The sequence below is a fragment of the Canis lupus genome, chromosome 12 (assembly GCF_048164855.1).
Source record: "Canis lupus baileyi chromosome 12, mCanLup2.hap1, whole genome shotgun sequence".
Classification (NCBI taxonomy): Eukaryota; Metazoa; Chordata; class Mammalia; order Carnivora; family Canidae; genus Canis; species Canis lupus.
In genome coordinates this window covers 33,211,216-33,265,933 of record NC_132849.1, presented here as the reverse complement: position 1 = coordinate 33,265,933, position 54,718 = coordinate 33,211,216, and the positions used below count along the sequence as shown (strand labels likewise).

Here is a 54,718-nt window from a genome sequence, read left to right as displayed (position 1 = left end):
CGGTCCTGGGATCGAGTCCCACACCAGGCTTCCTGCATGAAGCCTGCTTCTCCCTCTGCCTACTGTCTCTGCCTCTCTCTGTGTTTCTCTCATGAATAAATAAAGTCTTTAAAAGAAAAAGAGCAAACTTTATTTTCCATCATGTTGGATGATACTGGCTTGATTCATATTGTTATCATTCCTATTAATGTTTTATAATATAATATGGGACATATAAAAGATATTGCAGTTAAAAATTATTTTTATTCCAATGGAGAAGAAAATTACAGGTTTAAAAATCAAGTTTAATATCAAAAAAAGTAACACATAAAAGTTTCTATATTTAGAAAAATCTGATTGTTTAAACATCATCAACCTTGTGATGACTACAATACACTTTATATCAACCTCTGAAAACCTCTGTTCAAAGCTGTAGCTTCTGCTCAGAAATAGTGCAGGCAGGGCAGAACTTTTCATGTTCCAGCAGAATACAAAGTTTAAGAGTCCTTTGGTATAAATATTCATTCACTGGCCTTGGTCAGCACTTTTAGCTCCTAGAGAATAAAGCTGGAACTCACTACTCAGAACCTGTGTCCAGCAGCCACACCTCATGTCCTCAGGGGAGTTTGTTTCCTTGGAATTCTGTGGCCCTATTAAGATCCTAAAACAACCACCTTCACTGTTATGCAGCTGCCGTAAAAGGATTTGAACCTGGCTTACAGCAGGCAAGCCTGCTAGAGTCCAAAAGAGTGGGACTTCCTATATTTGTATATGAATGCATCTGTCCTTCCAAGGCTAACTTTGTAGCATTCTACTGGCACTAAGGAGCCAAATGGTAGCATTTTGTCTAAGCCCTCCTGGTTACTGGCTTCAGATGAAGATGACACTGTCTCTGGTATGCTAGTTTTTTCTCCTGGATTCAAGCACTTTTCGATTCCAAGTTCATCTGTGTGGCTGACCTCAGAATTCAAAGGGATGCTGCTCTGTTCACAATCTTGAAGGCGCCTGTGGTGATCTTCACTGAGCAACAACACAATGGTTCCACCAACGTGGAGCACTCTGAGGAAAAATGGTAATTGGTATGAGTATTTCTTTCTTTTTAGACAACAAACAATCCCACTTTATTTAAAATATTTGGTGTTTTTAATTTGAAATTTAATTTTATCTATTTAAACACAAGGATTTTGATAATTAGGTAGTATCTTCCATAATGCATATTCATTATAGTAATTACAGAATCACTAGCACAAATCTGCTTTAATTATCTATTTTTACTCTACTTAAAAGGCAAGCCTCAAAGTAATTCATAGTCACATTCTAATAAGTGATTGTACAAAGGAAAAGACAAATGAAAGAATCCTAAAGAATCAGCATATATTAAAGGTAGTAGGATGGTGGCAGAAGAAAATCACCAGAAGGACTGAGGAAAGGAACAAGGGAAGGACAACAGGGAAGACCAGGAAAAGAAGGGAAGATCCTGAGATGCAATCACTTGAGCAAATTCTGCAGAGCACGTCTGCGCTCTGAGTTGCTGAAGATATTCCTGAAAGTAGGAGAGAGGCAAGTAAATTCAAGAGGGTGGCAAATGCTACCATCCAGGGAAAATCCCAGGTGCCCTGGGAAGGCATTAGGTGAGTCCTGAACCTGTGCTTCGAGATAAGGACAAGCAGGAATGAGGCAAGCCAAGTGACAGTGAGGGCCCAGAGCACTGGCAAGGAACTGGAGGCAGAAAGGCAGCAGACAGGAGAAGTGAGGAGGAGGCACTGAAAGGAATTCAGCAGGAGGGTGAGTCAGAGGGGACAAGGGGAGGGAGGCAAAGAGCGCTGTTTGAAGGTGCTGAGGGACCTAGGGAACAGGGCAGGGTACATGCCCATCCATGGTTGGACAGACAGCCTGGAGGCCAGGAGAAGCCCAGGGCTCCAGGAAGAGATTTCAGACTTTCAACAGGACACAGCAGGTAAAGCCACAATGGTGGAGGATCTCGCGGTGTGTGTGTGGTGGTGGTGGCAGTACCGAGTGAGAAGAGAGAGGGGGCCAAGGAACAGAGACTTCATGTTTAAGGCAGGAGGGAGGAGGAAGGGTCCCTGAATCATACTGCTAAGAGAGTCTGGACAGTAGTGACGGCAGGGAAGTCAAAGGTGTACACTTTCCAGAGGGAGTGGTCTCAACAGTGTCTAATGCTGCAGGACTAACAAGTGGCTCGGATTATGAGGAGTCATTAGTGAACCCAGGCACAGCAATCTTAGTTGAGGACAGGAGCAAATGTTGCTACCAGAATCTAAGGAGACTGGAAGGTGAGGAGTAGAGATGTCAAGCATAGACTATTCTTTCAATAAGTTTGGTTGTAAAGGTAAGGAAATAGGGTGACAGCTCAAGGGCTGAGAGTTACAGGGAATCTCTCCCACACCTGACAAAGATGTCAGGAATGCAAGTAGCTTTCCCTCATCTAAACAACCAATGTCAAGACAAGTTAGTCTCTAAATTACACTGTAGTATGCTACACCGACTATATAAAACCTCAAACGATATAAAAAGTAAAAAATCAAACCACAAAGGCTGTGGGCAGGTGTCAAGAAGACATGGTCATGAAAGTTCAAATATGTACACGTTTTTTTTTAAAGATTTTATTTATTTGAGAAAGAGAGCATGAAAGCGAGCATGAGTGGAGATGGGGAGCAGAGGGAGATGGAGCAGCAGATTCCCTGCTGAGCAGGGAGCCCGACGCGGGGCTCCATCCCAGGACCCTGAGACCATGACTAAGCCAAAGGCAGATGCTTAACCAACAGAGCCACCCAGGTCCCCCAATACATACACTTTCAACTGATCCTACTGAGGCCTTCAAATTAGGGGGGAAATCTTGACTATCTTCTGGAAAGTTCCAGGCTAAATGTAAGTCATTGCTCACATGTATTAGTATTTCACCATGAGCTGAGTTGGCTTCATAGTATGGCTGATGACTTGCCTAGTTAGGCACAAAGGCTGTGGTTATTAACTCTGGCTGCATAACAGAATTAGCCTGGAAGTGGTGAAGAAATACATCCACGTTCTACTCCAGGCCAATTAGATTGGAGCCTTGTAGGGGAGGGGTAGAGAATGAGTGTCAGTGTTTTTCAAAAGCTCCTGAAATGATTTTAATATCATTTAAGTCAGGGTTGCAAAATCTGCTTGAGGGAAATGTGTTATCAGGCAGAAGGGAGTACAGGAGCTCTGGAAATGTCTGAATTATAGGTGTTGCCCACAAAGAGATCTTACATAATATGTTAAGGGTGATGTGACTGTGTGGCAGGAGAAGTTGCTCAGAAATGAAATAATCCAAAAGAAGTGTGGAGCATCCTAGTTGGGCTTACACTTCATGTCAAGTTTTAATTCTCCTTAAGGAATGCCAGCCTTGACACTGAATTTTTTCCACGCTCATTTTTTCTAGTGGTGACATTATTTAGATACATAAGGCTCCTGAACATTTATATTGTATTGTTCTACCAAATGCCCAACGGAGACATTTAACGAATTGACCTCTTCATCCTATCTTTTGTTCTTCCATATGTTCTAGGTTCTCTCCTTTACCAGCTTAAGTGATCAGAAAAATACATATTCAGCCCTCACTGTTTGAGGCTCTCAAAGAAATACTTTGAGTTCTATTCCCTGAGGCAGACCTTAGAAACCACGACATGGATAACACTTCTGCATCTTCATTTTAAAATCAGCAGTGTTGTAACCTCTCTGTGTTACTGAACGTTCCCTATGAGGCTTCTGCCATGTGGCTCAGCAGCTGTGATCTTGAGGAAAAGTTCATCTTTCCGGGTCCCAGTTTCCCATCTGTAAAGTGTCTGGGATCAACACATAGGAGGCAGGGTTCTTGTGAGGTTTAGAAGTAAATACATAAATTACCTACCTTGGTGATTAAAATACACGTCACTATTTCAGATACTCAAATTTCAGGTAAGAATTAAAAATTGGAATCTTTTTCAGAATAAAACTTATTCTAGTGCAAGATGATACAGGATAACTATTTCAATTATAAGCTTCTGGTTTGAAAACTCAAAATTAAGCTACAAAAGCTCTGGGAAATTACTAAAACGCAATCAAATCTTAACTGAGGAACTAGGATGTATTTTGCTTATATGCTCAATAATGCAAAAATTATAAAAGTAAACTCAACAACTTACCTCTCCATTTCTTGTAGAATGCTTTTGATGTCCTTCCTTAACTTAAACTTTTTCCCAAATGGAATGTCAGAAATAATAATATCGACACTCTCTGAGGGCAGTGGCAATTCTGGAATACAGAAACCAGAGAATCCTGTTACATTAAGTTGAGATATTTATAACTTAAATATGAGAAAGCTGAATATTCAGAATTATTTTTGCATATTAAATAAAATTTGGGGTTGCTAACATTGTGTCCAAGAAACTACAAGTTTCCAAAAGGGTTTTCACTAAGAAAATAAATGATAAAGTTGTTATATTCTGTTTTTTGAAAATTGGTTTTTCTGTTATGATAAAATGACATAAATTAAGCAGAATCTTAAATTAATCAGAAAATTGAACTCTCTAAACATATTACATGACTAGAAAGTTGCCAGATCCAAGAAGAAACACATTACATTGTTTAGAAGAATTTTCTACAAATTATATCCTATAACTTTCATTTCCCTCTTCATATAAAATTTTATGTGTGTAGATCTTTTTGCTTTTAAGGGAGATGATCTTAGCTTTCACTGAAATTTTAAAGGACACCCAAAAGTTAAGAACATCTACTTAAGACCTAAGACCAGAGAAGAGGCTAAACAAATCAACAAAATGAATATTATCACTAAACAAAATTAAATACAGTGTTTGATGATTAAATCTAATTTTTTCTCATCTTTACATTTCTCAGAAATTAGATTATCAGAAGGTAATACACATAATCTTAACTTCAACATTTTCTTAGTATACTTTTCATTTTCTACTTATTTTATTTCCTACCCACCAAGTAAATTAGATATTCATAAGGTCGATATCTCAACTTTCATTTTGAATAGCATCTAATTCTGTAAAAATATTAAAGTTAAAATAATCTTTACTAACTTGAATAGTACGTAAATTTTTGTTGGCTGGAAATTTAAAACCAAAGCAAAAAGTCCCATTACCTGGGAAAGTCTAATGAACACTTGATAAGCTCTCCTAGTTCTAACCCTTGCTTGAGATTAGTAGAAGAAAGAATAAGTTGTTAGAAAAAGTCTCAGGGTAATATTCTTTTAAAGTCAGGCAGGAATTATTTTTCTGAGTAGTATATTTTCGTAAAGATTTATTTATTTATTTTAGAGAGGGCGTGGCGCAGTGGGAGAGGGAGTCAGGATCTCAAGCAGACTCTGCTAAGCATGAAGCCTGATGTGGGGCTTGATCTCATGATCCTGAGATCATGATCTGAGCCAAAACCAAGAGTCGATTATTCATTCAACCAACTGTGCTACCCAGGTACCTCCAAATCATATTCTAATTTCATGCATTTAGTTTAACGGTGTTGATATAGGACATGTACATTTAAATACTGTTTCTATACTTTTTGCTGAACTACTCAAGGCAATGTACAGTGAAGGCAATCATGGTTATCGGATGTTTTATACATGAGAAACCACAACAGTAGTTTACTCTCGAGTTTGAGCCCATGCCTTTCTTCTGTGTGCGCTCTCTCTCTCTCTCTCTCTCTCACATACACACACATATTAGCTGCCCAATTTGTTCAGGTTTGGTAACATTTTTTTTTCTTTGTCAGTCTCTATTTTTGTTTGCAACTTTCCTACTCTGTATTATATATTTGGCTGAACTGCTTAAAATAATTTTAGAAGTTGAGGGAACAAAGTTAACAAAATAATCTTTTCAAAAAGTTCTGGAACTAAGTAAGCAATGCTATCTTCTAATAGAACATAAAATAAGCCGTTGTTGATGTATGTGAGAGGGCAGGCAAGCCCTGGTATCAGACAGCTGGTATTTGGCTCTGCTACTAACTAGGGCGGGGGCTCTGGGAAACTATTACGTTAGTTTCCTCGTCCGTAACGTAGGGTAAGAGTACCTACCTCAGAAGTTTACAAGTGAGATCATTTACAGAAAGCATTTAGAACAGTGCCTGGCACAGAGTGAGCACTCAATAACAGCTCTTCTTGTGGTTATTCTGTACAATGTCCTCTCTGGGTGTACGGGCAGATGACAGCCAGGTGGAGACCAGTGGCCAGAATCCTTCAAAGTAGCTCTGCAGAACAGTGCTCCCTTATCCCGGCTCCTCAAAGGCCATGCAGGGCAACTGCTTCCAGGTGGGCCTCTTTCCTACTCTTCCTCCAGCACTGGTTCTCAGAGCAGCAGTATCTCCTGAGCAGCATCGTCAGGAGTTACCACCAGCAGGAGTATCTCCTGGGAACTACAAATGCAAATCCTTGCCTCCTTCATCCCAAATCTACTATGTAGTATATATCAGAATCGACTGAAGGGCTGGTAAAACACAGCCTGTTGGCCCCACCTCCAGAGTTTCTGATGAGGAAATTCCTGAAATCATGAGCACCTGACCCATAATTTTCAACACTGTAAAATCTTTTAAATTATTAAATGCTTTGAGCTGCCTGCGAACAAAGAGTTTGCCTGTAACTAAGGAGATAAAATTCTGAAATAGAAGCATAGCTCAAAACAAATATGTAAAAAATCATCTCTTTTTTACAACTCTACAGGATGATTCAAGAACATTAAAAAAATTTAACATACTGATAAGTCTTGAACAAAAGGACCGCTCTATTTCTCCCTCCTTCCAGGAGAAAAATGGGTAAGAACTAGTTAAAACTCAGGATTACGGCTCTGATATATTTTCCTCCAATAGGTTTCAAGAGCCTTCAAGGTATCTTTTTGTGCATATTTAGACAAATGACTAAATAAACTGAGGTCTTCTACAAAACTGCACATACTCTTCCTGTTTCTTTCCTCATACTTCCTACTGTTCAATGTTCTTTCTACTGTGTAGGTTTATACATTTGTATTCTGTCCTTGGTCTGTAACTCTCATAGTTGTTTAAAATCGGTTGTATTTTTAAGTTGATTCAGTCCTCATGACCAATCACTGTCTTGGCTTTCTCTATTCTTGCTGATTTTTTTCTTAGATATTTGGATTTTATTAGAAATTTTCCCCTGAAGGGCTTTTTAGTGAAATGTTGCCTGAACTTTTTTTTTTTTTTGAGACTTTTTTATTTTTAGAGAGAGTGAGAAAGCACGTTCATGAGGGGTGGGGGGCGGGGGAGAGGAAGAGAATCTCAAACAGACTGTGCTGAAGTGTGGTGCCCCATGTAGAATTTGATCTCACCATCCTGAGATCATGACTTGAGCTGAAACTGAGAGCCGGACTCTTAACCAGCTGGGCCCACCCAGGCACCATGCCTGAACTTTTTTATATTTGAAAATGTCTTTGTACTAAAATGACATCTTAGATGGGTATATTTTTGGAGTCACACTTGGCGTCAGTAACCTTGTAAACAGCCACTATTCTATGGACTCTACTTATTTATACTGCTCTATAACTTCCTGTTTCTTTCCATTGTGGCCAAATTTTGAGGTTTATTGTATGAGATTATGCCCTTTCTTTGGTTGCTACTGCTGATTTTTTTCCTTCTATTTTTACTATTCCTTGCAGAAGGATACAAATCCTTCAGTAAAGTTTCACTCTGTTATCTTCATCCAGAAGCTCATAATTAGTTTTAAATATGCAAAGTATAGTTTGGCATCTGGAACTGGTGACCTTTTAATTTATAGTCCAAACAGGAACATTTTCAAGAACAAGATGATTAGGAATAAAATTCCATATTTTTTGAAATATTTATTGTCTGACAAATTGGTTTATTATTATAGTAGACCAAAAAAATAGTATCTGGGCACACTGAAATAAGAAAACCCACAAACTTTTAAGATATCAACATCAAAATTAACAAGTAAAATGATTTTTTTTGTGGTCTGTAATCTTATACTGATTAGATTCTTGGATGTATCAGTCTCTAATCCCATGTCATTATGGATATTTTTCTGAAGAATGTAGTATTTGTTTTTAATACGGATTTCAAATTTTTTTTTCATAAAATTGCCTGCTATTCTTCAAAGTTTCACTTTTATGATTAATAAACTCTCTGTAGACCCTAATATTTTTATTTGAGAAAGTGTTTTCTTTATAGGTTCTAAGGTAACAGAGCCATAGTTTCTAAAGTAACAGGAGAGCTCAGAGAAAATTCTAAGTGAAGGATACCCTTAATTCTGTTTCTTTCATAGGGAAAGTTTAATATTTCAGCCCCCCAGTTCAATCTCTCCATTTAGAGAGCCTTTGACAAACATTTTCACAACACAAAACTCAAGTAAATTGTCTCTATTATTCTTTTAATTGGTTTACCAATGTAGAGGCTGCAGAATCTAAACCCTTCTCAATTTGATTCCATTCTATTCTAGAATATATGCTTATCCAATCAAAGAAAGCCATTAGAAGATTCTTCCTATAAGATATCCAAGGTGTATTCATAGCATTTCAAAATTAAATTTTGTGCATGATTGACCTCTCACTGTTTCAATTTGTTCATTTCTTCCTTGGTGTTTTTAGTGATTTTAATGTCCTCCTGTTGCCAGCTTTATTTTCCAAAAGTTGCAAAAACTTATGTTTATGGGCACTACATTTGCAAAATTCTTTATAGATTTCCAATGAATTTTATAAAAAATGCAACCACAATGAGCCTACTGGTTTAATTTTCTTTTTTAATTTATTTATGATAGGCACACAGTGAGAGAGAGAGAGGCAGAGACACAGGCAGAGGGAGAAGCAGGCTCCATGCACCGGGAGCCCGATGTGGGATTCGATCCCGGGTCTCCAGGATCGCGCCCTGGGCCAAAGGCAGGCGCCACTACTGGTTTATTTTAAAAAACTTTATAGGACCATTGTAGAATACTTCGGCTGACCCACAAAGTAATTCCTTGAAGGCTTAAATATTTTTAAACCTAGCTGATGATGGGCAAGGAAATAAAATGTGTTTTGTTATGTTCAAATTTTTTTTTTCTTTTGCAACCATCTTCATTACAAATAATTTGCAGGTTAGTTATCCCCTGTATATTTAAAAAATGGTTTTTGAAAAGTTTATTATTTTGATAACCTAAGTTTCTATTTCATTTATCATCAGTGCTTGTTTGAAGGTAATTATGAATTCTGTGGGTAGCATACCAAATTCCAAGTACATTTCTGCTTCACAGATTTCTTTAGTAGAATATTAGTTACCACTAAATACTGCATAAACAGACACACGTGCAGTTCTGAGCGGAATTTACTATAGCACTACAATTATGAAAGACATCATCTTTGACAGAAAAAACTTCCTAAATTTCCAAGAACTGAGAAAAAGAAAAGCTAAAGCATTATTGGAACAGATTTAATGGGTTTTCTTTTTGAAACATTTGATAATACTGAAACAAAATTGGCAACATTTAACTCTGTAAAGGTCTTCTACCAATGGAATCAACATATTAATAGCTATGGCTCCATTTTGTTTATGTACATAAGAAAACTTGGTATTGAAAATGAGCAGAATTAATTTAGAATAATTATTTGATCTAAATGAAAAGTCATGCTTCACCGAGTGATAGTTAAATGCATTTTCTTTAGCTGCATTTGATAAATAGCTGTCTTTGGGCTCAGTCTCCTTAAAATAACTATGTTTTGGAGTAAATACTAGATGCTCCTATAAACAGATCTGTTTCATTTGATAAGTGGGATCATCATGGTCCTCACAGTGATGATAAATGTCAATAAACATTTCGCTTGAGTAATGTGTTCATCAGCTTTCTTTAGAAATGGAAACTGTGTTAACTTTCTCATTAAACATGTGCTTTTAAAAACTTATTACTACTGAGTTTGTTATACAATATAAGTGTTATCAAATAATAAGGATTGATACCATACAATAAACTGTAAAGCCACTGAACCAAAAAACACTCAACTGTCTGTGGTAAGCTTCTTATTCCCTATTTCCACATACTCCATGTATAACTAACCCATCACTTCCCACTTTTCCTTCTGATTCCCCAAATGGGCAGCCCAGCAGCTTCATGAATCTTACATAATATGGCATGGGCCACAAGACATGTGGCTGGAACACCAGGCCAACAAGAGCAGGATAGGTATTGGAGGAAAACTTACAGTGTTCTGAAAGAAAATGCAACCACCATATTATGGGCAGCTGATGCGTGTATTACAAAAAGCATGCCTTACTCCTACAAGAGTTGAAATGAAGGACATCTGAGAACAAAGCACAAGCAGTAAGCTTGTTATAAACTCTCACCAAAGTGATGTGTGGCAGACTATATAATGTCTAGTTGGAAGGAATGAAAACATTCTTTTTCACCTGTCAACAATTCTCTCATTTTAATTAACTTATACATGTGTTTCTTTTGCTGAAACCTGCATGTATTGCAGCTATCTTATCCTAGGAATGTACATATACCTGTAGATTAACAAAAAACAAAGCCTAACCAATGACTAATTAGTTCCTAAGATAGCCTGTAACATAACATTCATTTGGTTCCAAAATTTCATGATAATTAAAACTTAGGAATAAACACATGTAATTTCTGCATATTAAAGGATCATCTCCTTTTATACCAGTAGAAAGTTACAAAGTAAACTTCACTAAAAAAGTAGAAAAATAGTCATTAAAGTACACAAAGAGAACAAAGATAGTGATTCTGTAGAAACAAACAATGATGAGAGTATTACTAACTTCCTAGACATACCCATGTTTACAGAGGTCTTTAATTATGCTGTGTGTTAGGCAATAGACTCAATGTGTGTATGTGATAAATCCCTATCACAGGCTCTATGAAGTAGCGATTATTTTCATACTCTAGATGATGAAATACAGAGGTCCAGGATTTTGGTGAAGGCCATACACTGGACAAACAATGATGGAGCCAGGATTTATACTAGGTCTGTTTGACTCTGAAGTCTGTGTGCTCTTACTATAGTAAAAAAGGGGTGGGATCTCTACATCTGTCAATGTTGAATAAGAGACTGATTCATGGGTCTCAACATTCTAAATTGTGTTTATGATTAAAGCTTTTAAAGGTGAAACCAAATTAGTGAAGAAAATAAACACCTGGACCTAGCTACAATGTCCACCTCTAAAGTAGAGAAGTATAATGAAGGGCTAATTATTAAATAGTTAAGATGGGGCCCCATGTACACAAAGTCTAAATGGTTCCATCTAGACTGAAATTTTTAAAATGTTAGGATGATGAAGAAATTTAAAATAGATGGTTTATTGTTTCCTCCAGAAAGTTACCCTGAAAACAATTCACGAAAGAAAAATCTACAAATAACATAGTGAAATATATTTTATCTCAATTGTAACTAAGAAAAGTAAGTTTGAAAAATGTATCAAATTTATAGTTTTATTTTTATTTATTTATTTATTTTTTAAAAGATTTATTTATTTATTCATTCAGAGAGAGCGAGAGAGGCAAAGACACAGGCAGAGGGAGAAGCAGGCTCCATGCAGGGAGCCCGGATGTGGGACTCGATCCGGGGTCTCCAGGATCACACCCTGGGCTGCAGGCGGTGCTAAACCACTGCGCCACCAGGGCTACCCAAATTTATAGTTTTAAAGACTGCAATAAGACGATGCTATGAGCCTCAACAACAGTTTAGTGAAACATGTCCTGATGGCTGCTGCTGGCCTGGGATAACCTAGCTTCTATTCTTGAGTACTCTGTTCACCCCCACGCCTCTCTCCCTTCTCTATCTATACTCATTCCCTAGGTGATCTGGATTTAAATGTCACCTATACTGATGATGCCTCACCTCTCCCCTAAACTCCAGATTTGGGCATGGGGCTACTAACTTACCATCTTCCTCACTGGTGCCTAATGATCACATGGAACTTGACAGGCTCCAAAACTCCAACTTGCTCCCCAGCAGTTCTCCCCAGCTTAGTGATGGCAACCCCACTTCCAGCTGCTCAAGCCAGGAAGCTGAGTCATTCTTGCTCTCTTCCTCACATGCCACATTCAATCCAACAACAGATCCTGCTCGTTCTACCTTCAAAAAGTATGCATCAGACCTCTCCTCAACACCTCCATGAATAGCACTTTGGCCCAAGTCACCTCATTTCATACTGGATTATTGCAATAGCCTGTAACTGGTTTCTTTGTGTCCTGTCTCCATCCTCCCTGCTATAGTCTATTCTTAACATGGCAGTTAGAATGATCCTTCCTTTCTTTGGCCACTTGGAGCCATAGAGAACCTTTTGTTTTCAACACTTAAGAAAGAAAAAACAACAATTGAGCCCCTTGCTTATTTTTAAAGTAAAATCTTTGGAAGATGTCCCCCACCTGAAGAAAGATAAAAATGTAGTTGGAAGAGCGGCAGAGGCCGGACAGCTCGGTACTTCCTTCCTGACACCTCTGAGGCACTCTGGAGATTATAAAGGGTTTGAAAATCCATTACTCTGCAACAATTGATGAAACCATCCCACTCTTCTTGAAAGTACCCCCAAAACAGCTTTCTGAAAGAAATTAGAATTCATGAAAGCTGATTTCAGCCTCATCATTCATCGGTTTCCTCTAGAAATTTGTCTTATGCATAAAGTCCAATTAAAAGCTTTGACAGAAAGGTTGAAAAAATAGTTGTTGGCAGCAAACAACTATGAGATTCAACAATACAACGTCTTCTTTCAGGCTGCTTTATTATGTTTTTATGCATAAGTTATCCTAATATTTTCTTGATATTCTACTACTTTTCCTCTACAATAAAAGTTTTTGAAACAATATTTTGTTCCTACAGATTAAAGGTTAAACACTGGGACCAACTACTGACTATTCACCCTGTGTCAAGAGAATACCATTTTCTTAGCTGGCAATTGAATGTGCTCGTTTTTAAGGGAGAAAGATGTACTACGGAAAAAGGAAAGAAATAAAGAATGTGAGACTTGTCTAAAACAGTCTAAATACTATGAGTCTTAGGGAAATATGATTTTGATTGGAGAGGGCACAGTTGATTTCTTGTCATGTCTGTCACTGCTGATCCCCCATCAGTAAAAAGGGAGTAACGGTTTTCCTCTACCTCACTGGGGGACCAACTGTTCTGGTTCTCCCCAGGCTTTCCAGTTTTAGCATTGGAAGTGCTTGTTTTAACAAACAGGTCTGGTTGGTTACCTTATTCCTATGTATCACAGGAACACTGTTCAATGTGAGGCAGGGGAAAGGTAAGATAATTCACATTTCAGTTTATCTGGAAGAAATCCAGAGTTTTGTTATTTATATTGTACTGTCTTCTTTATTTTATGCCTGTATTAAGTGGTCCCTGGTTATGATGTGAGAAATGGTTCAGAGACAACAAACTCATCTCAAAAAGGTACTTTCACTTAAATGCTTAGGGAGACCAAATAAAGGTTGTTATTAATAATGAATCTTTTGAAAAATAAGTTATAATTAAGGATTAGGCCCACAGATATAAGGTATAAAATATTCAACCTTTATATATGTATGGAAAGTGAATTTTGTTTACTATTATGATTCTAAATATATTTACATATGTTCATTTTCCCAAAGGTTCGCATTTTTAGTATCTTACCTATAACAGAGACTTTTAGTAACTCAATTTTATCCTTTAGGCCTGCAGCTTTCAGATTGTCACATGCACCTAATAACTGGGAGTCACTGGCATCAGCACCTACATAATATACATCCTATGAGGAAAGAAATTCATATTTTAAGTGTAAATAAAACTATTGCCATTTTATGTAGTTAAGAAAACCTACTTGCTTCTTCTCAAATAATGAAAATGAATTTAACAGATTTGTTAATTCACTTTAAAACAAATTTATAGTATGTTTTAAAAATGATATTCAATGGCAAAAAATTAGAATTGTTAATTTTTACAAACTATGTTTTACAATAACAAATGTCCAAAGAATTTGTGAATTAGCATAATCTGTCATGACTAATCACTGAAATTGTTTACATTTTTCTAAATTTGTCATATTATTTTAAGAAACACAGCAATTTAATTAACCCTTCATAATCTATTTTGACAACAATAAATAGCAACTCATATATAATCAAAGCTAATAGTCCTAAAAAGACAATCTACTTGTAAATAACTGGGAATTGAATATACATCTAATGATTAAAGTAAATATATTGCTTGGTTCGTCAAACTGTAGAACTTACTGGCCATTCTTTAGCAGCTTCCAAAAGTATTGTTCCAAGTCCACACATTGGATCTAAAACAAATGCACCAGCCTACAGACAGAAATATTGATTTGGTGTTATACAGCCTATCATAAATATGTATTATAAAAGAAATCTAAAACTCAAGGAATCAACATTTCAAGAGTAATGATTGCTTTTTGCACTTTATTAGGAATTTCAGGTGGCTAAAGCCATAAGGCAGGTGTATGAACATTAGGAAGGTTTCTGGTGTGGCTAAATTGCAGTGAGTGAGAGAGAAAATGTGGTGTCCACATTAGAGGTAGCTAGGTGAGTCGGTCAAGATGCACTAGATTATGCTGCATGTAATAACAATCCCTAAATTTTAAAGGTTGAAAAATACACAGCTCATGCTACATTCCTCACAGATGGGCATCTGGTGCTTCTGCTTCTTACTCTGGAAGCCAAACTCATGAAGTGGTCACCATCCAGAGCATTGCCATTACTGTGGCACAGGGGAAAAAAGCATGACAAATTATATACTAGCTCTTAAAGATGCCATCCAGAAGTGAGACACATTACTTCCACTGACATTTAACTGGCTAAAGTATGTTAGTCACATGACACCCATAAATTGAAGGGGTCAGGAAAGTGTAATCCTACCTGTGCCTGGGAAAAGAGGAAATTTGGAGAAAAAACTATTCCCATTATGGAGGGGTCACATCATGTCACATCTTGTAGGTACTGCAAGGATTCTGGTTCTATTAGGAAGAATAGGAAACTACTGGGGGGTTCTAAGCAGAGGAATAACATATTACACTTCAGTGGGATCACTCTGGCTGCTCTGCAGAGAATGGATCAGAGAAGGGTAGGAGTGTTAACAGAGAGGCTAGTTAGGGGATACAAACAAGAAATGATGGTGACTTGTATTAAGAGTGGTATTGGTAAAAGTGATGAGAAGTGGAATGTTAAAAATGGCAGTGATAGGAAACGACTTTGTGACCTGAGCAACTGGCAGAGCTCCCTGTTACTGAGATGGGAAGAGATGGGAAGAAGCAGCTTTGAAGGAGACAAAGAGTATAGTTCTGGACATGTTAATTTTGAGCTACCTCTTAGATGAAGTATAGACGTCAAGTGATTTGTTGAACATATGGGTCTAGAGTTCAGGGGAGAGGTTCAGGCTACAGATATAAAGTTGGGAACACTAAGTGTTAGTCATAAATGATATTTAAAGCATCAGAACTAGATGAGTCATCTAGAAAGTGAGAGAAGTTAAAAAAGAAAAGTCTATGGGTTGGACCCTGGTGATCTCCTAAGTATAGACGTTGGTAGATGAAGATTCAGCAATGCATACTGACAGCAGCACATACTGATGTAGGAGGAGAACTAGAGTGGTGTTCCAAAAAACAGTGGAAAAAAACGTTTCAAGAAGAAGAGTGATGACAGTATCAAAGTGCTAAGAGGTAAGTAAGATGAGCAGTGTCAGTGGAGTGCTAGTGATGACAGCCTGCTGGAAGTGGGCACAAGAGAGAAGGAGAAGATAGGAAGTACTGACGCCAAATATGGACAACTATTTTTAAGAGTCTTTCTGTAAAGGGAAGCAGAGAAGGAGCATGTGGGTTCAGGAAAGGGTTATTTTTTTTAAAGTTTCAAGATATTAAATCAAGGGTACATGCTGCTGGGAATGTGCAGTAGAGAGAAAAGTCCTGAAGTAGGCATGAGGTAATAGAATCCAGTCAGCAAGTACTGGAGTGAAATAAGGACAGTTCACTTATTGTGATGATGGTAAGGCAAAGTATGTGGGCACAGATTCCAATATGTTGGTAGATTTGGTGAGGAGAACATGTTGAAGTTTTTTTCTGATTCCAATATTTAAGTCAAATAAGAAGCAAGAGAGTGAAAAGTGTGGGTAAGGAAATGACTATAATGGTAGAACATAGAATCCAAGCTGTGAATGAGGGGTGAAGACGGGTGGTGAATAATGGACAATGGTAAGTAAGGTCAAAAGACTAGAGGCCCCAGGGGTTAAGGAACTGTGTGGTAAGGTGCTAGAGGAATTGAACAGGAAGGAGAAAGAGGCTGAGAACAGGATTCTTGAAATTGATATTTTTGGAAGGTATATCCCTCAGGGTCTAAGATACAACTAAGGTAGATTATTAGAGGTAGGGAAGCCAAGACACTAAGGGATCAGGTTACAGAGTGGACATTGAGATCCTAAAGAACTAGGACAGCAATAGTGTCCTACACTCTTGTAGAAATGACAGGAAGAGAGGTCTGCATGTGACTGGATAGTTTCAAGGCATGTTCTTCAAACACACAGAGAGGTTCTGGGTAAAAGGAACAATGAGGAGCAAGCAGGACACCTACCACCTCTAGCCCCATGGTCCCTTGAAATGTCTACAGAGGAAGCAGAGTGCTCAGTGGAGAGCCTGGTTTCAGTCAGAGCCAGAGGGCACTTAATGGAAAGAAACATAATGTCCTTCAGGAGAGAGAGAGAGAGAGAGAGAGAGAGAGAGAGAGAAAGAAAGAGAGAGAGAGAGAGAGAGAGATTGATTTTCCCCTGAGCAGTAATTCTAAGGAGAGTAGCCGATGGATGCCCCGTGAAGGGATGGTTAAGTAAAAAGAATAATGATCTAAATGACAATTTAGTTAAAAATAACAATGGTCTGAGAACTAATTTTTATTAAGATCTTAATATGTAGCTTAATACTGTGCTCTTCCTCCTCTCAACTTGGTCCATGCTCCATGATGTGATCTGACCTTAAATATATTTAGTATCTTTATGTTACACAGGACTTTCTCTAGCTATGACATTTGGGTACACAGGTAGAAGTAGACAAGTATTTTCATGCCTATATTAATAACTAAGACTTGCAGAACTTGATTTTCCTTGTTAGGATATTTAGGAAGGAGAACAGTGTGGTAAATGTGAAAAATATCTAATATCCTTATGTTTAGATTTCATTGTTAGTGGCACTGACATACCCAAGGTTGGATACTGGGATAATTTACACTGTGGGTCATTATAATGAAGAATATGAGGACGAAAGGCAGGCAGGGACAAGGGGGGTGGCCCGCCCTAAGAGGAAACCACCCTTAAAAGGATTTTACAACACCCTGGAAGGGGCCCTCCACTCTTTCCCAAGTGATAGGTACATGACAAAAACCTGATTGGGTGACAAGAGCACGGAGGGTTAATCGGATTAAAAAACCTCACAAAAACTCTCTTGGGTCCTTTCCCTCTTTGGGAGCTTTGTACTCTCAATAAACTTTGCTTTATTATCACTCACTCAATAAACTTTGCTTTGCTGCCCACCACTCTTCATCTGGTCTACCTCTTCATTCTTCAAAGTGGAATGAACAAGAACCACGGATACTAAAGGAAAAGAAATCCTATAACAAATACTAAACTCCTTCAAAACTACTGTGCTGTGCTACTTCTTTCATGCTTTAACAGACTTCCTATGCTGGTGGTCACATTTAGAGAAACAATCCTTACTCTAGGTTCTAACAAGGCAAACTCACAATAAGGGAAAATTTTATCAAACATTACTTTGGATATTTTAATTTACTTTCTACTTTTTTGACAAATGGATGTTTATGTCAAGATGAAGGTAACATTTCAAACTTGTATAGGGTGGTTATATAAATTTATATTTATATAATACATATATATGTGTGTGTGTATATATAGTTATATAGTTATATAAACTGTGGTGAGATCACTGGCAGTTTGGTAACCATAACTCTCTCTCCCTAGACTAAAAGAAATTTGGAACTAAAGATTAAAATCAAATAAAAAAGGAAAACATGGATTCTGGGAACATGATAATCTTAAAGTAGCTTTTTCCTTTTCTCTCAACTCCAAGCATTTATTTCCCCTAAGCCCAGGTGATGCTCAGACATACAGGCAACTAGTGCTAAGAGAAAGCCCTGGGCTTCATTTGGGACCCAGAAGGAACTGGTATGAGGCCTCTCAGCCATGGCTGGGTGGGGGATTAGAGACTAGCACTGAAGCCCAGAAGGGAGAATCATTGGAATGGGGAGAACCTGGTCTTCAGAGATCTATAGATCTGTAGGGAGACCAATAAATAGAAAAGTTTTCACCTAGAAATAGAAAAGTTTTCAGCCTGGCTGACAGATTCTCTTTATACTGTCAAGCCCAGTGGCACCAGAGATCCATTGGCCTTCTACTATTAATAGGATTTTAGCCATTTAAAATATTTTAATAACCACAATTGAGTCCCAGTGAGCCAAAGAGAAAATAACAGCACATCTAAAGGGCAGGGGTCCATGAGTAGCAAGAGAATAAATAGGCAGAACAATCAGAACATACATCTAGTGAAACAGAACTCCTGGAGAAGATAGATAAGTATTTGAACAAAAAAATTAAGAGCTTCTAGAGGTATTCAAATGTATGTGCACATGCACAAAACTTTTCAAAGCTAAAAAACCATGATTTTTAAGCTAAAAATTCCAATGAATAAAGTAGAACATATCTCTATGACTCTTGTTATAGCTTGGAAAATAATGTTCAAGAATAACTCAAAATGCAGATCCAAAATATAAAGAGATAGAAACCATGTGAGAAAGGACAAGCAACTTGGAGGATAGTTCCAGGAAGCCTAACTTGTTTATGATCTCAGAAGCAGAAAAACAAAGTAGTTTATAGTAAAAGTCACTAAAGCAAGACAGTTGAGTCAGTAACAATTACATAAATAGTGAAAGATAGAGTGCCTGAGCCAGAGAAATAACAGTAACTTTTATAATTATTATGTATTCCAAATAATTATTATAACTATAATTATTATTGCCATTGCAGCAGCTAATACTTAAACACTTTCTATATAACACGCACTGTTCTAATCACGTAATGCTACTTCACTTAATCCTCACATGACCCAGGAGCTTTTTTTTTTTTTTCTACAGATTTATTTATTTTAGAGAGAGAGTGCATATGTGGGGGCTGGGGGAGGAGCAGAGGGAGGTAGAGGGAGAGAATCTGAAAAGCAGACTCACTACTGAGCAGGGCGGTGCATCACAAGGCTTGATCTCACAACCTTGAGATCATGACTTGAGCTAAAATCAAGAAGCTGACAATGGACTGAGCCATCAGGTGCCTCTCCCCCAGGAGATTATTATTCTCATCTTGCAAATGAGAAAATGAGGCACAGATATGTTAAATATCTTGCCCAAAGTTTCCCAGCAAGTAAGTGGTGGAGCCAGAATTAGAACTCAGGCAGTCAGATACACCAAGTTCTGGGTTGAATAAAAAACACACATATGTAAGTATATTCTACTAATATTTCTGAACTTCAGAGGATTTTTTTTCTTTCAAGGCTTTATTTAAATTCAAGTTAGTTAATATATAGTGTAGTATTGTTTTCAGGAGTAGAATTTAGTGATTCATCATTTGTATATAACACCCAGCACTCATCACAAGTGCCCTCCCTAATGCCCATCCACGTAGTTACCCCAACTCCTGAACTGTAGAGAATTAAAGAGAAAAGTCTTACACGCATCCAAGCAGAAAGACCAGGCAACTATAAAGGAAAAGGAAAATCACACTGGCATGTACTGTTCATCTAGAACACAGGAAAGTAAATGGCAATGAGACAGCATCTACAGACCTTGAGGGAAAGGGACTGCCACTCAAGATTCTTACATCCAGCCAAGATGGGTATTTATCCCAGGATGAAAAACAAATTTGAGGATATATAGGAATTTCAGACAATGCATTATTTGGATACCACACTTGAGGAAATACCTTAGATAAGACTTTAACCAGCCAACAAAGAAACCAGAGCAGAGACCTCAAATAGGGAAAGACAAAGTGAAGAACAGTGGGGAAGAGTGACATACCTTGTGGTATGCCTGTGTGTAATATACAGAAAAGTGTGTGTGTGTATACATAATTACACCTTCGTGGTTAAGGATGGGCTGTTAAATATAAGTGCTAAATAAGAACTTTTGCATCAGAAGGTGCATATCTCGGGGAAGTTTTGACACATGGTAAATAATTTTGTTCAATCTAGTTGTTGGGGGTTGGGAGTGGAGGGGTATAAAAATGTTTCAAAGGTCTCATTACAGTGAGGAGTCAAGGTGGGTTAGGAGAAGAGAAGAAAAGCCCTCTAGAGGTCTCATGATAAGGAAGAGGGTAAGTTTAGAGTGTCTTGGTGGTGAAAACAGTGTCTTGACAAAGTAAACAGCTGATATCTTGTTTTAAAGAAACAGTAGAGGGATCCCTGGGTGGTGCAGCGGTTTGGCGCCTGCCTTTGGCCAGGGCGCGATCCTGGAGACCCGGGATCGAGTCCCACATTGGGCTCCCGGTGCATGGAGCTTGCTTCTCCCTCTGCCTATGTCTCTGCCTCTCTCTCTCTCTCTGTGACTACCATAAAATAAAAAAGAAAGAAAGAAAGAAAGAAAGAAAGAAAGAAAGAAAGAAAGAAAGAAAGAAAGAAAGAAAGAAAGGCAGAGTCCCACGTGCTTAATCAAGAGAGGTGGGAACAGCAACCATTAGTAGAATACAACAATAAAGTATAATCTCCAACCTCAAGGACAGTAATGAAATGATTATCAAGTAACTTGATCAAACTGGCAAAAATAAAACTAAGAAACAATATAAGAAGTAATAAACAGTAAATAGAAGGAATATAATCAAGTATGTCTGTCATAATACTAAATTCTCTCACTGGCAGACAGAGACCATCGGAGTGGTTAAAACAGCTGTGTGTTTATAAAAAAAAAATTACTGAAAGCACAGTTGAAAATAAAGCAGTGGCAAAGAAATGCAGCAAATGCAAGGAAAAAAAAGGAGTAAAAATATTAGTAAGACATGAAATTTAAGTTTAAACTCACTAATCAAGATAAAGAGAACTTTATGTTACAATAAAAAGGCACAATTCCCGATGAAGCAATAAGTCATTAAATGCGCATATACCAAACTAGACAGCAGCAGACTAAGGCAACAACCAGCAGAAGTGCAAAAAGTTAAAAATATAAATACAGTAACATAATGAGATTTTGAAATACCTCTTTCAGAATTGTACAGTTAGGAAAATAATAATATAGCAGACATTTCTTGACTAAAAAAAATTATTTTCTTATGTCCACAGAACACTTATAAACATTGATCCAGATCTTGGTCACAGAGAAAAACTTAAAATTTAAGAAATAGAGGTTTTATAGGTGACATAAAAGATTAGAAATAATAAAATGTAGCTATCTTTGAACTCAGCTTTTTCATAGTCAAAATACTCTCAGAAGTTCAACATATATAAAAGCATATCGCTGTAGCAGTTCATAAATATAATGGCAACAGAAAGAAAAAGATAGAAAAAAAGAGAAATTAAAAGAAAGGAAAAGAAAGCTAGCAACCATCAATCAGTCGATTATTATACAAAGTACCTTGTTATTAATAAGAATGCAAACATTTTCCTTACCTTAATTTCAGCGAGAGAGGCCATTGCCCATGCAATGGTAGACCTCAGGCCTGCTGTCTTGATGTAAGCTCTGCTAGCTAAAGGAACCCTACAAAGAAAAGTAACAAAGTAACACCCAGTATTACTGGATAGTCTAAAGAAGATCATGATATAAATAAAAATGATTCACCTGTCCATATCAACATATTCATCTAAGAATCCCCTCAATTACAGAATAGTTTAGCCTTATTAAAAAATACCTTCTCTAATTGGCACCTTGTCTAACCAGCCAGTGTGACACTTCAGAGAGGTAAATTTGTGGGGTGCCTGGGTGGCTCAGTCAGTTAAGCATCTGCCTTCCACTCAGGTCATGGTCTGAGAACCCTGGGATAGAGCACTGTGTCACTGGACTCGTTGCTCAGCAGGGAACCTCTTTCTCCCTCTCCCTCTACCCCTCCACTGGCTTATATGCGCTCTCTCAAATAAATAAATAAAATCTTAAAAAAAAAAAAAAGGTAAACTTGTTAGACAACTGAAATTTAAACTCTTAAGAAGTGTTTGACTTATACAAATCTAAACACATAGGGAAATCTCTCTCAAATGTTAATATATTTTTCTGCTTTCTGATATGGAATACACGGGAACTTTTCTTGCTGATCTGGAGTCAAGAGGAACATATTGTTCTCTGATACAGATGTAGTATGGGAAGTAGGGCTGAATGGATGCTAACCCTTGAAATCTGTTTTCTAGAAAAAGATTGCTTTTGTAAATTTGCTCTTTGCTCATTTGCGTCTTTCTAAAAGATGAAATGAAGCATGACATTGCATTGTCTAAAATAATTTATGGAATGAAGAGCTGAAGTAGACATCTCTCAAATGAGTTCACTGGCCTCCATTATGTATTACTTCATACTTCATCCTCTACCTCATCACTGCTACCATCAGTGTTTCCAGATTTGATGGAAGTTTTCAAAATATTATTTCTATCTTTCTAATGCTATGAACAAGCAAGCTTGAGAAAAGCTATTACAATCACCCTAACCATTCCTTTTTTTACGTTCTGGCTTATAGATGTCTAGATGTGAGCTCAGAGCAAATGGGGTATTCCTATTGAATTTTTATAATCTTTAAAAATATTCCATTCTTAGAATCTAGAAAAAGGATATCTAAATCACATTATAGTATGTAAACAAGGATGTACATATAAAATGTTTTGAAGATACCAACAATATTTAAATGCTTCCAAGGAGCTAGAAATCACTATTTTCATCCAGCTAGCTCTTTCTTCCCAAAGCATCTAGAAAAGTACCTGTTACATGATGTGTCCAACAAATATTTTGGAATAAGGAAATGAGTCATTTGCATTTGTTATCATATAGTACCCTGCAAGATTAGAGAAATACCTGAAGTAGATTTTAAATACTGGAAATACTCTCCCACAATAAAAGAATAATGACTATAGAATGTTCAAATGTGAATTTTAAGAACTATGTTTCTATTTTAATAAAAACTCCAGATGCCAACAGACTAAGGGCATGTGAAAATCATTTAATAATAGAAATAATTAGATATAATTTTCAGGATGAATCATGTAATCAGTGAATGATTATAATCAAATCTTTTATAGCTCTAACTGGCCAGATTAAATCATATGCATTAAGCACCAAGAAAACACTTCACTGGCTCAAGTAAAGAACCCAAATGCTTTGCTTTTAGCCCCCTCTGGTATACTGACATTTCATATGATAAATAAGAGGATAAATTCTTACTTTTACAAACTCTACGGGACAAATCTGAAGCTTAGAGAATAAGATCTACCTGAACACAGGGATTCCCACCACAGAGTAAACATCATTTAGATGTATGAAGATCTGAAAGAACAAATAGATGTTAGAACAGAACAGGAAATGCATTACAAAATGCACTGACAATTTGAAAACTTCCATTTTGAAACTATGTTTTATTTTTAAATTTTATTTTTCTAATAATCTATATTTTAATAAAAAAAATCTAAGGCCCTATTTGTCATATATGGAAAGATGTTCCATAATAATTTTTCTTGAGCAGAGAAAAAGTAAATTTTTAGTACATTCCACTGAAAGAGTCTGAGGATAACTCAGAATACAGGGAATATGGAGAATCATGTTCTGAAGAGATCTTGAGTTTTTTCTTCCCAGAGATTCTGAATTATCATCACTGGATCAGACTTTTCAGCACTGTGGGTTAGAAAAGACTTCCTAAAACCAATCTTAATTCCAACTTCAAACAAGACTTGAGGTCACACAGGACCATCACAGGCTACACATATTTCCAGGGAAACAAAATTTTCTTCAGGCCAAAGATATCATAGCAAGGGTGACCTTTTCTCTATTTTCTGTAGGTGAGCTGCTTCTTCTGTACTGTCCTTCTCCTGTTAGGCCATTAAGAGGATTTAAATGTCTCAAGTTATAATTAGTAGCTCAATTAAATTTTAAAAGTTAGAATTTTACTTTAGTAGTCTGATGAGTTCATGGAATATTCCGACTCAATGTTTGACCTCAAGAGCATTTGATCTCTGATACTTTGACTCCAAGGTTATTTTTACTATATAGTTTAATCAGAATTACTTTAACATTGACAAATTTTTATTTAAAAAGAATGATCTGGGATGGACTCCACTTTGTAAATTTAAATCCTTGATCATCAAAGCAAAGCTTTCCAATTTTTTGCATTATTCATTTTAGCAAAAGTATTTATCAGGATTCTTTTCTAATTAAAATCGATACTCAGAAAATACACTGATATTTTTACACTCAAATGTTACTGAGACTAGCTTCTCCCACTATAAAATTTTTTCTCTTAATTTTGCAGAACAAAATTTTTTAAGGTTTGAGTCTTCTGTTATTTTTGGTCACAAACTTTACTGTACAATTTTACTGTTGTCAATTATGCTAATAGCTATTATTAATTACATGAAATGGCTGATAGGAATTAAATGAGCTATATTTATTTAGGACCTAAACTATGAGAAAACTAATTCTGAGGCAGTGATATGGGGCCAAGTAGAAATGGGGAGATGGGAACCAGCAGAGCACAAGACAAGAGAAATGGAAAGGGGAGACAGAAGGAGGACACTCTCATGTCAAAACATTCTTGGAGTCAAAATATTTTCATGACAGTAATGAACATACATCAAACATTATTTTGGAAAAGTGAAAATATCAAATGGAAAACACTGAAAAATAAAACAACATAAAATTCTGATATGGCTAGCTATTATTCCATTTAAAGGTATGGAAGAATAAATTTATGAGTCAATGAATCATGAAAATGACTAAACTACCTGTCAAATTTATCAGATGGTTTTCAAAAAGGTGAAAAAAATATTTTTAAGACTTATTTATTTGAGAGAGAGAAAGAACCATGAGGGTGGGGGGAGGGCCAGAGGGAAAGGCTCTCAAGCACATTCCTGCTGAGCACAGAGGACCCTGAGATCATGACTTGAGCAGAAATCGAGTCAGACTCTTAACCGACTGAGCCATCTAGGCACTCTGTGAAGAGTATTTTTAATACTAGCTTTGGTTTCCCCATATAAGTGTTTACTTTGTTCCAATGAAAAATCTCATGTAACCTCATTGTTAACTTTGAAAATAGAGAAAAAAAAAGAAAAACATAATCCCAGAATCCTAACAAAGCCACTATTAACATACTACTGAATTTCCCAGAATCCTAACAAAGCCACTATTACATACTATTGAATTTTGTGTGGACCTTTTTGTTTTCTATTCATTTGCTTATTTTTTTTATCATTAGCCAGAATTTTTTATTTTAGAGACATTTTCAACAGTGAAAAATACTGGCAAAACTATCTGTACTTTTCTACTGCTAAAGAGAAAACTGACTGCTAGATTCATGTAGACAAGCCTTTTAAAAAAAGTCTGAAGCAAAAGTGAAAAGTACAATACAGATAGTTGACATTGTCTTTAAACAATTAGGTTATAGGCATATAAAATAAAACATTCAGTACCTCTAAATTTGGATTCCTCAAATCTGCTTTCCATCCAAACTGTTTCATAACAGCAATTCCAATTACTCTTCCTACCTCCTGAAAAAGCAGAAAGTTATAGAAAAGAATACTAAAAATGAAAATTTTACATTTAAATGTAAGCAAAAACTAAGAGAGCATGTAGGAAAATCAAGTCAGACTATCTGGGAGTAATTTAGGGTTACAATATTAAAATATGACACGTGTTTTCTGTTCAAGGCAATAGTAGGAAATAGATGTGAGATGAAAGATGGGTTATTTGAGCTACTATAATCTGCTATATTTAGAAACTACCAGAATGATAGTGTTAGACTCCATCTTTAGGGTCTGACTTTGAGGCTGGCCAAACAAGGACCAAGACCTGTGCTCTTATATTAACGAACTTTGCTAGGGCCAAGTGCTAAAGTGTTTTGAAGGAAACTGTGGTGTTTGCTTTCCCTTAGATGGCTGAGATTTTGAGTGCATTTGTGTATTTGCGTCTGGGTCCTTGACAATCATACATACAAGGTATAATGTAGAGCAACCATCTAATAAAACCAATATAATAAACACAGAGCTGAAGAGAAACCCGAGGATAATAATTGTAGGATTTCCCAATGTAAAGAGTACCTATGAGTTTAAGGAAACTTTGAGGGAGAAAGTAAAAAAAGGAGGAGGCCATTACATGGAATGGCATACCACTACTCTTAAGCATCTGAGGTAAAGTTAAAAAGGAAAATGCATTTTTAAAGAGATTTAATTATATGAAATTAGGCCTAGTTATCTGCCAAGGCCAAGTTATCTATCTATTCTGTGAAAGACTGTCCTCTCATTTTAAATCTAAAGAGTGGTTAATTCTTTTAGAAAATGGAACTTCATCCTGGGAGCTAAGTGTACCTGTGCAGTAAAGGTCTTTGCAATAGCTCCACTGCAGCGACAAGAAACTCTGAAAGTCAAGTCCTTCTGGTTTTGGGTATCACCTGCTTTTACCACATCATTCTGAAATGCTTCTTGAGATTTTTCTCTTTTAGTGAGAAAATCTTGCTCCGGTGTTTCTTCTTCTATTTCCTTTTCCAGCTGGCATTCCCTACTCTCTTGTAGCTCTTGCATTTGTTCTGTTTTTAATTTCTTAGGATTGATGATGTCATTTTCTTCTACTTTTCTTTTCAGTGGGTTAGCATCTCTTTGAGAAAGTTTACCTTTTTTTGTATCAAGTTCAAGAAGATTTTTCCAAATTGAAATGGCATTCAACCAACTTTCTGGATCATCGTTTACAAGGTTTTGCATTTCATTAAATATTTTTCCTAAATAAATAAGATCTTAGTTTATCCTATATTGAAGCTTTAAAGACAGTCTATTATATTAATCACCCTTAAATTCCATTACCTCTATTTCTTTAAAATAAGTTTTACTAAATTGCTACCTGAATAGTGAGTTTACCTTCACCTGGATTTATAGAACTTAACATAAGGCTATTATGCAAAATAAAGCTCATTCTTATATTCCATACTTAACATCAACACTATTTTAAAATTCCTATAGAGTTATCATATATTTTAGCAAGATCATTTGTCCTATGATAACATATATCTATACCTTCAATATATGCATAGAGCTAGAGTATTGATTTTTGAAATAATGCTGATTTTGCTTATAAAAACTAAGTAAAAAAACAGAATAAGTTGCAAAACAGAGCTCAGAAACAGACCAAATGAATACTGAAACTATCTTAGACCATATAGCATGCATCCTAAAATGAGTTTTCAAAAAGTAAGATTTTAGATACACAAACCATTCATAACTGAGAGACTGCCAGCATGCTCAATATAGTATAATATATACATTTTTAGGATTTTATTTACTTATTTATGAGACACACACAGAGAAAGGCAGAGACATAGGCAAAAGGAGAAGTGGGATCCTTGTGGGGAGCCCGATGTGGGACTTGATCCCAGTACCCTGGGATCATGATCTGAGCCAAAGGCAGACACTCAACCACTGACCCACCCAGGTACCCCTGGTATAATCTTTTTTTGATGAACAAAGTTTATCAAGTTGACCCAAGAGTAATTACTATATCCTCTAAAGATGAGAATGTGTGGAATATTGGGATTAAATTATACTGACCCCATGGTATATCTCCTTAGGATCTGTTTGCTTTATAACAAGTTTTCTGACCTGTTTTGATTTCTTGCCATTTGTATCTTTATTGACACATTTTTAGTACAGACCAAAATACAACATGATCTCTTGTGCACAATCAATAATTAAAACTAAGTTTAAGGCCATGTCTAGACTAGCAGTATCTGACCCTTTTTTGGTGCTTCCATTAAGATCCTTAACTTATTTTAGTAGCATAGTTATAAAATTAGAGAGTGGAGAGGGAATCTCTTAAGCTCCCTTTAACTGTAATGCTTTATAAATGGGTATAAATTTATTCAAAACCTTAAATTTAAGGTCCCTTAAGCAAGAAATTGTATTACATAGTATTTTTTCCAATTATATATAACTCACTGGTTAAAATGTATAAAGTATAAATGTATAAAGTGATAGTTTTGATCAACTTATTAAAACCATGCATTCTGGGTTATTACATGTTCCTTAGTCTAAATAAATGCAATGACCCTATGTATAACTAGAGAAGGTGTCTGGACATCGAAGATTTGTGATTTAGGATACTAACGCTTAGAAAATAGGTAGCAGGTTGCAAAGAGACACAATTAGGTGATAATATGATTAACATGGTGATAATATTCAGGAAATACAGAAAATACATAATTAATGATCCCACAGGTATGAATGAATCTTCAAAATGTGCAACGTACAAATTAATTATCAAGCAGAAGACTGTAATATACAGAATATCATGGGGGTAAAGACAACAGGTATATACCGTACCTTTATTTACAGAAGGAACATTGAGTGGAAACTGCTTTTTAATGAGCAAAAATAATCTTTCTGCAGATTTTAATTTTTTCAGCATATTTAAGTCAGAACAGGTGGTGAAGAAAACTTTTCCTGAAATATATTCAACCTAAAGACAGAAAAGATTAGTCCTGTGTCAGAGAAAGAATCATTTCCTTTTTCCTCTCTTAATGGATTAAAACACAGTGTCTACATTGACAATAAAAACCACCATTTCTTAAATATGTACTATTTGTCAGACACTGTACTAGGCACTCTGGATACATTTTCCCTCTTATCCTTTTAACAACCTTCTAAGATAGATTTTTATCACCCCCATTTCTCAGATTATGAAACTGAGGCTTAGACAGTGACTAAGATCATAATCTATATCAAGGTACCTTGTGTAAAGTGTGCATGTGTGTGTGCCTGCACAGGCACAGACAAACCAGGTGACTAGCCCAAGGTTAACATCATCAGTAGGCATTTATTAAACACTTACCTCATGGTCTACCGGGAAGCATCCAGCATATATTATATATTCTAAAGTTGAATGATAATTTATATACACACACACACACACACACACACACACACAGGCATACAAATTGAAATGTAAAATTAATAATAACTTGAATTTTAAAAATTTAATATAATAAATGCACTGATAAACTGCAGGTACAAGGTATAATAAGTAGCACTGAATATGGAACCGTCATTAGTAAAAGTCTCAGGAAAGAACTCTGGAGGATTTGGGAAGACAGATTCTAACATTCTAACAGAAGAACAAGGGCAAGACGCAGAGGTGGGAGTGACAGCCTGGCTGAAGTAAACTGTAAGTCAGCATGGCAAAATTTGCTATGTTATGCGGATTGATAGTATCAGGTGGATGCATAGCATAGCTCAGGCCAGTCTGATACATGGTCATGGAAATTTGAGTACCCCAGATGGTAATGGTCAACCATTATAGACTTTTGATGAAAGCTGTGACAGCACTGAATTAACTAGCAGAAAAAATTACTTTAGAAGAGGCATAAAGTACTGAGTGTAGATTGTGATGTTGGAGGAAAAAGTAGATCACTGAGGTAGAAATAATGAGATACTTGGCTGTGGAACTAGAAAAGGGATAACAGCAAGAAACATGCATCACACTCGAAAGAGGTTTTGGAGACAGGATGGGTATACGGTAAAAGCCAGAGAGGAAAGGAAAATAAAAAATAAGACTCACTGAGTTTGTAGTGAGACTAGACTATAGTGAGTCTAGTGAGGTATGGCAAATGGTGCTCAATACCAAGGGAGTCCTAAAACTTTTGGGTTCAACCCAACCCTCTCAAGCTCAGGATGGATGTGGATTATCTTAAAATTTTCCTTTTAGTGGTGGCCATGGGCTAATATGGTTCTACTAATATGGTTATCTACTAGAACTGAGGTAACGGGGAACTTGGTGTATCCCATGTGTTTAGGCAGTTCCCATCCAACAGCAACTTGAATTCCAAGTATTTTTGTACTTTTGATCTGATATGGTCTAATCAAGCTTTTGGGATGGTAATTTCTGGGATTACCATTCTAGCTTGATTAAGAAGAATCTCTGCAGAGGAAGCCCTAAACTGACATCAACTAAAATCCAAATACTTCATTATAAGATTAACAAGTTTTAGGGATCTAATGTGCAGTATGGTGAAAGTTGCTAACAGATCTTAAATGTTCTCACCCCCAAAAAGTGATAGTAAATGTGTGACTGGATGGAGGTGTCAGCTAATGCTATGGTGGTAATCATTTACAATATATAAATGTATCAAATCAACATGTTGCACACCTTTAACTTACACAATGGTATATGTCAATTATATTTCAATAAAGCCAGAAAAACAAATAAAAATAAAACCCAAATATCTTAGGTACCAGCAATGCAGCTGGCCAAAGATAGATGGAGAAAGCAGGGAATGAGAAGAATGTTTAGGAATCAACATTTAAGGGGATAAGGAAATAAAATAAGAACTTCTAGGTTCTAGAATTTACTTCTTTCTCATTGCAAAGGTGACATTTTCCCACAAAAAAACCAAAACTAAATATATATGTTAAAATGCTTAGAACTTGAAGGCAGCCCGGGTGGCTCAGCGGTTTAGCGCTGCCTTCAGTCCAGGGTGTGATCCTGGAGACCGGAGTCCCACATCGGACTCCTGGCATGGAGCCTGCTTCTCCCTCTGCCTGTGTCTCTGCCTCTCTCTCTCTCTCTCTCTCTCTCTCTCTCTCCTCTCTCTGTGTTTCTCATGAATAAATAAAATCTTTTAAAAAAATAAATTGCTTAGAAATTGAAAATAAAATAAACTTGAAAATAAAGTTTTAAAAAGTAACTTTAAAAAGTTTAAATTTGGGGCAGCCCCAGTGGCTCAGCGGTTTAGCGTCACCTGCAGTCCAGGGTGTGATCCTGGAGACCCAGGATCGAATCCCACGTCAGGCTCCCTGCATGGAGCCTGCTTCTCCCTCTGCCTGGGTCTCTGCCTCTCTCCGTGTCTCTATAAATAAATAAAAATTTTAAAAAAAGTTTATATTTTATGTTACCTGACATAAAAATATAGCTGATATTAAAACCCCCATAAAACAAGTTAACAGACATGAAATACTTTGCCAAGATTATGGGGGAACTGAAGTAAATATTTTACAGAAAAGTGTATGGTTTTAAGATTCAAGTCCTATAAACAAACTTATGCAAACATCTAGACCAGTGATTTTAACCTAGTCAGTGATCTAGATATTAATTTATAGTTATTTAACTGTAAAATGATCTTATCTTTTCTTACTTATTTGAATATGAAGGGAAACATTTTATCTTGATCTTCCTCTAAAAACATCATTTGGGGGAGGTGGGAAGAACAACACAACAAAAAGAAATGATTGAAAATCAAGTTAATTAAAAGGAACTAAAAGATTTACTATATTTGGAGAATCAAACCATAAGAATGTTTTGAGGCATTAAAATGCTAAATACATTTTCAAAACCAACACCAACATTATTCTCTTTATTTAAAAATCAAGATAAGGCCTGCATTCCTTTTACAAGTAATAAGCATGTGATTAGAAGTAGTTTACTAAATTACAAAACAGTCACTACGAGAATCAAATAATCATATACACAAAAGGACGATAATGGTTTACCTTTGGTGAAGATAAAGTATTTTATCTTAAAGCAATAGGGAGAATGAATTTTGGTGCTTATGAGTTCAAAAACTGCTGAAGCTGGTGTTAACTTTTTTCTTTGTTTATTGCTTTGTTTATCTGATCATATTCAATTATAATACTTAGGGGAGAAATGTGGCATTTTAGGATATTTCATCCTAATATTTGTTACTTGAAAATTTATTTATATATACAATCTGTTTTTTCCATTTTGGAATTAAATCATAACCAAGTGTCTAAAATCAGCTGCTTTCATGTCTAACACTTTTGAAGATGAAATAACAGTCTTATTAAAGTAAAAACAGTTCTGTTATCAGCTAGTATAGCTAAGGAGTTACCATTTTTGCCCTTCTTTTAAAATTCAAGCATTCCAGTCTAACACAAAAATGGAAAACTTCAAGTCTAGGCAAAAACATGTAGAAAAATAGAGAGATATCAAAGTTATCCTAATTCTACAGATGTAATTTAGTTTTAGAATTAATTTTAAATTGCTAGGTGAAGAGTTGAGGTGGCACATGAGCTTTTTTGATTCATTTCAGAAGAATTAAAAAATATATTTTACTTAATTAAAAAAATTCAATCTACAAGAAAAGTTGAGACTCTTAAAAAATCAATCTTATACAATTATATCATTAAAAAAATAACTATGAAGTAACCTGATTATCTGGTTAGATTCTACCCCACCACCGTCTATGACCAAGACCCCACTAAAAAATTAAAAATCAGTTGTCTTCTTAAGGTTCAGGACCCAAGTTAAAAAGTCTTTGCTATGTGGGTTTATAAAAACCAATTAATCCACTGACAGGGCCTTTTTGGCTAGCTGGCATTAGGTATACCTTTATTATATTGAGTGTTATCTTAAAAACATTCTTGCTATTATTGTTATAGTAAATAACAGTATTAAATACACTAAACACCATTATAAAATAAAGCTTGATTTTTCCCCATATATTTCTTTAAGATAGTCCAGGTAAAATAAATATATAGTATGTATGTATATAAAATATATTATACATATAAAAATGTATAATTATACAATATAGATTAAACATTTAAACATATCCAGGAACCTATAAAGAAGTTGGCTCCACCACCAGGAGGAAAAATAAATCTAACCTGAATCTGAACAAACTCTAGATACAACTTACAAGATTCCAATTTACAGGAAATAGAGAGGACAGAGAAACATGCTAAACTACCACATGGAGATATAATTGGCATTACCTAGGACCAGTGGAAACTTCAATGGTGCTATCCAACAACATTTGGTGATGATTACAATGTTCTATAACCTGTGTTCTCCAACGCAGTCACCACTAGCACATGTGGCTTCTGAACACTTGAAATGTGACTAAGAAAGTGAATTTTTAATTTTAATTAATTAAAATAGCCACCACCTCCTATTGGATAGCACAGCTCTAGACTAGAAAGGGGCCAGAAAATGATGCCTGGTGAGATAAGAATGGTCTTTACATTTTTAAAGGGATATAAAAAGAAACAACAACAACAAATAATATGTAACAGAAACCACAAAGTGATCCACATATGTGATCTACAAAGCATAAAATATTTATTATCTGGACCTTTAAAGAAAAAGTTTGCCGACCCTTGCTCTATCTAGACTATAAACAACCCTGCTTCTTTAACAATAATAAATTGCTGGGGGAAAAAAGAGAGGTGTAGGGAAAAATCTATAGATTAAAAGGACTTAAAATATTTTTTTTTAAAAATAAAAGAGACTTAAAAGATTATCAGTCAATCATTATGTGTGGCCCTTACTGGACTCCTCATTCAAATACACAAACTTAAAAATGGCGTTTTGAGACAAGTTGAAATTTGAACAGTGATTTGATAAGAAATTATTTTTAGACATGATGATACTATGGTTTATATTGTAAAAAGAGCCATTATATGTATTATCTCTTCTATATTATACCATATATAAGTCCTCTTCTTTTAGATATACAGTAGTCCCGTTATCCGTGGTATCATTTCCTGTCAATAGTGTAAGGTCAATAGCATAAGGCCATGTCATAATGCCTACAATCATAGTCCTGAAGCTCCACCCCTTTTTTTTTTTTAAAAGATTTTATTTATTTACTCGTGAGAGACACAGAGAGAGAGATGCAGAGACACAGGCAGAGGGAGAAGCAGGCTCTCTGTGGGGAGCTCAAAGCGAAACTCAGTCTAGAACCTGGGATCACGCCCTGAGCCAAAGGCAGGCAGGCACTCAACCACTGAGTCATCCAGGCGCCCCTACCACCTTCCTTCTGAAGTACCATCAGAGTCAGTCAATAGTAGCCTAAGGTCACGCACTTCACTTCATCTCATCACTTTGTCATCTAACATCATCATAAGAAGGGTGAGTATGGTACAATAAGATAATTTGAGAGAGAGGGCAGGAGAGTGAGCAAGAGACCACATTCACATTTTTTATTACAGTATATTTATAATTGTCCTATTTTATTATTAATTGCTTACTGTGCCTAATTAACAAATTAAATTTTATTATGAGTACATATATTTAGTAGAAGACAGTATATATAGAATTGGTACTACCCATGTTCTCAGGCATCCACTACGGGTCCTGGAACGTGTCTCCCAAGGATAAGGGTGACTTATTATATAGGCAAACATTTACAGATGAAGTGATATTTTGAGTTTACTTCAAAATAACATGGAGGAGTATTAATGGATCAGAATTCACTACGGGATTGTGCTTGCAGCCAGTCGATGAGTACATAAGATTCACACTATTCTATTTTTGTTTGAAATTCTCCATGATGAAAAGCTATACAGAATGCACAGGATGTTTTCTATTGCAAGCTGCATGTTTGAGGAAGCACCTAAATCAGTGACCTGAGGGGAGAAGAGTTTGCAGGAAAATGCAAATGACTGGGCTTGTGTACATTCCTACTGAAAGAGAAGTTTTTGGGGGTGGCCACTGGGCCATGCATTTTCAAAAAGCACCCTACATGACTCTTAGGTTCACTAAAACTGGAGAAACACTGATTAGAAAGGTGTGATTAATTTGTAAAAGTAAACAATCACTTCTAAAATAATTTGTTTTGTAAATTCAGATTTTACAATATTAACTTTCTTGCAGCAAACCAGTTTCTAACAGTCTCGTTACTGCGTGAATGATTTTAAGAATTCCTGTGTAACTCACTCATTGGCAATATTTACTGATCACCTATTAATTGCAAGACATTGTGTTATACATGCTATGGATCTTTACCTCAAGGATTGCTTTAATCCTTTAAAGTAGGTATTATCATCTCCATTTTATATCCAAGGAAAGTAAGACTCAGAAATTTGAGTATGTAGCCCAAATTTAAAAGAAGATTAAGATTTGAACATGTCTTTGGCCTCTAAAGTCTTCATACACTCTTTTCCATGCTGTTACAAAAATGACCTACATGCTTTGGGGCAGTTCCCCACTATAATTTAATGCAGTAGTAAAGCACATGGCTTCAAAGCAAGAAAGATTCAGATACAAGTCCCAGCTCCACCCGGTAGCATCAGTTTTCTCTTTACTTCTTTGTAAAATGGAGGGAAAAATGACCTATCACATAGGATTCTTTTGAGGATTAAGTCGTACCCAATGTACATAAAAGCATCTGACACACTTTAAGTGCTTTATGGTAGATGCTATCATTATTCTTTCAAAATTGCCTTAACTTTGAGAGTTTATATTAGTGAAACTGAGATGGAATTTCAGAGGTTATTTGTTCAGATCCCAGTTCCAAGTATATCCTTAAAACATACACAATCAAAATATGGAAATTCCAAAATCTCTTGACATTTAATTCCTCCCATTGCCAATAAGTCTATCCCTCTAATTAATTGAAATTGGTTTTTTTTTTTTTTTTTTTTTTGGCTGTGATGAGCCCCCTACTCACCCACTGTGCACTCTGTATCTCCTTTTGTCTTTAGAGAGGATGGGGAACAAGCAGAGAGGATAATTTTTCTAATTAGACATACTCCAATTGGGGTAAGCCTTCCATTTTTCATACTAAGAACTCTAAGTTAACATTAAAAAAAAAATCAGTGCAGCATGATGTAATGGTTGCACAGGAGTCAAGGAACTGGACCCAGGTACCTGGCCTGTCTGGGTTGGACATGATTATATACTTATACCTAAGCTCATGGACAGCTTGGGTTTGAATCCCAGGTCTGCCACTTTACATGACTTGAATAATTTATTGGATTTACCTGTGCTTCATTCTCCTTTTCTGTTAAATGTAGAGCCTACCTCATATGGTTGTTGTGAAAACTAAGCAGGTGAATACAGAGTAAGGACCTAAGAACGTGGGCCTCACACACAGTAAATGCTTCATGGATGTCAGCAGATCTTATACTGTTGCTTTTTTTAGATTATCTACATGCAACACTCTATTAAATTCTGGGACCCAAACCACAAATGGATGGTAATCTAAGACAGATGCCATTTTTTTTCATGACCCCCTCCCTGTATCATCCACGCCCCCAACACCCTCACCGCAGAAAATCCTTTTGTGGCTTCCAGCTCTGCAGGGCCTGCTAGAGTGGCACGGTCAATTTCATTCAGTAAGTTTTCCTTTTCCTAAAACACCCATCATTCACACGGTCATAGAGAGCCCATCAAGTTACTGGAGTCTGTTTCTACGACATCTGTTCCCTCCGCTTTCATGAACCAGCTCAGCATGTTCTAGAACGGAAACTCACGTGGAAAAAACCTTGTTCATTTCATTGAAATGAACAGAAAATACCAGCAACTGTCAACTTCCTCCAGCAGTTGGACTATGAGGCCTCCGAGACGGTATCGCTTTTGCAGCTACTGTGAATCGGTGTTTTATTTTATTTCTTTAAAGATTGTATTTATCTATTCATGAGAGAGACAGAGAGAGGCAGAGACACAGGCAGAGGGAGAAGCAGGCTCCACGCAGGGAGCCTGACGTGGGACTCGATCCCGGGTCTCCAGGGTCACGCCCTGGGCCGAAGGCAGGTGCTAAACCGCTGAGCCCCCCCGGGCTGCCCTGAACCGGTGTTCTGGGTGTACTTGACGTACCCTGTGTCATACAATCCTTCCAACAACCCTGTGAAGGCAACCCAGCCACGGTCAGGAACCTTGACAGGGTCAAGTGACTGAGCCTGAGGATGGCATTTGTATTTAAAGGGTGGAGGAAGGCTTCGGACTCCGACGGATCTAATTCCAACCACAGGCACTGTCCTGTACCCGCCTTTAAAGCATCCGAGGAAATAACTTGCCCCAACCCCGCCCCCCCCTTCTAGTAAAACGACAGGCGTGAGAGACGCGCGGTAACAGACGTGGAGGGGACAACGACTGGCGGTTCTCTCCAGCAGGCATTAAAGGATGTGTCAGGACTCCGAGGCCCGGGGCTGTCGCCTCTGCGGGTCCGCGGTTTGCGAGCTGGGGCCTCGCGTCGCTTTCCAGGGTCTACACGGGCCTCGGCGCGGAGGGAGCCCGGGCGGCTGCAGGGCGGCCCTCCTTCCAGCCGGGGCGCGCAGCCAGGCCGACTCACCTGCGTGGCCGCCAGCCGCGCTCGCACCTCCCGCATCAGGAAGGGCTCCAGGCCGCGGCCTGCGGTGCAGAAGAACCGGGCGCCCGCTGCAGGCCGGGGGCCGGCATGTGCCGGCGTCGCCGCCATGTCTGCCTGCGCGCGGCCCCGCCCCTCGGGGGGTCACGTGCCCGTGGGGGTCACGTGACCTGGCGCGCGGCGCGCCCCCGTGTCCCCCGCCGTGGGGGCGGGCGGGGAGTGCGTGGGGGGGTCTAGTGGAGCGCCCGGCGAGCGCGCTGGGAGGCTACGGCGTGGGGGGGCCTGAGGGGGGCGTCGGGGGCCGGTCCCCTGGGAGCGGGGGCTGTGGGTCTCCTGTGTTAACTGCTCGAAACTTGCCTGATTAGGCATCTGAACTACTTAGACTCGCAGGTGGATGGGATACAATTGGGATCCGTTATCGGATCTATAAAAACGACTGGTGTCATCTAACCCATCTGCCTTATTTTTGAAATTGAGGAAGTTGACCCCTAGGCAGGCCGAGGCACAGTTAGTGGCACAGCTGAGGCTCGTCTTGATACCCAGGATAATGAGCTCGCTTCCATTTCTCCCAACTTTCCCCTCTCCCCTTCTCCATCCTGTCCCACTACTCTCCTCAAACGAGGAGCCCTCTTCCGTCTTCACCAGGAATTGGGCCAGAGCTGGGAATCCTCGGGATCAAGAGCAGAAATCGCCACTCTGCAACGGAACGTTTTTATGTTCATAAAGCAGGTCACATTCCTTGCACTATTAAGTCAACCACCAAGGTAAAGAATGCACCATCTAGTTTGGGCCACCCAACTAAATTGGCTCTCTTAACAGTATTTGAAGAGGCTTCTTGAATTTTGAATTTTCAACTGGCAATGAAAATATTGCTTGGGAGGAACAGAATCCATATTACAAGGCTGACAGCATTACGTTAGTTCTGTGCGTATATGAAGTTATATAGAAACTCTTAAACGAATGACTATCTTTCTGGCAAGTACCTCTCATGTGCTTCCCAATGGGACCTAGGCAAGTAACAGGTACTCCCTCTTTTCCTCCCCACCCCGCCCCACCTCTTGGTCTACTGGGACAGTAGTAAAAAAATTCTTATAGAATCCTGTAACACAAGCATTTCAAGCTTCTGGTCCTAAAACTTCTCAGATCCTTTCATTCTGGCAAATTCCTCCCCCCCCCCTTCCTTCCTTCCTTCCTTCCTTCCTTCCTTCCTTCCTTCCTTCCTTCCTTCCTTCCTCCCTCCCTCCCTCCCTCCCTCCCTCCCTCCCTCCCTCCCTTCCTTCCTTCCTTCCTTCCTTCCTTCCTTCCTTCCTTCCTTCCCTTTCTGCCTCCAGACTTACGTTCTCATTCTCTCTGCAGTTGACATAGCTCATCCCAACTTCTTTATGCTTTGGGGTTCCTGACACTCAAGTCTGTTTGGGGAGACCCTTGAGACCCCTTTAGTACTTTGTACATTCTGTACCCAAGATGGTGAGCGCTCAGACATAGTTCAACAAATACTGGACAGCCACTCTCTGCCAGACCTCCTGCTAAGTCTTGAGGATATTAAAATGAGTAAGCAAGGGTTTGGACTCTAAGGGGTTTAGAGAATGGTGAGATTGATTTAGTGAGGATGCACCCAGGATGCTGTGGCAGTACAGAGAGGCAGCAGAGAGGGCTTCCTTATGAAAATGACTCCTGAGCCAAGTGTTGAAGGTTGTATTAAGTTACATGACTGTGGAGATGGAGGGTAGGAGTGGGTGTTAGTACTGGTGTAGCCTTTCAGGTAGTAGGAGCAGCATACATAAATGTGACCATGTGTGTGGTTGAGGGGTTGGGGGCAGAAGGGCCACATCAGAGGGTAGATGTTATTAGAGCATATGAGTTAGGAAGTTAATAGAGATAAAGGTAAAGAGGTGGGTAGGGGTAATGTTATGGTGGTGCTGCCCATGGTGGATGAAGAAATGACTTTTCTAGTGTAGGGCTGCCTAGCAACATGCTTTCCTGGACAGAACCACTACTGAGCTGAGGCTGTAGTCCTATAGAGCCAGTCTTCCCCTTATATCCTCTTTCCCCTTCTTCTGTTGTCTTTCTGCCACCAGGAGCATCTGGTCAGCAAGGGCTAGGGGCTAACTCTTGCTGAAGCTGGGGCTTGGGGGCAAGTGCATTTGCTCACCTTTGGGCCTTGCTGCAGCACAGAACTTCTAAGAATGCCTTTCACATGGTGCTTGAGATGAGGTGAAATAGGTGAAGTTTTGCCTGTATAGGGAGAAAATGATTTTCTGAGAGGAGAATTGCCTGGGATTCTCTTCTCATTACTCAAATACTCTTTCCTCCATCATTTCTGCTTCTCATTAAAATATGTCTCTACTGAAAAAGAACCACTGATCCCTATAGATATTTAGCATATCCAGCTGAGTTTTGCTGTTTCAATATTGCATATTCAACAGGTAGGAAGTTGGCAGTTGGCAGGAACAATTTTACAACAGATATGCAATTAAATGGGAGCATTTTAGGAATTTAGGGCATGATTATTTGCTTCAAGATCTCCATATTTTGGTGCAGTTGGCAATTCCTTTAGTTCTTAAAAGCATTTGATATAGGGGCACTTGAGTGGCTCAGTCAGTTAATTGGCTGACTCTTGATTTTGGCTCAGGTCGTAATCTCAGGGTCGTGGGATTAGGCCCCATAGGCTCCACACTTAGTGTGGAGTCTGCTTGTCCTCACTCTGCTCCTTTCCCCCCTTGTGCACTCACACGGCTCTCTCTCTCTTTCTCAAATAAATAAAATCTTTGAAAAAAAAAGCATTGATATATGTACTTAGATATTAAAATGCAAATGCTTTAGGTTGTAAGATCCTTGAGGATGGGGGGCAGCCTGGGTGGCTCAGCGGTTTAGCACTGCCTTCAGCCCAGGACATGATCCTGGAGTCCTGGGATCGAGTCCCACATCGGGCTCCCTGCATGGAGCCTGCTTCTCTCTCTGCCTGTGTCTCTGCCACTCTCTCTGTGTGTCTCCCATGAATAAATAAATAAAATCTTTTTTCTTTTTAAAAAAAGATCCTTGAGGATGGCATGACCTCATTGATCTGAGCATCCATAACAAGCACACTAGCTTGCCTGTGGAAGTTTCTCAGTCAATGTATGCTGAATTGGATGGAATATAACTAAATGGAAGGTCACTCACAGAAGAGGTCCTAGGAGGGATTCCAACAACCACCACACCAGAAGGGCCCTTATGAGTGAGATATGGGGATATGAGGCTAATGGAGGATATTGAGGGGATAGAAGGACACCAGAGATAACCTTCTTCATGATTTTGTCTGCTACTTCCCCTCCTTCCTCAACATCCTTTTAATCCACCCCACATACTTTATTAATAATGTTCCTTAACTAGGAATACTTGTCTGAATGACCTTTGGGGTCTTTTCAAAATGTCATGCTTGCCTATTCCCCTCCCTCACCCTCCATGTTCTGTTACAGTTGAGTGGGGTTGGTGGCGAGCCAGGCCCCTTCTCCCCAAGAGACCAGGAACCATTGCTGCATCCCAAAGGATTCAATTGCCAACTTCTCCAAAATGCCCACTCTTTTCCTCCTCCCAGGCCTTTGCTTATCCTGTTCCCTTTGTCTGGAATCATCTCTTCCATTTCTTTTCTTTAAGGCTGAGGCAGATTGCCACATCTTCCAGAATGCTCTCTGCTGCCTTTCTAAGTATGCTGCTATTTATAAATCTTATACCTTTATTATTTACTCATTCATAAATATTTATTGAGTCCATATCAGTGTATCAGTTGATAAGACAAAGTTCCAGCCAGTTTAATGGGTGGTAATGGTGATGGTGCTGGATTGCTGAGACACTTAAAGGATGACAATACAACATGATATATGGTAAGGACAGCAACTGGGCCTGGCACATAGTAGGCACTTAATAAATAGAGTTGAATAAATAAGTTTATCCTGAAGTCCAGTGAACATTTGTTATGTTGTAGCTTTGCATTTCCCTCTGAGTATTTTTGCCAAATCAGAATATTCTCCATCTCTCTCCCTCTCTCTCTCTTTTTTTTTTTTTTAGTTTTAAATATTTTATTTATTTGAGAACGAGATAACACAATCTGGGGGGAGGAGCAGAGGGAGAGAGAGAAGCAGACTCCCCACTGAACAAGGAGCCGAACGTGGGGCTCAATCCCAGGACCCTGAGATTATTACCTGAGCTGAAGGCAGACAGTAACTGATTGAGACACCCAAGTGCCCTGATTCTCCATCTTCTGAAACTCACCTTCCCATGGAGATACAGTGAACTCAGCCTGGGGTAGTAACTTTAAGATTTTATATATTTTTTAGAATTTAATGGAGTTATGGCATTGTAGTAAAACCTCAGATACAGACAGAGAAGTCTGTTGGACACATATATTCCAACCAAGTTGGTACAGATTGTGAAAGAATCAACATATTTTTATGTCTGCAACTGCAAAAGCAATTTGGGAAAAAGCTCTTGGTCACATAGTAATCATTTAAACCACTTATATGCACACAGGAACTACTTTGAATGGTGCTCCTTTAAATATACAGTTAGAAAAGAGAAAATTTAGCAGAAAATTACTGCATTGTGTATGTAAATACTGCCTGTGGAACATTATTTATTCATTAGTGTTTATGTCACTGCAGTTTTAACGTAGCATTAAAATTCAAAAGGTGCAATCTCCATGCCTTGATCTAGAGAGACAATTCTTTTATATGTATTGTCTTGCTTTAGTTATGCAGAGCATGAAATTATTATTTCATTATTATTTTGATGCACAAATAGACTCTAGTATATCCAGTGCTTTTGGAGAAAAGTGTGACATGCATTTAATGCATATTTCAAAATGTTAGGGTATTTGATGTGATTTTATTTGTTTAAATATATTTTGAGCTCATAAAGCTGCATTTATATCTGATAAACCCTTATAATGTCCCAGCTGGAAGAAGGTATGGAAATTATTTCTTTGATACATTTGCTGACTGAACAAATGACTGAATATACAATTTTCTTCAATTTACTTGGATGAACTATATTGCCTAAATAAAATAAAGCCATTTTCTTCTTGCAGTTATGTTCACCTCACTCAGACTGTTGTTTTAATATTCCTTTTCCTTGTGCTGCATTTATATGTATATTTACTATGAATTATTTTCCATTAGAGGCTTGTTATTACCAATTTTCCTATTTCTTAGTACACGGAGAGCCCCAGAAATGTCCCAAACTAGCTAGGAATCCCATATTTTGATATTTCCCTCTTTCATTTTCTGGTAAGAGTCATTCCTTTCCAGTCAATGGCCATTTATTTTGTCTGTTTTATTAGTGGCAATTTAAACAGAATCACCTTAAAGCTCAAATACAATCTACAAATGAATGAAAACAACCAAAGGACCTATTCTATTTCTTCAGAAATACAGTTAGAGAGTACCTTGTTTTAATATGAATGGTATTTGGCAGAATAGAATCTGAAGACTTTATTAGCATGTTGGCTTAATTCAGTCAACTTTTCTGCCATTGTTGGCGTGAGAATTGAGAGTGGACTATGGAGCAAGCAGGCTTATTATGTTTTCATCTCTTTCTATTTTTCTTTTTGTTGCAGGGCAAAAGTTTTTCACTGCTCATGGACATTTTATGCTACTTTGAAAAAATACATTTTAGCACCTTTGAAAATCTTTTTCTGATATATGTCCACACACAATCAGGCTTGCCTTTCAATGCTCTTCTTTCAGAAAGTTTGAAATTTAATAATTAAGAATAGGCTACTTATATTTAATGTTATGATTTTTTATAATGACATAAATTACTTGGCTAAACAGAAACAATATAGATACAAAATAAAAGCATGCAACCTGCAACATAGGGTTAGGCCATCATCTGGTGTTTCCATGAAATACCTTCAGAATAGGACATAACGCCAGAAATTGTTTGGTACTAGCTGAGCTTCTAGATTACAGGCAGATAATACTTGTATCTTTAATCACGGTATGTTGCTTTATTACCCTGTCGCTCTGATTAACTTAGATGATACAGATTATCTGCCTCAGTCTTTAAAATCTAAATGTAGCCAGGTTGGGAAAAATCTTAAAAGCTGGCTTCAGAATTCATCTTCGGTACAGGATAGTCTTTAGGAAATTTCCTTGATTGAGGTTAGCAAGGCTTCAAGTCACTGACCACAGAAATACAGAAATTATTAAACCATTCTGTATAAAAGTCAACAGGAGATAGAGAATCTTGTGAGGGGCAAAATCAGATAAGAGAGGGGATGTGTGGGGTAGCAGTGTGGGAAACTGGGTCCAGTAGAGATAAACACCCAGTGAAAGATGGCCTGTAATATGGTACCTAAAGAACTTCTAAGGATGTTCAATGCTCAATTTAAATTAGTTTCTGGTGCTGGTATGTTGACCCTCTTCTGTGACCCCAACTTTCAATAAAACAAATAAACAAAATAGCTTTTTTCCTGAGATATTTTAGGATTCAAAGCATCAGGGTATTGTGATGTGGAAAAAATGCAGCATCCTTTACGTGGAATATAGGTATCTTTGATCTGAGAAGATTCGGCAGAAGCATAAACTCAGAGCAGAGGTGGTAAAAGAAACCTAAGTGTAAGTCTATTACCAGGGAATGTGTGGAGAGGGATGCGGAGTCATCACCGACATAGGATGGGGAATCAGGCCAATTTCAAATGATGGAAGCCAGTCAACAGCTGGGTTCAGCTGAATTTATCCCTCACTGAAACAATAAATTTTATGTAAACCAAGTGTCTAATATTTAAACAGTGGTAGACATTGCAATCTTGGGGCAAACCAGGACAGGTTAACTAATGGGCATTATAGTCAGGGAATTAGAGGTTGGGCCTAAGATTCTCAATTTTATATTTTTTGGATGATCACTGTGTTCTATTTTTTTTTTAAGATTTTATTTATTTATTCATGAGAGACACACACACAGAGGCAGAGACACAGGCAAAGGGAGAAGCAGGCTCCATGCAGGGGGCCCGATGTGGGACTCAATCCCAGGACTCCAGGATCATGCCCTGGGCCGAAAGCAAGCTCTAAACTGCTGAGCCACCCAGGCATCCCAGTCTTCTAGTTTTTTTAAAAAAATGTTTTTAAATAGTGCTATCTTTGCAGTGGCACATGGATTAATCACAGTAATCAGAATTGCTTAAATCTGTTATCTGGACATTGTATGTAGTTTGTACTGGATGTTATATCAGTTGTCTACATTGGATGTAGATTCTAGTGTGGGTTTCCCAGACATTTTAGGCTGAGCACACATGCTCCTTAAGCTGGCAGCATCCTTCCTCACTGTGGTGCTGAGCTTGGCTTCTTTTCAATGATGAGTTTCTAAAGTTGTGAAAGAATGTGTGTGTTGGAGGAGGGGGAGAGATGCTGTTTCAAACTTAGAGGCTCTTTGTGGACTGCGAATAGCAGTGACAGTTTCCAAGAGTTGGATTTCCTCAGAAGATAGAGCACTTATAACAAATAATTAGACACCATTGTTAATCCAAACAATTCCAGATCAGTGTGACACCCATGTGCTTTAGATACATTGCTCAATGTGGTCAGTGTTTCCTCTTTCAAACTGATTATACACAGAATAAAAACATTCATACACGTAACTTTGCTGAAAACTGCACTAAGTGATGACTTGGGAATTCCTTGCTCTTCTTCTTTAAATTATGGTTAGCCTTCTACCCAGATGCCATTAGAGTGATATTTATTTATTTATTTTAAATATTTTATTTATTTATTCATGAGACACACACACACACACAGAGGTAGAGACATAGGTGAAGGGAGAAGCGGGCTCCACGCAGGAGCCCAATTCAGGACTCGATCCTGGGACCCTGGGATCATGACCTGAGCCAAAGGCAGAGGCTCAACCACTGAGCCACCCAGGCACCTCTAGAGTAATGTTTAAATACTTGAGAAAAAAAAATGTCTCAATCATAAGATAAATCTGGTGGAAGCAAATGCAAGGGAAAAAATGGAGAAAGACAGGGCACAAGTTTAATCTGAATCTAGCTGTTCTAAGCTCACTGCTAAAACTGGATTGCAAGCTGACCACAAATTTCACATTTATTTACATGATTTAATATGGTATTTTTCTTACTATTATAATCATTTCATTTTGACATGGATATGAAAGTAGAGTAGTCTAGGGAGAAAAATTAAAGAAGGAACTAAGGAAAATAAATCTTATGTGAAAGGTTAAAAAGAGTTGAAATTGTTTAGCTGCTGAAATGAAGGAAAGGTTAAAAAGTGCCTTAAATGTTTTCAAATATATGAATGGAATCCTTAGTGAGATACCACCCTATTTATGAAGAGCGCTGAAAAAGGGCACAGGCTCAACCCTTTAAATATTTTTGAGACTGCTACATCCTATGGTCTGATGTTCTGGCTGTGTGGCCTGCTGATCGCTCTCCCATGATGGTGTCTTCTGGGTGTCCTTGAGGACAGCAACTGATGGTTATCTCTGTTGATCAATTTCTATGCAAGGCGGTGGTCCCACGATCAGATCCCAAGGGATGAAATCACAGGCAGAGACAGATGGTTACTGAAAAAGATAGTTGGATAGTTACACACTTCCAGAGATTTTGATGAATGAAAAAAGTTCTTAAAAAAAAAAAAAAAAAAAAAAAGGAGGAGCGCCTGCGTGGCTCAGTGGTTGAGCATCTGCCTTTGGCTCAGGTAGTGATCCAGAGGTCCTGGGATTGAGTCTTGCATCAGACTTCCCCAGGAGCCTGCTTCTCTTTCTGCCTATGTCTCTGCCTCTCTGTCTCTCATAAATAAATTAAATCTTTTAAAAGAATAAAATAAAGATAAAAAGAGGAAAAAATTCGTTCTTTCATTGGCTTGTGACCGCTATTCCTCTATTAGGATTTATTTAAAAGATTGGTTTTTGTTTTGTTTTTGTTTTTTGATTGTGGTAAAAATCATATGACATCAAATTGACCATTTTTAAGTGTGCAGTACAGTGTGAACTGTAGTGACATTGTGCCACACAGCTCCAGAACTTTTTCATCTCATAAAAGAGAACAACTTCTCATTTCCTTCTTTACTAGCCCCTAGCATATTGGATTTGGTGTATTCTTTTTCCTTATGCATTTGTCCCCTTCCTTGGTCTCTAAATTATGGAACTTACCCATATTTTGTCCCCAGGGCCTGTCACTTGTGAGGTGCTTAATAAATGACTGTTGAATGAATGTCAGAAAGAACATGGGAATGAGTCTTTTCAAGTAGAGTTATGGGACTCATAGTAAGCTGAAGGGTGTGGCTGGCACTGTTATTTGCTTTACTAACCCATCCTCTTTTTGACAAAACCTAGATTTCTCTTATGGTGACAAAGTGCCTCTCCTGGTAATGACTCTCGAATGATCTAGCCTGGTTCTCATCCCTGCCTGCACATACAGATTCCTGCTCCCCCCTATGGTTCTGATTTAATTGGTTTGAAGTGGGTCTCAGCACCAGAATTTTTAAAACCTCCCACTAAGATAGAGAACCACTGTCAGGCAATCCTATTCTTCTTTGCCAGATATTTGCGTTTCCAGGCTGTTTATTCCCAGAGGATGGCCATGTGACTGAGTTCTGGCCAATGAAACTCGGCTGGGTCTTCTGGAAAACTTTTTGCTTTCCTGATAAAAGAAACAGATGCCAGAGGACTCAATGGTGTAGCATCTTCCTCTTTTCTGTCTTGAAGATGGATGTGATGTCTCATAGTCTGGTAGCCACCTTGCAACCATGAGGCAACAAACATTAAGAACATAACCCCAACAAGTTAAGAATGGGGAAGCAGCAAGTTGGAAAAAAACTGGATCCCTAATAACATTGTTGAACCGTCAGACTACTTACTTTTTCTTGTTAAGTAAATGGTGTCTTTATGTTGTAATTTCCTTAACAGTGGCTCTCCAGTTAATTACCTTACTTACTTACAAAAGCATTTGGGAACTGAAACAAAGGGTATCCTAGACCAAACTCAAACCAAATGCAAATAAATCCCCAAGATGAAATGGTTTTCAGAAAATCTGATTAAAACTCTAAAACAATTTGTCTAAATATATAACTGCTACCACAAACATCTGTGATATTTCCCATAAAATACACTGGGATGAAACGATCAAAAACAGACCATGGTTGGTATAGTATAATTTTACTTAGTCTAGCATTTATGTTTCTATACTTCCAGTCATTAACATAAGCGTGATAGAATGGCATATCTAATTATAAAAGATAATATTAATTCATTGAAGAAAAAAAAATCTTATTGAGCTTCAATCAGCTCTGTGCCAGGCCTGATTTTAGCTAAGCATGTGGGAAATACCAGTGAGCAAAACAAGAATTACTGTCTTTAAAAATATCTCTGTGCACTTATCTTCTGTGAGGGAGCCAAGCAAAGAAACCATTGTCATAATAAATAAGACACATAATATATGAGAAAGTGGGAAGTGCTATTAAAAAAAATAGGAGAGGCTAAGGCAGGTCAGGAGTGCAGGAAGGACCATGACTCAATTTTAGGTCAGGTGGAGAGCCTCACTGATTTTACTTTTGATACCTGATATATCTTTACTTAGATCGAAGCATCATTATAGAGAATGAAATATAACCTTAAATACTAGGGTCTTTTTCTGATTAGGTACTGTAATCAATATGTGCTCTGCAAAAGGCCAATGAAGTTTATATCTATTAGCACAGATAAGGGGAAAAGGGTCAATCCTTGGTTTTGTTGAGATTATATGTCCTCCTGTCTGTCTTATATTGTCATTAGACATCTTATGGTGTGTAATTTTTTGGAACCCAAAAGCTGGCGTTATTTTCTATTATTAGAATTACAGAATTAAAAACTACGGTTTTTAAAAATCATAATTATGTTTGTTTTAGGTCCTTTGAATATGGTAACGAACAAGACTGAAAAATTCCAGTTTCACGGAGCTCATTTTCTAAGGAAGTATCTCTCTGGGTTAATAAACATGTGAGAGTTCCCTGCTCCCTTTGGGTTTTGGTCTATTTTAGTAAGGTGTGACATAGCTGATATTGTGGTGGCAACATATTGCTCTATTTGCAAATAGAAAAGGAATATAATCAGTATTGGCCATTCCTTTCTGACCTATTTGGAAATAGAAAAGGAATATAACCAGTACTGGCCGTTCCTTTCTGACCTCTGACAGGTGCCGCTCTTGTTACTCTTGAGTCTTTTGCTTGCTTTGGTCAATTTGCAGCAGTTTTGTGAAGTACCAAGAAAATCCACCAACCATGGATTCAGAGATGGGAAAGAGACAGATACAAACATATATAGGAATTAGTTTCTCATATTTTACCTCAATTAATTGCTTGATACATTTACTAAAAGCATGCACATAAATTATTAATTTTTATGTAAAGCATTTAGAAGGGTTTTTAAAAATTACTTTTGAGACAATGGTAAAAAACTAGTATCTAGAGAAATATCAAGATCTCCGTAGACTGGGGCTTGAATATTATCTTTTTTTTTTAATTTTTATTTATTTATTTATTTATTTATTTATTTATTTATTTATTTATTTATTTATGATAGTCACAGAGAGAGAGAGAGAGAGAGAGGCGGAGACATAGGCAGAGAGAGAAGCAGGCTCCATGCACCGGGAGCCCGATGTGGGATTCGATCCCGGGTCTCCAGAATCGTGCCCTGGGCCAAAGGCAGGCGCCAAACCGCTGTGCCACCCAGGGATCCCATTATCTTTTTTTAATTAAAAAATTTTTTTTAAATGTTCAGATTTTTTATCCTTTTTATTTACTTATTATGATTGAATATTTTTGATATTTAATTATAATCAACTAAACATAGGGTTTTTTAAAGATTTTGTTTATTTTTTCATGAGAAATGCAGAGAGAGAGGCAGAGACATAGGCAGAGGGAGAAGCAGGCTCCCTGTGGGGAGCCTGATGCAGGGACTTAATTCCCAGGACCCCAGGATCACAATGTGAGCCAAAGGCACCTAGATGCTCAGCCAACTGAGCCACTCAGGTGCCCCAACACAGGAGTTCTAGGGAACTCAGTAGGGAAAAATCTTCATTAGCCACGCTTTGGCTTATTTTTTTAAAGAAAAAAAAATCTTTAAATATACTTGGGAGATAAAGAATAAGCAAACACTAAAAACAGGGAGAAGGCTTTTTTTTTTTTTTTTTTTTTTTTTTTGTAAAAATATCCATGAAAAGGGATATGGTTTCACTGTTAGCCAAACTGTAGCAGTGTACAGGAATCCTCATATCCTCTTTAAGGCAACTGATAGTCATAAGATTTTGCTCATAAAAAATTATTTGCAGAACAAACAGAAATCTCAGGAGGTCAGGACCTTCAAGAGATGTGGTCTAGGCTGGCTGATGTTTTATGGCTGCACGGTTTCAGCCCAATTTGGTTTTATGAAGTGAGAGGAGAAGAAAATGTTCTTTTTGGACTGCTCTGTGTTCTGACCGCCTCTCTGAGTTATTGTGATGGCCTTCTGGTCTCAAGTTTTATGGCACCAAATGAAAACTGTTTATTTTACTCAGGCTTCAATGTCTGACAGAGGCAAATCATCCAATCCTGCATTGGATTAAGTATAAACAGTATGATACCTGAGCAACAAATTTAAAAAGTAGTAATCATTACAGGAAACATTTTTTTATAAGTGTTCTCTGTTTATGCCACTTGATTGCATTAAACTAGCACTGCCTACAGAAACGAGATTTTATGAGGTGCTACGATTTTTTTTTTCACGTTCAATACATTCAGTAGATAAATGCCAGAAGGAAATATATATCAAATTCCAAGTTACTTAGTGTTGCTTCTATGATTTTGAAAATCAGCAGAGTTATATATTTGGTACATGGTTAGGCCTAATTCAATAAAAATATTTAGAAACCAAATAAATCTTTTTTTTCAATATACTGGCAGATCAGTAGATGAATGTTTATAAACTTGTTCTAATTATTTTTCCTTTGGAGTTGATACTATAATTTATTTAAATACAACTTTTAATTCTACCAGTACAACATTTGACAAGTATAGTGATACAACTCAAGTTATTAATTTTTCGGAGTTTATTTTTGATATTTCTAAATAATTGTCTCAATGAAAATGACAAATGGTGATCTTTATTGCTGAGCCTTTATGAGATAATAGAGCATGCTGCCCTACAAGGTCCTACAGGCACAAGAGGAAAAAGAGGCTTTAGGAAAAAGATGGGCTTTAAGGTTTCCAATACTTAGGAGATTCTCATGTTTTACATAAAAGGTCTCAGGTCACATGAAGCCCATGATACACAATGTCAGCCATGAGTCAATTGGTTCTATTTATATAACTGATAATATTCCCAATTAGAAATTTCCTATGAAAAAAACTCACAATCTTGTAAGAAATTTTATCTAAGATGATGAGTGTACTCTAATCTTCCTCTCTAGACTTCCTTTGTTATGTTATGTGGGTTTTTTTTTTATGAGTATACAAATTAAAATGTTTATCTAGAGGTATGTAATGTTAAACTTTCCCCCAGGCATCATTAATGACATATTTTGGATCCAGGTTCTGCTCGTAAACCATATCTTTGAATCATGAGCTTTGCAGGTTTTTTTCTTTTTTCTTTTTTCTTTTTTTTTGCTCTGCCTTAATTTTGATGCCTGTTATAAGAAATGGATTCCCTAAATGTTGGTGAAGTTTGATAACCCTGTTTCTGTATCTCTTCAGCCCTGATAAGAATGAGTTATAACTCGTCTTTTGAGCAATAGCATCATGTTAGAGTTAAGAGAATATTTACTTTGCACTTCTACTCTTAAAATTGATTTCCTACCAGAGAGAACCTTGGCACAAATATCTTGCTTTCTACAGTATTGATCATAAAAACATCTCTGCCTTGACCATCATTCATAATCATCATCATTATAAGATATTCACAGAACTAAATAAAAGATAGCCTCTTAAACTTGGATTTCCTTACATCTTGAGTCTATTCCTCCCTTACTAATGTCAGCTTCTTTCCCTGCCGTCTCTCCCACAACCCTTATACTACAATACGTGGATATTATTAGTCAATGAGAAAATAATGAATAATAGTAAATTGGATTCTCAAAATATGGCCAGTTCATCTGCTAAAATGGGAAAAGGATTAAGAAAACTTGAAGTAATCTCATAGCACATTATTTTTGGAGTCATGGTGGTTTCCCAATGATCAGTTGAGTGGTATCCCATTTACCAATAGATATTGTTCAACAGTATCTGTTGAAAACTTCCTCTGTGCTGAGAACTATGCTAATTTCTTTTCATTTACATTACCTCAGTTATTACTCCCAATAACTCTGTGATCAGGTGGGTATTATTATTAGCCCTATCTTGCAGATCTGGAAATTGAGGTACAGAGTTGTTAAGTGACTTCTCCATAGATATACACTGCTAAAAGTCAGAACTGAGAATAGAATTCTTACTGCTCCACCTCAATACCCAGGCTTTTATCATCTTCCTCCTTCAAGAGATGTGCAATAGGGGCACCTGGGTGGCTCAGTTGGCTGAGCATCTAGATGCCTTTGGCTTACATTGTGATCCTGGGGTCCTGGGAATCAAGTCCCTGCATCAGGCTCCCCACAGGGAGCCTACTTCTCCCTCTGCCTATGTCTCTGCCTCTCTCTGTGTGTCTCTCATGAATATTAAAAGAGAGAGAGAGGGGGGAGAGAAAGAGAGAGAGAGAGGGAGAGATATACAGTAGATGCTTCAAGTAACTGTCCAGTATATATTGACTAATCTTCACAGTTGCATTGAGTGAGACATTTTATTCACCCTTACCTCTACATTCATTTAAATTAGCACCAAAGATCTGTGCATTGCACTGCACACGCAAATGCATTTTCTTAAGGCATTGATTTTCATCTTATTAATTTAGTCCTTATGTTTGTTTGTTCTCTAATATTGTGATTAGGGTTATATTTTAACAGTGGTGTTTTTATATATATATATATAAAATAACATATATAATATATATATATAATAACAGCAGTGTTCTTGTGCAAGGTGAGTGGAATTAGGACTTTACAGTAATGATTTTGATACACTGTATGGAAGATGTGCAGACTCTCTTCCCTGGGTATAATGCTCTTTTTTTTATTTTTTAACAGTGGTTGAACTGGTTAATTTTGTTTAAACCTTCTATAGCATGTGGTGGCAAGCTTTCCTAGGGTACAGAGTAATATGTAAGGCTTTGCAGGTTATACAGTCTCTGTCATAACTACTCAACTCTGCTTTTGTAACACAGAAACAGCCATAGATTATATATAAATGAATGGGTGTAGCTGTGTTCCTATAAAATTTTATTCACAAATTAGGTGGCCAGTCTGCAAGCCATGATTTGCTGATCCATGTTTTTTTTTACTTTGTCATCTACCTGACCTAACAATTTCTGTAGAGTTTGATAAAATTCCAATAAATTCATGTTTTATTCTTGATTTATCTTCTTAAAAACCTATCGGTTGTTACTTTACAATTTAGAAGAGTAGCAGAAAGTAGAGGTTGAGAATGTAAACTCTGAGTCAGTCTGAGTGTGTTCTGTGTATGTGCCCAGACCCTCTGTACCTCCATTCCCTTCTTTGCTAAATAAGAGATGATAATGATATTTATCCCAAAGGGGTTGTTGGGGATTAGATGAATTAATACATCTAATGCTCTTGGAATAGTGCTTAGAATATGATAAGCGCTAAATGAAGAGATATAATAATTGTGTCTTTTTGGTTTATATTCTTTTAATGTGTATCATATTCATATTCATATTTCCCCTGCTATTTTTTTGGCCCTTGAATTACTTTCATCTGATATTAAAATTTCTTCTCTGCTTTTTTTTGTCATACTTGCCTATTATATCTTTTTCCTCTCTTTCATTTTCAACTTTTCTGTATTTAAGTGTATCTCTGTTATGTTTTTTTTTAGTGTATCTCTGTTATAACTTATTTTTGTATCTTATATTTTGTTTTAATCCCAATCTGATACTCTGTTTCTCTTTGTTGGTTAGTTTAACCATTTATATTTATTTTACCATTTATATTTATATTTCCTCTGTGCTGAGAACTATGCTAATTTCATAGAGTTACTAAGACCATGTAAATTAAAGGATCTCTTTATCATACTTTCATTTGATCAATTTATTTCTCTTCTCTTTCTTTCCAATGAATAAATCAAATATTCTTATGCTGGTTAGTTACATTTTTAATTTTTATCTGCTGGTTATCTACACCTTATTAAGACCTACTCTTATGTTTGTTTTTTCTTTCATAGTTCTTGATTTTATTAATATTTATATCTTGAATACTGTACCCTTGAAGACTGTACTCTGAATCAGATGACCTGAATTCAAATCTTGCCACTGCTTTTTACTGGCTGTGTATCCTTGTACAAATTTCTTAACCTCTTTCTGACTCAGTTTCCTCACCTGTAAAATGGAATCTTACTTCTTTTTTTTTTTTTTTAAAGATTTTATTTATTTGAGAGAGAGAAAGAGACTGAGAGAGCACAAGTGTGGGGGAGAGAGAGAGAAACAGGCTCCCCACTGGGCAGGAAGCCCGATGTGCGACTCCATCCCAGGATCCCAGGATCATGACCTGAGCTGAAAGCAGACGCTCAACAGACTGAGCCACCCAGGTGCCCATGGAATCTTACTTCTGACTATAACCTAACTTCCCTGAAGAAAGGCCACTTAGTATCATCCTATTTTAGTTCTGGAGTATTACATATATTAATTTTCCCCCTTCCTTCTTCAGACAAAATAAGCATTATTGAGTTATTTGCTTACTCTGATTTCCTTTATATCCAGCTTTATTTTTTCTTTCTACTAAAATATTTCTAAATATTTTAAATACTTCCATTAAAATACTTCTAGAAAACATTCTAAGAGTGTTTTCACAGCAAGTCTTTGTGTAGTAAACCTTCTGAAGCTTTGCATGCAGAGAATATTTTTATTGCCTTCTATTTAAATGGGCTTTACTGGACTTAAAATATTAAGTTTAATGTTCTTTTCTTGAAATACTTTAAAAATATTTTTTCATTGTCTCTAGTGTAGTTGTTGAGAGAATGAATACTCTGAATTTTACTCTTTATAGTTGAATTATTTCTTTCTGGAAGCTTTTAGAATTTTCCCCTAGACTTTGAAGTCCTTAAGTTTTTTTCCCCATCAATGTCTGGATTTTGAATTTTCTTTTCCTTTTCTCTCTTCTGTTTGGCCCTTAGCATGCCTTCTTAATCTGAGGTCTTTTAATTTTGATTCTGGAAACTATCAATTATTAATGCTTTAAATATTTACTTCCTTTTGTTTATTCTCCCATCATACTATTAAGCAGATGGTGACATTTTATTTACATATGTCTTATGTGGATTCATAATACTCTATACTATCTGTTAATCCATCCTTGAATCATACTAGAATGGTTCTTTCTCTTGGTCTTCCAGCTCATTAAATTAGTTTTCCACTTCATCCACACTATATTTCATGATTCTTCATTGGTTCTTCCTTAAAATTCTTATTTC

At 37.2% G+C, this 54,718-nt stretch overlaps 1 protein-coding gene across 9 annotated transcripts; it reads right to left on the bottom strand.

Moving 5' to 3' along the window:
- Positions 1–223: 223 nt before the first annotated feature.
- THUMPD2 (THUMP domain 2 tRNA and snRNA guanosine methyltransferase) lies at positions 224–37,374 on the bottom strand. 9 transcript variants are annotated; one of them, XR_012004489.1, is made up of 12 exons: positions 37,197–37,348; positions 30,903–31,010; positions 28,489–28,624; positions 26,488–26,894; positions 25,594–25,671; positions 23,406–23,458; positions 21,610–21,697; positions 14,189–14,260; positions 13,590–13,704; positions 12,350–12,522; positions 4,146–4,254; positions 224–1,038 (listed from the first exon to the last, which is right to left on the bottom strand). XR_012004489.1 is itself a non-coding variant. In XM_072770423.1 (11 exons), exons 1-11 carry the CDS (start codon positions 37,320–37,322, stop codon positions 714–716), a joined length of 1,617 nt encoding a protein of 538 aa, XP_072626524.1. In that variant the 5' UTR covers positions 37,323–37,348; the 3' UTR covers positions 224–713. The 9 variants fall into 9 exon arrangements, 6 of the variants coding, with proteins under 6 accessions (XP_072626524.1, XP_072626525.1, XP_072626529.1 ...); XR_012004488.1 differs by having other exon boundaries at positions 12,350–12,431; XM_072770423.1 differs by lacking the exon at positions 12,350–12,522.
- Positions 37,375–54,718: the final 17,344 nt, after the last annotated feature.

Bases quoted from the DNA above. Each gene is read 5' to 3' on its own strand.
- THUMPD2 (XM_072770423.1), bottom strand. From the start codon at position 37,322: ATGGCGGCGACGCCGGCACATGCCGGCCCCCGGCCTGCAGCGGGCGCC. The intron at 31,011-37,196 runs GTGAGTCGGCCT...ATTTATTTATAG, and splicing joins CGCGGCTGGCGGCCACGCAG to AGACACGGAGAGAGGCAGAG. The intron at 1,039-4,145 runs GTAAGTTGTTGA...ATTTTTCCTCAG, and splicing joins ATTCTACAAGAAATGGAGAG to AGTGCTCCACGTTGGTGGAA.